Below are 71,733 nucleotides of genomic sequence, written 5' to 3' on the forward strand. Positions count from 1 at the left end.
TTATAATATAGCTGTCTTTCATTTATTGACACTGAACTGCAGCATTAGCCATCTGATGCACAACTCTTTCTTCTACCAGCAATATTTATCCACATAATCAAACCAGCTCTGAAGAAACTGAGTAATTGCTCAGTAAGAGAAAGAAAGACTGCTACGTGGGAGTGGGCAGCTTGTACAATTATAGTCTTAAACAAGTGTAACCAATTACTGTTCGGGTGAGCACCACTGAATTAAAATCACAGAGATAATTGTGTCTGAACACTTGCATATTCCATGAGTAGGATGTAAATCTCACTTATGAGGTTTTAAACTTACTATTCTATTGGAATTAAGAAGAAATAAAATCATAGCATTCAGAGTTATTGTTTCAGGCTGTTTGCAAATTCTAGCAGCCATCGTTGCAAACCTTTGCCAGTGATCATATACTTCTACACATACTGATAGTCACTTTTCTCATAAAATCTTTCAGAGCAATAATAAAAATAAATACACTCTCCTGAGAAAAATATCAGATTGCCAAACCATTGTGACACAGCCAAACAAACTTTAGCTGAGATTGTGTAATCTCAACAATCGCTGTTGTTAAACTGCAGAATGGTTTTAGCTGAGAATTACTTCAGCTATTACCAAATTCACCTTATACCTTTTATCAAAGGATTTCAGAAACCAAAAGAAACAGTAATCATCATTCCATCTGTTTTTCTAAAAACAGCTTTAGAGGTCAATGACAAAATTCAGAAGAAATGCAGGACTTAAAATCTTGTCGCCACTCCTTCCACTTGCTGCACTTTGCTGCTTTGTTTCAATTAAGGTTTTTTGATTGCTTAATACAAATGCAGTTCTTATCCAATTTCAAGTAACACAAACAATATTATGAGGCCAAATGCTGTCTAAAATAAGCACATCCCAGCATTCTCCTCCCGGTAGACATGGCTGCACTTAAGTCTTTCAAAACACTTGAAAATGACAATCACAATAAGCACTCTACTTGGAATCGCCTTAGGGACAGATAATACTTAATTCTGCATCCACAACTCCTAATTTGCTTTTTAGATGTAAAAACAAGCATTACTACCTGGAACACCTAGTGCTGGCTAGCCCTGCTGCCCTCTTTGCAGGCCTTGCTGAGCCAGTCGGCCGAAGACCTGTCTGTGGGGGAGCTGACGCTTTAGTTTGGGTTCTGCTCTCTCTCCTGCGTTACTTGTCAGCTGTGTGCTGGCACGGGGCCTCTCCAATGCCCGGCAGGAAAACAGGGGGGAACTGTAGATAGGCACGGTATGCCGGGTGTGTACACAGCATGTCTGCACAGTGCACAGTGTGCACAGTACAGGATACACACACATGCACTGTGCACCCCACACTCTCGGGCAAAGCCGCCCCTCTGTCCGCCCGGGAGGCCGAGGCCCTTCTGCACGGGCGTCACCTGCGCCGCCATCCCGGCATCGGGAGCCTACCACCGGGAGCCTTGCTCCAGCCACGCCGCTGGCGGGCAGCTGGGGAGCGCCCGGGACCCGCTACTCTTGCAGGGCACCGTGCCCGACCCCCACACACCGCCCTCACACGCCCCGGGCGCTGCGGGCACGGCCGGGCCGCGCAGGGCGGCGCTCGGGCTGTGGGCGGCCCCGCGGGGATGACGCGCGGCGGGCGGGCAGGAGGAGGGAGGCAGTACGAGAGGGAGGGGCCCGTGATGGCCGGTGCCGCCGCCGTCGCGCTGTCCCTCGCTGCGCTGCCGGCCACCGCCGCCGCCGCCGCCCCTCCGCCGCTGTCAGCTCCCGACCACCGCACCGCCGCCATGGCCGAGGAGGAGGCTTCCAGCGAAGGGTGAGTGCAGCGGCCGCGGGGTGACCTCCGTCCTCCCCGCGGGTATCCTGGAGGGCGGCAGGAAGCCTTTCGGGGTGCCCGGGCCGTGCCGTGCCGCCGCGGGTGCTGCTCCTCCGTCTCCTCTGCCGCCGGCCCGTCTGCCCGCGGCGCCTCCGGGCTGCGGGGCTGCGGCCGGCCCCAGTGCCGGGGCTGCGGGGACATCGCCTCGCCGAGCGCCCGCCGGGCTCCGCGCTCCGCTCCGGCCCTGCCGCGCTCCGGCATCGCCGCCTGGGCGCTCCCCGCCGTGCGGGCACGCTGCCTGCCATGTTTGCTGCCGCTCAGCCCGCCTTCCTGCCATGGCTTCCCGCCTTCTGGCACGGGCAGGCTCCCGGCGGGGTTTGCCACCGGCTCCCTGCGAGCCCCGTGTCCCCGCTGCTTCGCCTTCTGCGCCGGTGCTCCGCCGTGGCTGACAGCTGTTGTCATTGCCCACCTGCCCGCAGGCGTGTCCCTGCGCGTTTTCTGCCGCTTTGCTCTGGCGTACGTACGCGCTCCGGCTGTCATCCGCCGTTCGCTCTGCGCCCCAGAGGTCACACGGCTGTGTACAGTCCTGGCGCATGCTCCTGTGTGCCTCTGCGGCTCTACCTGTGCCTTCAGATACCGCGTCTTTTCCTTCCATCCGTTCGATACATTCACTTAAATTTGGAGCAGAGAGCGCTTGAGCCTCTGCGGCTCTATCTACAGATACCCCATCTTCTGCTTCCATCCATGGATTTGGAGCTGAGTGCACTTGTGCCTCCGCAGCTCTATCTGTGCGTACAGATACCCCATTTTCTCCTTCCATCCATCCGACACATCCACTTGGATTTGGAAGAGAGAGTGCACTTGTCAGCCTCTCTGCGTCATCTTTCTATACAAGTAGGCGATGAGAGGACATCTATAAATTGCAAGCATACGCTGTTGCTCTTACTTTTCCAGTACCTTGCTAACTTTTTCTTTGCTTTCGCTTTCTTTTCTTCACCCAAGGCATTCATGTCTACTGAAATGACTCCTATGGCATAAGTTACCCTGCCTCTACATATATCTCTAGTACTTGTTTGTAACCACTTAAACCCTTGATATATGACTGTAATATAGCTAATAACCATTCTTCTGCCTGAAATTACATAGTTCCGCACTATATCTTTTATGTGTACACGTTGAAATGGTTATATACAAGTTACTAATCAAAGGTCTGTTCTTCAATTCGCATGTTCTTTACATACTCTACAAGTATGCCTTCTTAAGTGTATGCTTTATTTCTTGTTACACTTAAGCTTCCATTGCAGACCCATTTTTATACTCTACCATTGCCTCCAAGTATGTTGTCTACCCATGTAGAATAATACACTCATCCTATCTCTGAGTTTGTTTACCAAACGTACTTCATATATCTGCTGCTCACTTATCTCAAAGTTTGTTCCATCATGTTTTATGGTTCTAGTCCAAACTGTGCTCTAGCTCTCATATCTAGCTCTGCTTTAGTCATACATGTGCTTTATTCCTTCTGTCAGATGTGTAAACATGCTTTGTAGGCATTGTTTACATGAATGTTTCCTCTTTCTCCATGCTTTAAATGTCAGCATATATATGGGTGGTATATCCTATTGCTGATTGCCTAGTCCTCAAAAACTAATTTCTTGCCTTTTCTTCTACATCTCCCTTCTTGCATAACTAAGTCTTGTGTTAATTTGAGCAGTCAGACTTAAAATTCTTCAGCTATTTGCATGAAAATCATGGCATGCATTCATGACTTCTTAATTAAGGATATTGCTATTTACATGTTGTCATATTATGTGTCTGTTTCGTTATCTTTCTAAACTATCTTCATTCTCAGTCTTGTTCTCTTTTTAGCCCTTTTTCCAGCTTGGGATTTTGGTATTTCATCTTACATATTTTCCTGCTCTGCCAGCTCAATCTGACGAAATCTGGGCTATCCATCTTTTCCAAATTCCCTGTTTTGCCATTATCACCATACGTACACAGCATTCTCATTTCAAATGCAAAATCCAAAAGCTTCCCTTTCAAAGCACTGTGCAGTTTTGTTTACTCTGTAACTCTGCACTCTCCTCTTTTCCTTAAAATAGCTTTCTAAAGTCTTCCCCTTCACACAACCTCTGCCTTCTGCAACATTACCTGCTTGAAACTACAAGTGAAACCCTTCTTGGTTCTGTGTTCTAAGTGCAAGTCTTAAAATAGCTCTGCCTCAGCCTGTTTTGTTTGTGTGTTCATTCAGCACATTAGCCTGAACTGCATTAGCTGTCTGGTTTGATCACAGAGTGCTGAGTGCTGCTGAGACGGTGCCAAGCACCCTCAACTCGAGTTGCCTTTCAGGATTGCAGGATCGTAGCACTCGTTGATCTGGATAGGGTTAAGCTGAATTTTCAAGAGGATTATTGCAAGTTTCTCATGTGGTTTACACAGCTGGATGGCTTTTAAGGGGTGTTGATTTTCAGAACTTCTGAACGATTAGACATTGATGTGGTATTTTTCAGAGCAAGCCTCCCAATTCACTAAAGATTTCTAAGAACAAAATCTCACCATTCTTTTCCATGAATTCAGAAAGTGTTGAAATATTAGTGCTTTTATTTGTTGGTTTCTAGCACTAATTAAAATTAGTGTTTGTTCATCTTCTGAAGTTGAGCAAAGCTCAGTACTTAGGGGAAGTTTATAAACAAGAGAAATATGTTAAATAATTTTTCATTTAGAATGCCATGGCAGTGATAGGAAGTTACAATATACCATCAAACCCCTAGATTAAATTACTAGTGACAGGTGCACACAAAGAATAAACGCAAAGTTCATCTGCTTTGAAAACAATAGTGTGACTCAACTTGTTATGCAACACACTTGTTTTTTTGCATTTTGGGAACTGTGCAAAGCATGGTGAAAACAGAATAACAGTAGTTCGGATACTTTCTGGAAGATCTCAGCTGAAAAATATTCATGGCCCTGTCTTGGATTTGAATTAGAAGATTAACTAAACAAATGTTTTCGTAGTCACAATGACAGTGATTGCTTGGCTAACATGTTACCTGCTAGTGATTTCCAAACCTGTTTACAGCCTTGGACCTCCTCTGTGTAAGTTTTAGATGGAGACTTCTGCCTGTGAGGCAGACAGCTTTATGTCAGCCTTTTGCCAGTATTGAATTCACTTATTCACTCCTGATGCAGCAGGACTGCTTATGGCTTGTAATGTAACTACGGAGAACAGCTAGTAAACAGAAAAAAGCTCCCTAAACACGTAAAAATGTAACTAGGGAGAAGAGCTACTAAACAGAAAAAGCTCCCCAAACTGCAATACTGGGGGTTTTTTCCCCCTCTGAGATAAGTGGAATAGTTTTCTTTAAAACGAAACTGTAAGGCATCTACATTACAAGACCACATCAAATTGCTTCTAAGTGGCTTTTAGTCTCACCAAATAGTGGCTTGGAGTAAAGACATACACTCTTAACACCAGTGTTCACAATTATTTTTATGTTATCCTTCAAGCTTGTTTGTATTACACAACTCAATTTTGAAGTGAACTGTTTGATTAATAAAGGAGGAATAGTTTATTAATGTCTTCTCCTTAGCAGGATGTTTCACAGTGTTACAGCATGAAGGGGCACTTTTCTCAGAATTTTTGCCTGAATTTTTTGATGGTTACATGATCCAGGTTTTAAAGCAAACTGAGTGGGTAGGCTGCTGAAAGCATCTGCACTTTCCTATAGTGCAGATGACCGAACACAGGTTTGGTCTACATGCAACCTACAACTTGCATTTTTAAAAACTGAGTGAGATGTAAGTGCAGTGTGGAAACCAGATGCAGGAAAAGTTGAAAGGTCATTTCCTTCCTCTTTTATGACTGTCTTTTTGTCTGGCACAGTTGTGTCAGTCACAGCTTCAGTACTTAATGCCTTTTGTGTTACATGCATGAGCTCATCAGAAGGTGTTTGTACGAGCAGGTTTTCAGGCATTTATGGGATTATTTCTAATGATTTCTGGTACTTGTATGAATCTTGTTCATCTAGATCTTTCATTTCCACTAGTGCAGACTAAATGGAGAGAGGGAAAGATGGCAAAATGTAACAGGGGCTGTCTTCTCATTCTGGTGGCAGAAGAAAGATGCTCACAACCCCACTTTACAAGTATCAAGCAAAGACACTTCTTCAGAAGCTGCCAAAATAGAATTAGAGGGGGTCTTAGCCCCAGTGGAAATGACAGTGAAGCTATAAATCCAGAGGGGTAAGTAGCTGTGGGGCTGCTGTAGTGCTGGTGACTATGGGTCACTGAAGAACACAAATTTTAGCCAGTATTGCATGTTATTTGGATATATGAAAAGTTGTTTTAAAGCCTACTGGGGGCTGATAGGCCCAGTGAGAGACCTATCTCTTTGAAAGGGGCAGTATCTGTGTGCTGGGGGATGTGAGTGTTCTGAACTTCAATGGAAGACTCTAAACAACTCTCCCAGCTGATAAACTATTAAAATGTCTCTTCTTTTTATGTAGTGGTTTATATAAGATCTCTTGCTGAGGAAATTTTGATTCTTGTATTTCATAACTTCTGAGTATTTACTTGCAATTCTGACATTCTTGTGGGATAGTTTTTTGTACATGATTTGCATTGACAGCCAGAGAGAAGAAGGCATGGGAGGAAAGGTGAGTGTCTGCATTTATATTGGCTCAGAAGGATCCAGATGAGAAGCTGAGCAGCAGGAGAGAGGTCAGTGGAGAAGAGAGATTTGTGAGTCAGTAAAGCTGTGTAAGGGAATGAGGTTGATCTGGAATAAGGTTAAGAGGGTAAAAGGAGGATTTTAAGTGGCAGCAAGAACACATGGTGATATGGTGAGGAATGGCAGAGAAGGAAGGTGCTCTGAGTGTGTGGTACTAAAAAACTCAAGATGATAGGAGACTACAGAAAGGAGGGAAAGATTTGGGCATAAAAAATTGTGTTCTCTAAAAGATGCAAGAGTGCCTGTTGCCATTGATAAAGTCTGCTCATATATTGAAGTGAGGGAGAGAAGGGTGTGGCAAAGGGAAAAATGAAGAAGTGGGGTGGGTTAGTGATCCAACAGACCATTGTAGAATTTTTTTCTTGTTTGCATTTAGTAATTTGGTGTCATAATGACATGAAAAGCTTCTTAATTACATCTTTATCTTTCCATAAGGGACTTTTAATGTGATGGCTTTTTAGACGCATGTAACTTCTTAACTATTTTTAAGACTACTTGCACTTCCTTGACATGTAAAGCATTTGTGGTATAAGCATGTAGAGAAAATAGCCTCTTGTCAAAAGGGTTGTACACCTCTTAGGTTTTCCAGAAAATGGAAATAGGGATAGGTAGTCCAAAACATTGAATATATCAGTTTTTGCATTTTGACATAGGTAACTCTCTGTCACCTTAGGTGACTATGGTAAAGAAACACATCACAGAAGCTGCTCTAATGAGGTGCAGTGAAACAACCCACAGTATGTATTCATACAAATGGGGTTTGTGTATAGCATGTCTGGAGCTGAGGAAAATTATCATATGCTTTAGATAGTCTAACATCTGTATTCTTATATGGGCCCTTATGGAAACGTGAAAACATTCACCTCCTAATGTTGTGATCTAAATTGTGCATGATACACAATGGAATTTTACCAAAAGAGAGGCAGAGTAGAGTGTGAGTGGTCAATGGTGCAGGTTAGTGAGAAGTGACTGTTCCATGTGAGCTTTGCTCTTGTCCAGTTTGATGGAATTTAGGAACAGGCTGAAATGTGGGCTGCTGGCATGGTAGGTATGAGAAGGCTGCAAGGATTAAGCAAGGCTGAAGTCATGCAATATCTGAAGGGCAGCAGGAGTACATCAGTTGATGTATGAATAAAATAGAAGAAGTAGAAAGTTGAATAACATATGAGGGGCATGAAGAGGAAATTTTAATTTCCTTAATTTTAATTGTGCTCTTCCTGCAGCTTCCCCCTTGCTTCTCCTCTGCATCTTTATCTCTGTATTCTGTGTTATTCCCTACTTGTATGTAGTTGCTGATACATTTTTTCTTTGGATTTTTACTTTTTTAGCTTTTAAGTAAACTATTGCAGCTTCTTTGTAAGCTTTGTATGTACATTGCAGGTTGCAGGCTTGGGTTACACTCCACGGGTAAACTTCATTCTTGTGGTACATACTGAAAAAGCACTTGCCATGAAATGGACCTTTGAGAATAGCTAGAAAGAGGGTGGAAAAAAATTATAAAAGCATAGAAAAGAGAATACATATGGTTGAAAACAAACAAACAAACAAAAACAACGCAGTGCTGGGAGACAGAAGAAAGGGGGAGGGGGCTGCAATGATGCAAGTTATACTGCAAGGTGTACCTAGGTCTGAGGTCCAACGTGGGAGGGAGCAGAATTGTAGGTCCTGTCCACTTCATGAATGCTCAAATGACTTAAAATAAGCACTGTAAACTTTAATATCTCTAAAATACCTAGAAAATCTCATTGGTTATGGATTCCCGTTCATGAGGTACATTTTGAAGTCAATAAGTGATAGTTAATTTTGATAAACAGTCATAAAACTTGCTTTTGAAATTTTATATTTATTCTGATGTTGAATGTTCTGAACACAGAGTTCAAGATGCAGGGAAATACATGAGGAATGCATTGTTTTCACCTCTGTCCCAATGCAGAGTAGTATTCTGCAATAACCTATCATGGGTCTGGTGTTGGAATGGTGCTGATGTATGTTACACTTCCTAGAAATATTATGCAGAGGTTTTCAAAACATTCTGTTTTAATGTTACTGAAGTATCCAAGAGTTTCACAACATCTAATTGCATGGAACATCTTGGCTCAAAACTCATCTAAACAGAACTTTATGGGCAGGGTTATAATGTCATCTGGGAAAAAAAAAAAATGTTATCCTTTTTTAACCTGTTGGCAATGATTTCATCAATTTTTTGCTCCTTATGAAAAGGAAAACAGACATTTCTTAAAGCAAGGAGTTTTTTTGTTTCCATTTTGTTCCCATACCATATTCCTTATACTTTCTTCTGGGTCTTACCTATTTACTGTGAACTTCAAGGTCTTTCTTGGAGGATTTTTAGTCTGTTCATGCAATGAAAGTGAAACATGGAATGTTTCTCTTCTCCTGATTTTTGTCTGCAACTGCTGGAGTGTTTTGTTCTAGGAACATCTCATTCAAATTGTTGAGATTGCTACATCTGATTTCTATTGTACATGCAGAAACTTTGTCCCTGAATATACAGCCTTCACAACAGTAGATGCTGTGTATGTATGCCTGAATGATTCTGACTATATTCACTGTTCTCAGAAGACAGAAACATTAAAGAACATGCTGCACTTCAGGGACAGAAATTAAGGACTTCAAGGACTCCTAAAATTGCTTATGCTCTTAAGGTTCTCATGAAATCATATCCTGAGCCTTGTTGCAGAAACATCCCTGCCTAGTTAAATGTGGGCTTGATGTCATGATTATGTTACTCTCTGTCAGTGGAAGCTCTGACTTAAAAGCTTGATGTCCTCCAACTTGATTCACAGTCTTTCTTTCCACCTTATTAGTTCATAGGTCTGCTGGTTAACTTTCTGCCTTTTCTACAGCTGGGTTAATCCATAATTATCTAATTTAAAATCTAGTGCTTTTTAAACATGAATTTCACAAATCTGGCACAGAGAACAGCCACCAAGATGGATATAGTGATTACTAAAATACTTTTCTTTACTCACTAGGGGTTTTTGTCATGGAGGTGTTGCTGGTAACTTAAAAAAGGATCGATTCTTGCCATAATCAGTCATGTAAACACCACCTAATATTTTCATATTGCTGGCTATTAAACTAATGAAATGGGAAAGGAAAAGTTTATAATAACACAATTCTGTCCTGGACAGAAATGAGCTAGATGTAAAGCTGCTACTTCTCTCTGACATTTTGACACAGAAAGTTTGACTATGTCATCCTTGACTGTTTCTTTTCCTTTTTATTGTTTCAGGTTATTACCCATGAACTTGAAATTTAGTAACCAAATATTGAATTTGCTTTGAAAACTTGGTGGTGTGGATAGTGGAAGAAACCATCCTATGTACCTCTTAAGCTTTGTGTAGGCTACTGCTGATGCTGAGGAAAATGCAGAAAGCATCCAGTAAAAGGAGATAATGAAAATGGTAAAAGAGTATCTGTAGTTATTTCACTTAAGCATCTGTCCTTTGTTAACTGTGAAGTGTTTATACAGCATTATAGTAAAACAGTTTTATTTTTTAAATTGACACTTTGCCATAAATTTGATATGCTGACCTCTTTCCCAGTTAGGAATACCTGATGCTTCTTTTCACTCCTTTTTTGCCCATTCTTAGTATTTCTATAACAACTGAAAGGGCTGAATGAGTTGTGAGAAGTAACATGGTGTTTTTATTGGATGAGGTTTATGTAAAACCTTAGAAGAGTGAACTTTATGTTGCTTATGTTTTGTTTTCAACATATTGGCAATTTTGAATTCCTTGGCAAAAAAAAAGCTTTTGCTAGTACTGCAAAAATACTTTATACATAAACAAGAGGGTAGAATCTGAGCTGCCTTTCCAATAGCTTATCTGTTACAGTGTAAGAGTCTCTTAATTTGGAGCTCACTCAAATTGCTGGGTGCTTATAACTGCACTGTGAGCTGAATGACCCTGAAAATCCCAGTGCTATTCCTCTTGGTGCTGGCAGTAACCAGATTGTCTGCATTAATTTGTTTTTCTTTCCTTACTTACTTCTAAATGGTTGAAATTAATTCTGAGAGTCAGGAGAGGAGAGGGTTAGGGTTTTTGAGAGATCAGCTTCATTCTAATAAGATTTAAGGGTAAAGGGTAAACCTTGAAGTAGTTTACCAGTGAGTTCACTCAGTGTTTCAGCTTTTTAAGTTTTCGAGCTCGCTCCCTAGCTAAAGTATTGGTAGTTTGCAATATTGTCTGCAAAAGTTTGATTAAAAATATTGAATACATTTGTTTCCTGAGAGCAAGACAAACAGATGTGCAGCTTTGTTGGTTGTGCCTTCAGTTACTTTCCCATAATCCTTCCTTTGCAAGTTACTGTGTATTTGTTGTATAACCTGAGCTCTGGCTTCCTTACTAATGTAATTTTTAAGTACAAATAATTCTTTGTGACAGGAAAATCTGTTCTGTACACTCCCGTCACTGCTGCATGGTTTTTGGGTTGTACTGGGAGTTTTGATTACCATACTAACTTCAAAATTCTTAATGAAAAGCTGATTTTATATTCAACACTTCAGAAAGGTTTATGTATGTCCTGTCTTGGTGTGTTAGAAATTTTTGACAAGTGATCATGTAGCAAATGGTATTGTATTTATTTATTCTGGTTTGGTAGACTTCTTGAAGGTTTACAACCTGTTTGCAAACCCCAGGTTTTTTGGTTTGCTGTTCTGCTGCACACACTTTCCACAGGTCATGACAGCTAGGTCTGCAATGCTGGTGTATCAATTGAATGATTTCAAGCTTACTACATCTTGTAAGCCATGCATTTGTATAACTCTAATGTAGGTAAATCATAAGCTTGAAAAGTGAGAGAATGAGCTCCATTTCTGTACATTTAAATCTCCTGGATAGAGTTATAAGCAACTTCTGCTGGATATTTTTATGTGGTAGAACTTTTGTTTTTTAAATCCACATTACAAGTGAGAAATCAAATAGGCTGTTCAGCTGTTTCAGTACATACCTCATTGTTAAAACATACGTTTTGAAATCTTCAGCAGTATCTTAGATTTCACAAACATTTTGTTAGTATGTCAAATTTGTAACTGGCTGCAGATCCATTAATTGCATGGAAACAATTCTCACCAAGCTGAATAATGGAGCTGATAGAAAGGTAACTGTGGTACAACCAATTTGTCACATTCTTCATTTGATTTGATCTCGGTAGTGGAGGTGAATGGGTGGATCAGACTCACTGTACCTCTGCCTCTACTTGATTCTCAGTTCTTTTGAAAGTTACCCCCAGGCAATCCAAGCAGTGCTGTGGCAGCAAGTTCTTGATTCAAATTAACATTCAAGCAGCTAAGGACAAGCAGTATTGTCCTGAGCTACAGCTAACACAGTGTTCATTCACTCAGTAAGTGTCAAAATGTAGTAATAATTGTTTCTTTTTATCCTTTCTTATGCTTGCAACCAGGGTCTCAGAACACTTGTTCCAGCCAGCCAGTGTGTTAGATCCTGCCTGATGGCTCGGCCCCTGCATGTGGTGGTTGCAGCTCCACTTTGTCAGGTGTTTGTGCATGTGTCCCTTTTGTTTGCATTATTTATTACTATATTTGATCATCAACATAGGTTGCTGATGGTCCCCACTAATCCTCTAGTCTCACAGTGATCACTTTGACTTTCACTAAGGTCATTCAGTGGGTGTCTCCAGGGCTTCCCTAGATATGTTAGAAGACGTATGGAAGTCTGTGTGGAGGTCTGTCACCAGAGAGTAACTTCTTTGAATGCCTAGCAGGCCAGCAGCCCCCCCACCCCACCTGCTAGCCTCTGGTTTTTCCAGTCTCTGGTACTCTAGACATTTTCAGACAGATGTGAAACATGTAACTAACCCCAAACTGAAGATGTGAGAAATCAACCTATGCAATGCTCTGCCCTACTGCTGGTTATTGATTATTTTAGCATGGATATGCATGCTGGCTACTATATGGCCACAACAAAAACACAGGTTAAATTCCACTGGTTGTGTACCTTGGTAATTTGATGTGTGATACCTCTAAGTACATTCAGTAAAAAACTACAAAAATTTGGGCTGTCAGTTGCCAGATTTATTTTACACTTTCTGAAATAGCAAGCAGTCGAGGCCAGTGGACCTCTTAACTCCTCAAAATACAAGATTTTGCTCTTGACTTTTTGTAAAAAGGTGGGAACAGAGTGTAAGGGAAGTGGTGGGTGATGAGAGCAGTGTGGGGTCTGCCCCTTCTGGCAGTGGGTAGCTCACTTAAAATGTGAAAGTACTTCTGGAATCTTTAATTTTCTTTCATAACTCACCTCTGTTGCTGGTGTGCACACGCTTTTGAAAGGTCCATTGCTTCATTTTTGACATTATGTAGCACTTACAGCTTTATATCACAGAAATAAAAATTGTAGACCTTCTAAGTAATGGATGTTCCTGTATGCATTTAGAAGACACATGTAGCACAAATGTTCAAAAGAAATAATACAACTATAGCCTTCCAAAGTTATCAGAAAAATTATTCAAATAGAGTAAGGTGTTTATTCTCCAAGTGTGGAAAACATCTAGCAATGTGGTAAATGATCTTTGGAAGGAGGCAAACAAAGGATTAAGTCTTGAATATAGGTAACTAAATATTTTCTTTCTAAAATAGTGTTTCTAGAAAATGCTCACTTTTTTTTTTTTTTTTTTTTTTTTTTTTGCCTGAAAGCCTTCTCTGCTTACTCTTTTAGTTCAGCAAGTACAACAGGACAAAATTACAAACACAGTTTTAATTTTAAAAGCTTCAGCTTGCCGATTGCTTTTGTCAAACTATACATGTATGGAATGTCTCTTCTGAATTAAGATCTAAGTGTTTGTAAACAGTTCTTATAACTAGCAAAAGAAAAGGAGTGGGCAACTTTACCATTCTGATACATTTTCCTAAATAATTTTCTTAAGTATCCAGGTGCCTCCCTAGGACTAGGAAATAAAATTCTGGGACTGTGATCTGTAGATGTCACTTCTATTTCTTTGTGGCCATATCCCTGCACTATTTTCTTGTTGATGTGTTGCAGCTTTACGTTTCTGTAAATAAGTAAACGAATAAAACTTTTAAAGTATTTTCTTCACTGATTCAGTGGTTTTTTTTCTGAGAAAAAATAGTATATAGAGTACATAGAGCTCAGGGAAATAGTGACTGGTTTTGTTTCTGACCTAAGAGTTAAGAATGAAAATGCCTAGTTGAGCATATAAAAAGCAGAAAGCTTGACTCAGAAGAGTGGTGACCTAGCTGTTGTTTAATAATTTACCAGAGTAATTCATAGCACACCATTAGTGTTATTGTTAAACTCGGATTTCACGGTTACTTGCGGGCGAAATTACTTTCAGCTTGTCCCAGCTTTAACTTCTTAAAAATCTTACTTTTAAAATAAATGCATAGTTTAATGTGGAAGTAGAATACTTGGATGCCCATTTTTGTATAAGGTGCTAAGTTCCTTCATTTCTTAGACTGCATGAGCACATGGCATGGAAGGCTGTACATCTATTCCCAGCCCCTTAATTAAAATGATGATAACAATTCCCATGATTCTTCCTTGTAACAATTCCAGTGATCTGGTGGGTCAGAAAGGTTTTTTACAGAACAGCCAGATATTAGTGTAGAGGAGTAAATAATACTGAATAGCAGTGGGCCTTGAGTGATTGGATGGTGAATCCTTTCTGGTCTGGGTTTTTTTCTTAATGTCCCTTCGCAGGTTTCTATGAATCTGAAAAATTCTGCTTGCAGTTGCATTGTGCATTCCCAGAAAACCTTCCATGTCATATCATAAACTTAAGGAGCTATGCAGCTTTAGTATGTCAGCCCCTTAGAATGTGTGGAGAAGATCCTTTGGGTAAAGAACTTACGGGGCCCAATCTTTAATTTATTACTGATGTGTTGTGCGCACTGAAAAACTGGACATTAGTAACCTAATAGTCTTTCAGCATCAGTTATTGTGTAACTAACACTCTCAGTGCTCAGTCCTGAAAATTCTTAACTAACTGGAAAGTAGTTCAGTGAAGAAAAAAGAGTGCCAGAAAAAGTAGATTTGGTGACTGACATCTGCTTCCCTGTGAGGAATTGTCCTGCAATGGCAACTTTGCACTGGCTGTCTAAGCCACTTCAAAACCGGTGAGAGATGGAAAAATAAGTTTCAGTCCTAAAAACAAGGGGTAGATTAGCACCAGGAAGAGCTGTACCAAATTTCCATGTCCTTTGCAGCACTGGGCGAGGCAGTGCTGCCAGCTGAGTCATTCCCCATGCTCTCATGGTCAAGGTGGCAGTACCAAGATAGTAACTGACAGCTGGAAAGGCAGCTTCTCTTGTGGGAATTGCTGGTTTGTTTTCCTCTGGGACTTCGTTTCTAACTTTATAATGAAGGTCCTAGGTTTTTGCTTTGCTAGGATAAACCTGCTTATTTTTCATTTTTTAAATTTAGAGTAATAATCAGGTTAGGCTGGTGAGTACAGAGCTTATTGCTTTTTTGGAAATAATAAGTTCATGTAAGGTTATGTGTGTGCAGGCAGACTTCCAAAGGAACTTGAGAGGAGGCTGGACTCCAGTGATTGTTACATATCCTGCCAAGCTTGTTGGGTTGATATGAGGACTCAAGTCTCCAGATCAGTATGCTGTGACAGGAGGACATGGTGGAAAACTGCTCAGCCTTTGATGAATGCCCCTGTTTGTGATGCCACTTTATAAATCAGGAAAAAATTAATTCCCTCGCACTCCAAAATCGTGTTCTTCACACCATGTGCTTAACATGGTCTCTCTGATGAAGAGCAGCAAAAGAAATTTCTTCAAAGCATTAGTGCCAAAAATTACCATGCTGTTCAAGACATTTTTATTCTGTATTGCTGTTGTAGGTTTGGATGGTTGTTTAGCTGGCTTCCTGCCTGGTGTCCCACATCACTGCTGCACCTTAAAGAGGCTGAGGACAAAATGCTGAAATGTAAGTCTTTGGTTTTTAACAAGTTTCATAGATATTACTGGATTTTCTATAAATTTACATTAAATATAATGAGAGAAGTTTTTCAGTATGTCTTTTACACTGTTATGAAATAAACAGGTTTAAAATCACATTTTCATTTTTCACTTATGTAAATATTGATTAGAAGCTCTCTCCTTTGAAAGGAGCTCCTATTTAAAACAGTGGTTTCAGTAGAGTGTACTTTATATTTTGCCAGGCATGTCTAGCAACATAATTTTTTCCCATTTTTTCCCCAGGTATTTCAAGCATATACAATAAACGATACGTGTATATATCTAATGGAAATAAAATATGGACACTAACATTCTCTCCAGACCTTTCAAATAAAACTCCACTTGTTCTCCTGCATGGGTTTGGAGGAGGTGTTGGACTGTGGGCTCTCAACTTTGAAGATCTCTGTGAGAACAGGACGGTTCATGCTTTTGACCTCTTGGGATTTGGGCGTAGCAGTCGACCACACTTTGACACTGATGCTCGGGAAGCAGAAAATCAATTTGTGGAATCCATAGAAGAATGGAGAAAGGAGGTGGGGCTAGAAAAAATGATTTTGCTTGGACACAACCTAGGTGGATTCCTGGCTGCTGCTTACTCCTTAAAATATCCATCAAGGTATGTGAAAATAAAGGGATTCCTTTTCTGTATTTGACTATTGATTTTAATATAGATTTTATTTCATCAAGCTCTTTATAAATAATCTTTATGTAGATGATTGTGATGATTTATAGGAATGATACTGAATTCTCAGACCAAAGTATTAATTGTATGGTTTATTTCCAGGTGAATGAAATAGGTGGATATTGTAAACATGATTTTCTGTATGCTTTTCTGTATCTCATCAGTTCAGTACTCCCTTGCCATGTTATAAGATGAAATAGCAATGGATATATTTGTGAGTGAATATTTTGTCTCAAAGATTGTTTTTTGAAGAGAAAATAGGCCTGTTTCTGTCAAACTTCCCACTCTTATGGATAACATTGAAACTTCTGAATATAATTCCCCTAGGTAATTTATGCCTGTATGCTAGCAGTCAGCCTGGTGCCAGCAGAGTGATGTAAAATTTAGTGACTCTTTGCTTTAAATTGTCTGTATGCCACTTCATATTTCTTTGCAAGACAACCCATCTGCAGCAGTTATCTAATTGTATTTTATCAGCATTTTCTGCACCATGTTGTGTTCAACAATTAATACATTTTTTTCTGCTTAAAGTAGTAATTTGTTTCTTTTATATATCTGGTTATAAGTCCGGTTATTTATCCCCTGCTGAGCTAGGATCTCAACAACTGAGGTAATTCTATGTCAAAAGAGAATAATGCTTTTGTTGGGATACACATAGTGGTCTCCTATGAGAAACTGAATATAAGCTTGACTCTCCACATCATGCAGCAAATTCTATATTTTATTAAACATATCTTACTCTTTTCTATTAATGTCAAGTTTTACTGTTTCTTTGTTTCTCACTTGGATATATTTGAAGTAATTTCATGCATCATTTTCCCCTAAAACACTTTGCCTTTTTCTTTCTAAATGGACAACAGTTAGCACAAGTGGCTGGAAATAATGTATGAAAGTAGGTGTGTTTTGCATTAAAGATATAAAACTATTATCCTTTTATTTATAAACCAACTTCTTTTTGTAGGCATCAATTATAATTTCCTTAAGTCTTTTTCCAAACTATCTATAGATGGCACTGTCCCATCCCTGTGGGATGGAATATTTGTTTTGCCCAATGCTGACTTACACCAAAAGTGGTGCTGTATTTTCATGCCTCATTTGCTTTGGTTGGGGTTAATTAATTTGGGGGTGTTTCATTTTGTGCTCTACATTACTAATGTTTCTCTGAAATTAAACTAAGACCGCCAAAATAACTGTTGACTGTTAAAATTTGTTAAAATTGACAGTTAGGATCTTAAAAGAGCACCAAAATAACTGTTGACTGTTAAAAATTGTTAAAATTGACTGTTAGGGTCTTAAAAGAGCAATGAATGAAGTGATAAATATAGCACAGCTTTCAGCCAGGTTATCTAACAATGCATTAGAGGCTTAAGGGATTCTGGATACATATTGTTAGGACAGTAGATCTGTTTCACCAAGCGTAGATGATCCGTTAATTTGCTACACTTTACCAGAATCCTTCATGGAAAATCCAAGGCTACTCATCCAAAAAGATTCCCGTTTAGCATATTGCCAAGTTGAAGTGAGCCATGATTTTCAAATACTGCAGTTTCTGGACATTTACTTTTGGAGTGATTCTCATTATCAACTTCCCATTATCCTGGGTTATGTTTTAGGCTTGATTAGCAAAAGGAGAATGCCAAACAGGAAGGAAAGTATTAAGAAAGGAAACAAAAGTTACTCTATTTTTATTCATTTGTTTGCTGTATTATACTTCATGCCACAGTTTGTGCATGGAGTGTGTGGCTGTCCTGAATGGCCCCTCATTGCAGGCCCTGCTGTGCCTCTGATCTCCCCTGCTTGGTTTGAACAATTAGATTCTACCCTGTCCTCTCTCTTGCTGTTGCTGTTTGCTTGCAGGGTGTGAGTATGGTCATAGCTGAGCCAACAACCACGAAACGTGTTTGTGATGTTAATCCTTTCCAACCCTTCATTCCAAGCACAGGTTTTTGGTTTCACAACTGATCATAACCCAGAAATAACTTTTGGGGTCACTTCTGGCATCATTTTAGGCACTATGAACTCAGATTCTGTGTTAATATATAATCTTATGACTTCACAGGGAAGGATGTAATGAAGCAAGAAGTAAAGATAAAAAGGCAAAAAGTTAAAGATAAAAATAGAAAAACCATAGACAGATTTAGGTTAGATAAGACTTTTAAGATCTAGTCCAACTCTTAACCCAGCATTTCTGAGTCCACCACTAGCCCTTGTCCTTGAGTACTGCATTCACACATCTAAATACCTCCAAAGATGGGTACTCAATCACTTACTTCCTTGGGCATAGCATCATAAAATGGTGTAGGTTGGAAGGGACCTAAAAGATGATCTAATTCCAACCCCCCTGCCGTGGGCAGGGGCATATCCTACTAGACCATATTAAACAAGACAGCCTGTTCCAATGCTTGACAGCCCTTTCAGTGAAGAAATTTTTCCTAATATCCAATCTAAACCTCCTTGATGCCATTTCCTCATGTCCTATTGCTTGCTACTTGGAAGAAGAAACCAGCCCCCACCTTGCTACAACCTCCTGACAGGTAGTTGCAGAGAACGATAATGAGGAAGCTGACGTGGAAAAATCATCTTAAAATGGAAAACTATAGTTAAGAGTCACTTTTTTCCCAGAAATCACCACTCTCTGGGACAGTTAAGAGTAGATGTTATTATGGGATAAAATGGAAAAGGGACAATTAATGGGAAAGGGACAATTCTAATCTACCAGGGTGAATTAGAATTTTGCTTGAGGGGGGCCCACAGGATGTAGTGATCAATAGTTCCATGTGCTGGAGACTCCTACAATGCTCAGTGTACTGATATTCCTTTGAGTAATAATTTTACAAATTGTCTCTGATGTTTTCTTTCATGACCTAAAATCAAAAAATTTAGAAAACTGCTGCTAGTTTTACTCTGCCTTTTTCAGTTCAAATTTTACTTTGATAAGATGATTTTTCAGTTAAATTGTGTCGCTTCTTTGAACAGAGATCTTAGACTTCTAGAAATTTCACTTTAATGAAACAGATGCAATTATCCTCTTTTCTGTCAAATGAAACTGCTGCAAATAATATTGACTGAGCATTTAGATTAGGCTATTTTTTAAAACAGAAACAAGACTATCCTTTCTCTCTAATGTTTGTGACGGTGAGTATCTGTAAAATACTAGGTTTCTCTTTGTGACACATGCTTCCATGTTTCTGGTTCATACATATGATTAGGTGCAATTCACTCTCTAATTAGTAATTGAAATCAAAACTGTTGATGAATCAGAAACTAGGTAATAAGCTTCTGTGATAGAAGTGACTAAAGTTGGCTGTGTGTATGTGTCTGTAAAACAGCATGCTTTCATTATGCTCAGTTGAAGAAAAGCTACTGTACTTTAAACCACTGAACCTTTTTTGCCAACAGGGTCAAGCATCTTATCTTAGTGGAGCCGTGGGGTTTTCCAGAGAGGCCTGACAGTGCTGAACACGAAAGACCAATTCCAATCTGGATCAAAGCACTAGGAGCTATATTGAGTCCATTTAATCCTTTAGCTGGGCTAAGAATAGCAGGACCCTTTGGTGAGTTTTAGCTACTCTTAAATACCATTTCTGTTTTGGTTAAACATAAACATGGAGCAGACAGCACACTATGATAAGCTTTTTTGCAAGTCTGTGTCAAGTTGGAGGAGAAAGTGGGAGAGTTTGAAGAAAGTTTGAACTCTTTAGGACAGAAGGCAAACTCCTGCTTTTAGAAATACCAGTACAGTACAGCAAGCTACCCTGTATGATCTGTATAGGCTCCAGTTATAGTGAGTTGGATTATGCAGACATCTGTTGGGGAACCCTGACAAAGAGGTGTGAGTGTGAAAGGTTTTTTTCTGGTTGCCTCTGGTCACAGTCCATTTAACTTCCCTTCTAATTCCAGTTTGATGAGCAAATGGGATTTCCAAATTCCCTTAACATTAAAAGGCAATCTCTCATAAATGCAAAAATCTTTGGCCTGAGTTTAGAGAAATTGAAACTGGGTTCCTTCCATTAGCCATATTCTTACTACTCTAGCAAATCTTGTGGGCCTCTTTGGTGTCCTGCATTATGGTGGCAGTTGATATTTCCATTTCTTCAACAGCACTGATGGAATGGTAGATAAACTCTGTATACCCTAATACTAGGGCTAGGTAGGGCTGACCAAAACTGTGGTTTTAGATCATCTGGGGAGTGGGGAGAAGAGTGTTATAAAATCTAAAAGTCATTAAATGTATTCCTTCTAGAGGACAAAGGGTTATGTGTCTTTTACTCTCTGTGCTACAGAAGTATCTTCTGGAGAGGCTTATGAAAAGATATCCTTCAGGTCCCTCACAAGTTATAATTAACTCACCTCTTCATCGTTTTTGGTATTCAGTCTGAAGATAGACTCATGAGATTTCTAGGCTTTGTTTACATTTAAACCACATCTGTTTCCTATATCTATTTCTATAGAATATATATTTTAATGTGCTGCATATGCTGATTTGTTTGTTTCTTTTCAATAGTGTGACAAATTTAGTTTTTTCAGACAAGCAACATGTTTTGTACAAACAGATTTTTTTTTTTTAAAGTAAAATGCTAATCTGGTTAACAAAACAACCTGGAAAATATTGAGTGATATGCGTTGATTAAATATGTTCTATCCCATAACAAGAGCACGCGTAAATCAATCCACATGAGAAAATTAAAAGCTGAAATTGTCTCCCTTAGCAATAAGTGGAATCAAACCATGCTGCACAAGCAGACTCTGTCTTGGCAAGGTGTCTAAACCTAGCCTCGGTTATAGGTTGTCGTGGAGGGCAGTGCCTTTAAAAAAATTTTCATTTGTTTCTCACTTTACTGGTAAAAAAGTTTTCTGTCACCAGCTTAAGTTCTTGATAAGTGAAACATAGTTCTCGGAGAAGGGTGGGTCTAAACTTTGTGCTGCAAGTAGGCATCAGATGTAACCTGATGAAGGCACTGAACTGAACCCAGATTTTGTTCCATGTACCAATGTGCCTAAGCTGATGGGCAGACAGTTGTTTGAACCCCACTCTAAAGTCAGTTGCTCTTATTCAAAGGTATGAGTTCAAATGTGAGCCAGGTTCATTGGGATATCACAATAGTATCACATGGATATTTAATCAGGCCCACAGGCAAATACTTAAAACTGTGAGAGAGACAGAATCCAGAGGTAGTTTTTTCTTTGAGTGGTTTCCAGGTAGTTGATTTGCCTGTTTGATTTGCATGTTTTCCTTCACTTAACCGGAACAGTCACCCAGGAGTCTCACAGTTTGGTGAAAGTTTGGTCTTAGGCTGGATTTCTGAATTCCAATCCTAGAGCTGGATGCCTGAAAATTCCTCACAACAGAAATGTCACTGTGACCACACCCTTTTTGTGGAACTTGGTGTCTTCAGTGTTAGAATTTCTTACAGTAGACACTGTGGAAAACATCAGCCAGACAATTCAGAATTTCTTCAGTAAATATTATAACAATTATTTACAATCTGATTTCATTTCAAAATTTGTTCCAAGGTACTTTGAATCTGTGTTTCATTCTCCCCCATAAATTCCCAGGGGAAAAATGTTTTGGAATTGGACCCAGAGACAAAGCACTTTTTATCAAAACAGAAAGTGAATTCTAAAATTTGGTAACACTTCATGCCATGGCCTTTATGCTGATAGCAGGGCAAGGCACAGAATTAGTCTCATTCTTCCAAGTACTCGTATTCCAAGCCAGCTGCATTCACTTGTGTTCAAGAAACCCAAACACACAGAAAAGGAAGTCCAGCAATTGTACTTTATGTAGGGAAAATAGAGCAGAGCCAATTGCGAGACTTTTTTTTACAAAATCTTCATTGCTTTGGGAGTTAAATCACTGTTTCATAAGGGAATTAATTTCTCTTGCACTGTATTAGTTTTCTAAATCTGTTTAAAGAATGCGTAAGGGCATGTTTTGCAATAATCTCAGGGTTACGAAAACATAGATCACTGTGACAAGGTCTACATAAATAATACCAGGCCTTTGCCCAGGACTGAGTGGGAAGAAGTGACATCATCATAATTGCACAGATTAACAACACAATGAAGTTCCTGCCATCTGGAAAAAGGGAAGCATAACCGTGAATAGTCACACTCAGTCAGCTCAGTGTCCACAAGGAGACCAGTGGTGGTCACAGATCAGTGTTGGGATCAGCTGTTTTGCATCTTTGTCAGCAACAGGGACAGTGGGATTGAGTCTGCTGATGGCACCAAGCTGTATGGTCAACAAGCTGGAGGGGAGGGATGCCAGCCAGAGGGACATGGACAGGCTTGGGAGTTGGGCACTGCCAGCCCTCATGAAGTTCAGCAAGGTCCTGAACCTGGATCAGGGCAGTCCTGACCACCTCTGAACAGAGAATAAATTGAGAGCAGCCCTGAGGAGAAAGGTCTTGGGTGTTGGTTGATGAGAAGCCCAAAATGACCCAGCAATGTGTACTCACAGCCCTGAAAGCCAACCACATCTTGGGCTGCAGGTACATGACATCAACCCCATCAAAAGCAGGGCGGCCAGCAGATTGAGAGAGGTGATTGTCCCCCTCTGCTCTGCTCTGATGAGACCCCATGTGGCATACTGCACCCAGCTCTGAGGCCCCAGTAGAAGAATGTTGGAGACATTCCCGTTGGAAATAGTTGGGAGGAGTGACATGAAGATGGTCAGAGGGCTGGAGCACCTCTCCTATGAAGACAAGCTGAAAGAGTTGGTTGGGATTCAGAAGAGAAGGCTTTGGGGACACCTTGTAAGAGCCTTCCAGTACCGAAAGGGGGCCTACAAGAGAGCAACTTTTTACAAGGGTCTGTAGTGATAGGAGAGGGGCTAATAGCTTCAAACTGAGAAGTTTAGGTCAGATGTTAGGGATGACTAATACTCTTAAACTAAGATTAGCCTTGTGGCAAGGCTCTTGTCCCAAAGATCCATCTGGTCAGTGCAGAAGAGGCTTCTTCCTTAGAGAAATGATTCAGAAAAAGACGCTTAAGTTTAGAAAGCCTGAATTGGCCCCTGAAAAGACCCACTTCTCTACTGGCATGTTAGGAGAGCATGAGGACAATGGTTTACAACATTAAATCTCTTTATTTATACCAGTGTTTGTGCCTTATGTTAAGATTTCTACACCTCTTTTTCATCATAGGCTTCTGTTCTTTCAACCACACACTAGTTAGATTAACTTCAGAAGCAGACTGTTCTGTAAGAGGAGAAGACAGACTTAAGAAAGAAAAACACCCCAGCTTTTTCAACAGTGCCTTCTGGTCCTGAAAGGTGTAGTGCATTTAACCTACCCAGTGCTGCCAGAGCAAGGGAACATATTGGTATCATAGGAGACTAAACTGGTGACAAAAAGACACTGCTTAGCCCTTTTACTGGTCCCTGTTGTAGGTTTCTTTCTAGGGCTATAGTGGCCCTACTCAAACATTCCCCATATGTATTCGGTAGGGAGAGCAGCATAAAATTCTTTATTTATATTTCATTTCTGATAGGTGTAATTCCATCGTGTTTCCCTAAGATATGCAAGTGGTAAAACCAAATATGGGTTTAGAAGCCACAAGTTTCAAGGGTATGTGTTCTGAGGGCTCTAATGAAAAGCATTAGGCAATCTGATAAAATAATTTATATACATTCCTCCTCTAATAGTGTTTTCTGTTTTAACAGGATTAAGCCTTGTTCAACGTTTAAGACCTGATTTCAAACGAAAATATTCATCAATGTTTGATGATAACACTGTGGCTGAATATATCTATCATTGCAATGTACAGTCACCCAGGTGAGTATGAATTTCCCAGTATATGTTTTGAAGTCTCTTGTTCATTTACTGAGTGCCTGCTACTCCCTCCAATGGCCATGGTAGCAGTGTGCATGCTATTTTTTTTTTTATTTGTGCCATTTATTATATTGAAGGAAAAGGTACCATTGCACTTTTCCTGAATTTCTGATACTGATAAATGCAAAAAATATCATAATTCTGTATTTATTCGCAATTTTTGTTAATTCTGTGAGAGTTTGGGCACTGCATTTAATTAAATAATTGTTAGTGAATTTTAACGCGTAAAGAATTTCCTTAAGAACTTTAAAAATAAAGCATTTCATTATTTTAAGTGCTACCACTTAGTCATGCAAAAACATGGGCTCTTTCTGTTGCAAATTATGTGTAAACCTTGGAAACTTACTTTTCTTAATTGTAAAAAATCCCAGCCTCATGTACTCTGTGCTACCAAAAGGCACGGATACTCCATTTTAGATAAAAAGCAGGGCCAATGGCAACTGAAATTGTTTTTACCCTTTTGAATGTCTTGAAGTGGTGAAACAGCTTTCAAGAACATGACGATTCCTTATGGATGGGCAAAAAGGCCAATGCTGCAACGCATTTCACAAATGGATCGAGACATTCCTGTCACAGTGGTCTACGGAGCACGTTCCTGTATAGATGGCAATTCTGGCAGCACTATCCAGTCTCTGAGACCAAATTCCTATGTGAAGACAATAGTAAGTTTGACATCTAAAGCAGTTGTTTGTTTTTTGTGTGGATTTGTTTAAGTCATATCTATGTGGTCAGGTTGGATGGGACCCTGAGCAACGTGGTCTGTGAGGAGATGTTCCTGCCCATGACAGGGGGGTTGGAACTAGATGAGCTTTAAGGTCCTTTCCAACCCAAACTATTCCATGACTCTGTTTTTTCATACCAGCTGTGGAAATGGTGTCACTGTTGATTTACAGCCTGGGGTAATAAGTTCTGTTTTCTGTAACAGAGAGAGAGAAAACAAATGTTACATCCAAGAAAACCCAGACAAAAGTGTTGAGTCCGCAGGCTAAGAACAAAACTTACTGTAGCACTAGAAGCCAAACTAGATCTGTGAGCAAGGTGATTCTGTATTTTGTTCTTTAGTAGGTAGAAGTAGGTGTTGTGGTCGCTGTGTTTTAAACTACACCAGTCCTACTATTGCCAGATATATATGTAAGGTAGTGGAGAGGCTCTCATAAACTCTCTTCTTCTGTCTATATAATGCCTTTGTTTTTCTGGTAAGAGAGTAGTTTTCACCTAGTGCTTAGGCTCTTGTGAGCATCTTTCTTTAAGTCATTAAAAAAATACTTAGTGTTGTCTTACCTCTTAATGCATTTTTGTTTAGAGGTATGATACTGTCATTTGAAATGTGTGTACTTACAACTTGATGCGAATGTGCACGCTGCATTTTTTGTTGTTGATTTCTATAAAAACAAACTAATTTAAAAGTATTGTTCACACATTTTCACATCAGTCAGCTGTGATAATTGAATATTCATACATGTTAAAATGCTGTGAGGTGATAAAATGAACATACCAGCTGTGATGTTACTGATGTCTGGAACTATCTGGACAGAAGTGTACAATATGTAATATTGATAGTATACTATAACTGGTCATCCAAATAAAATTTTTTAACTTGATACAGCTGAATTTAGAGGAGGAACTCAGAGAAAAGACATTATTATCAACTGTTTTAAGTGTATTAAAGAGCACAGATACATTTCATGAATGTTGATATGCAGACTGGAAGTGTCACTTAACTGCTTAACCAGAGAGAAGGAGTTGTAACAGAAAATCACTGTTTGAAAATGTACAGTATATTGCTGGGATAAGCTTATACCATTCAGGGAGATTTTTTCCACTCTACTTGGGGACTTTTAGAAGAGACTGTTGAAAATTGTATTGTATTCCAGGTTAAAATTTTGCTGAGCCAGAAACAGATTCTAAAAGGTAAATTGGAGTGGTAGAATTGCAGGCACACTCAAAAACACATAGGAGGGCAGGAGCTCTAATGAGACCTAAATGTGGACTGGCCATGCTTGGTAAAATGCACAGAGGTTCTGTGGTTTTGTTACATGCATTTATGCCTAAGTAATTTTTACTTTGAGTTTCATAGCTGTACTTGTAGGAGATTCAGTTAGGGACTTAAGAAAGGGTGTTTTATGGAGGGGAAGAGAAAATAGCTTTAAATAAAGATTAGTCTTGCACTGACTGGAAAATAGAAAGAAAACAGGTCAAGTACCTTTGCTGTAGGCTTTGGTGACAGGTTAATTTGTAGCATTTTTGCAGAGAATAACAAATTATAGAAATAGACTATTTGAGTGGAGAGTGAAGGGAATCAAGATGGATCTGAAATTTGATCTGCAAGGCATATATATCTGCTAAATTTTTTGTGCAGTGACTTGTGCACACTTCAGTGGTGGGGCTTTTTTCAAGAAGGTGAACGGTTGAATAAGCAGTAGTTTCACTTCCTTTTCCTTTGTAGGAAAGTTTCTTTACAAGGAAAAGAATATTTTGGTATTCCTTAACGTTTAGAGTGTTTTTTAGGTTGTATGATGCCAACTCTTAGGTGATGTATAAAAGCCAGGTTCTTCACCTGTCCTAGTATTTATTTGTTTATTTGTTTGTGATACTGACGTGCTTCTTCACCTTTATCCTCCAGGCTATCCTCGGTGCAGGTCATTACGTGTACGCTGATCAACCTGAAGACTTCAACCAGAAAGTGAAAGACATCTGTGACTCTGTGGACTGAATGTCCTCTGTTCCTTAGAAAGTCATACCGTAGATAGCATTTAATGGCAATACTCTCTAGGAAATCACTAAAGAATGCAGAGCTAATGGAACAGGCTCTGTTTGCACACTGTTTCTTCTAAGAAGCCATTTGCACACTTAAACCACTGAGTGCCTATTTTTGGGGGAATGAAAAGGTTTGAAGCTAACTTTGTACAGCTTTTTTTTTTTTTTTTAACTGTCCTGTCAGATACAAAATTACGTGTAACTTTTGAAACTGGAATTTTCTTCAAAATTTAATTGAACTTTGCACATGTTGAACTCTATAAAAATGCTGAATTCTCCAACATGGAGAACTGTATCAATAGAGATACAATGTACAAAATGCAATTTGGTTTCTTTGTGAACTGTCATATTTTTAGCTGATGTTTCATAGCAAGAATATGAAACTGCCTATGTATTTTATTTTTGGAACCCAGAACTCCATACACAATATTTTAAGAGGATTTGTTTTTTAATTGGAGTGGTAACAGCTTACAAAACTGATTTTGGGAAAGGGACGGGGCCAAAATAATGAGCAGTGTCTGTCACTGAAATATGTTTGTTAGTTTATAAGAAATTGAGGCTCAATATTAGGAAATCTATCTTCTGTTGGATTTTATTTCCATTTATCTCAAGGCATCCTTTTCCATCTGTGCAACTTTTACGGAAGACTCAGTTTGTAAGAGTCAATGATGTCACCAGCACTCAGGCTTCTATAAATATTTTGATGTGTAGATTTCTGTGATTTGAAATACAGAAGATAGCTTGTTAGTTATTCCACCTATTTTTAACACTTTACTGCAAGATTTGTTACTAGTCTAAATCTAACAATTGTGGATAAGCTGATAAGATTTTGATTAGGGCTGGGAGATATCCACCTGGATAATGAGCATATTTCCCATTTTCTTTCATTAGAATGCCTAGTCCATATTTTAGTGAATTTGAGCTGAAGGAGAGGCAGAGGCAGAGTATTGATGTTCTCTAATTGGGAACTACAACAGCTTAATGTATTTTATTTAATATTCAGCCTCCTTATAGGAAGGATTATTATTGGAATGAGCAATACCACTGTAATGATTTGCAATTACATGTTTTGGAGATTCTTTATATATTTTAATTGAGTATTTCAATATCAGAGATAATCCAGTCTCTGCTACTTTTTAAATTATAGTTTGATGTTAGTACTTCATATGCCTAGTAAATTATGTTAAGAAAAATACTTTGTCACTTTAAAGCCAAATAATGTGGTGGTTTGTTTTTTAACAAGTTTACATACAACTATAGATCTGTTTTTGAATATTCAATTGACTACTGAAGAGTTCTTGATACTTTTATACAAGGAGAATTTGAATTAATGATAGCGCCACCTTAAAGCTTGAATTATGTGCATTTTTTTCTCAAATTAAGGAATTGTTGCACATATTTATGATGTGGAAGGCAAAGATACCTAAAATATTCAGAAGATAATGTGATTATGTTCCCTAGCAGAACATAATTTCTCTTACTGAAGGAGATATTTATCTATATGGTGCTATGTAAACATCAAATGGTTTTTGTGACTGCCTTGACTGGTAGTACTTCATATCTAGCAATATAAATATTTTAATTAAAAATAAGTATTGCATTAAATTACTTTTTCAATTAGCAGATGCCAAAACTGTAAAACAAAATTTGGGGTAATTTGGTGAAATCTTGAGTTTGAAAATGGAAAATCAGAATTATCAATTCAATTTTTTAATATAAGCTATAAATTATCAGTCATGCCACCATTTAGGTGGATGCCTTCAGCATGTTGGTTATTTTTCACCCTTTTCAGTGTCTTATTTTGTATTTATCAACTTAAACAGCTGCTTTAGTTGTGCATAAAAACCTAATGCAAAAATAAATTGTGAGTCTCCTCCAAATAATGAAAGGTGAAAGAAATTATTGGTATTTTCAGATAGCACTTACTGATGGGAATTGTAGATTCCACATCAAAAGTTGGAAGTAGGGATAAAAATTGCACACTGGATGTGAATATTGTTTTTAATATCCCCTGCTTTTTGAGCTTATTGAACTAATAAGACTTACTGCTTATGTTTTGCACAATAAAAACAATTCTGAAATGTTACATTTGATTAATGTTAAAACATTATATTACTTTTGTTTTAAATTATGTGCAATTAAGACCTGGAAATCAAGAGTTGAGGTAAATGATCCAAAATACATTAAAAATACAGTAATACTCATTTTCAAATAAGTAACCTCTGTTCTTAGGTTTCCTTGTATTTAACTGAAAGTGTTTGTCAACAAGTAGCTGCAAGCTGAGAATGTTGATTGTATGTATAAGGAAAAGGATTCTGTAGTATCTTCCAGGCAGTATTAGATGCTGCTGTGAAGGTCAAGGTGGAATTCTGAATGTCCTACTGTGTGCAACATAACCTGATCAAATTACTTTAATAAATGTCATAGAAAAGACTTGGCTGGAAGAGACTTGGGAGCTAGACCTGTTGTGAGCAATTTCTGCCTGGAAATAATCTCAGTTTCACCAGAAGTTCTGTTTCAGTGCAATGACCAGTTGCTTAAATGTACTGTGGTGAGCACTGAATGCTGATGATGCTATTTTTTATTACAGCACTATAAAATAAGACAAGAATCACAGGCATAAAGGCACCCAAAGATCTATCCCATTCTAACATCAAAATGAAGACAGCTGTGTCTAGAGCGTAACAAAAAGGATCCAAAATATTAATAAAAATCCAAGATAAACTGCCTAAATCTCCAGGACACACTCTTCCTGAGGTTGTTGTGATAAAATTTATTTAAAGTAACTTAGTAATATTTTGTTTGCCACGGCTGAGTTCATCTTGTTACTTATTGAACCCTGCCAGATTAGATTTTAGTTCTGAAAAACTGATTTTCAGAGAACTTGTTGATAAGACTCTATAATAAAATATTCGCAACCATCACAAGGAAGTCCCTGTTTATATCTGATTGTCAAATGGAAATGGAAAATGTGAACTCCTGTGTGTTGGTCTTGGAAAAATGGGTTCCAAACCAGAGACACGTCATCGTCTGGTTTCACTTGGATTAAACCAATGCTGACCTTTTTAAAAGTTCTCTTTTTAAGGTTGCTGCGACAGTTTGTGCTGAACTGATGTGCCAGTCTCTGTCTGAAATGCTTTCTGTGGTCACTGTGCTTCCTCAATTTCCCAGCCCTTCCAGATCACAGTTACTCAGCTTTTTCAGTGGGATGAAAACAAGATTAAATACAATAAAAACATCTGGAATTAATGTGTGGGCAGGCATTTTCAGGAATGCCTGTTTTGTTAGCATTCATTCATTCTGTGAGCCTGCAGAATCCTAAGGCTCAGAGTCAACTGCTTTTAAATGGGTAATTTCTTGGGGCTCCATGGCATGTCTGTCATTTTGTTGGGTTCTTTTGGCCAGTTGGCCCTCAACCCATCCTGAAGTCTTTGAGCAGCACAGCCATGTTGCCTTGAAGCTTTCATCAAGGGATTTATGTTTTGTAGGAGACACAGGTGAAACTTGTGAAAGGATGAGGCACTACAGGGAGCTGAAGAGACACATTTTAGTGGGACTGGTAGGATCAGGGCAGGACACAGGTATGTGCAGCAACTGCCTTCTGGTGTTAGTGGCAGCAGATGGAAAGGGATGGAGGCTTCAGGTTTTCAGGCAAGGCAGGTGGTGGGCAGAGCAGTGTGGAGAGCAGAGGCACAATGGCTGGAATGACAGCCTACAGCACAAGGAACAGTAAGAGCTAGAAAAGAATGCAGCAGTTGGAAACAAATTCAGCTGAAGAGCTTTGGGGTGGGAACTTTCAAGAGCTCTGGAGGAGAATAAGGGAAATGGTGAAGGAAGGGTTTGGGGTGTCTCATGTGCAAGTAATGCGGCTTACCAAGGTAAGGAGGACACCTGCAGTGCCAGCTGGAGGGAAGTGTGGTTGGAGAGCTTGGATCTACACTATATGGGGCACCTCAAAGTTTTGGTATCCCACCTTTGACTAAAGCTTGTCCTTCGAATGCAAATGGTTTTTCCAAAGCTGGACACCATTCCCTCAGACTGGTACTTGACAGGAACCTTAAAGAATTAGCTCTCATGCAGCACTCAAGAAATCATGAGAAACTGTATTTCACAAATCAGAAGTGAGATGATAGCAAAGCATATGATAGGGGGTCGCTGGACTGCCTGAGGTAAGATGAAAAATCAAGATGTGCAACAAGACTTGTCACTGAACATCATAAATTCATCTTTTTCAAGAGGAGTGGCTCTGTTCCAGTTCTCCTCGTTGCCTTTGATCACAGGGATATCCTACTTTAAGGTTTGGATGTGGGTAGTAGAATGTAGAAGTATGAAATATGGAAATATTTGCCACATATACATTAAAAATAAGAAACAAGTAGCAGGAATGTACTGAAGACATTTTTAGGTATGTACATAATTTGCATTAGTAATTAGCAGCAAGATGAAAGTGGTGACAACACTACAAGTTAGGTGTTTGCATTTTGTGCTTCACTTGCAGAGGAAAGCTAGCAAACTGAAACTGTTAGTTTTGGGAAGTAAGGCAGGGCTGCAAAATGGAGTGTGACCCCAAATGCATGCTAAGGAGTAGATGTGCTTTGAAAATGAACTACTGCAAAAAAAGCAGGATCTCGATATATTTACAGGTCTATTTCTGCACTCTCGAATTCACCTACTTGATGTGTAAATGACTGGAGCTGTGAATGGAGCAAGGTGCGGCTATCACTTCCTTTGTAGTGTTGTGATATTTAAATGCTTTCCTGATACCCACCTGCCTTTCTGCTTTGATTTTATTTAAGGATTCTCACATTCACTCGGAGCTCAAACCTAAAATGGAGGTTGAACAGCTCAGTCCATGCAAATCCCCGATCTAGAGGCCCCCTCTGAAGAGGAGGTTATTACTCATGTCTACCCAAGGCTCACGTTCTTCTTGGTGCCTGCCAGCAGTGGGACTGCCTGTCCTGCTGGACACTGAGCCCATGTTTAATCGTGTGCCATGGCCAGTTCTGCCTCATAAGCACCCCCAGTAGATGCCTTGATAAGTAGAGAGTTAAGGAAAATAACCTGCAGACCGTGGAAAGCAGACTCTGGTAGTGGGGTCATGCATGGAGGAATAAAGGCCAGCACATTCCTCAGAGTGGTGGGATGGTGAGCCCCATCCAGCACTTGACCCTGGTTTGTTTCCTGGCTTACAGGGCCTGAGCACCATGCTGCTGTCAGATTTGCTTGCTGCACACTCCCAGCTCCCAGTTTATTTCCCGTGTGTCCAGCTCCCTGAGCTGCAGGATGAAGCCTTTGATTCTCTTGGGCATCTTAAACACCTCTGTCCAAGCATTCCACCAGCAATGAGCCTGCTCACAGCTGAAGCCACTGTGGCTGTTTCCTCAAAGCAACTTGGCAGAGGAATAGTGGGTGCAGGTAAGGCACAGAGAAAAGTGAGAAGCCAGCTGGCTCATCCCCTGGCACTGACTTCTTCCTAGCTTTCAGCCTCTCCCTGTGCTCAGCAAGAGGCTTGGCCATGCAGGAGGTTCTTCACATCTTCCTGGCCAAAATTTGTAGAATCACAGAATGGGTTGGGTCGTAATAAACTTCTAAGATTACCTAGGTCCAGCCCTGAAAGCTGCATCCAGCCTTAATTGCCTTCATGGAGATCTCCCATGCCTCAGCCCCCATGCCAATGGGTAGCTCTTCTGCACAGGCAGGATTGGGCTGCACTGGGACTTCGTGCATTACCCCAAAGCAGCTTCTAGGCTGTGTGATGCCTGCTATAGCTCCTGAAAGCAAAGCCTGTCTGAGTACATTAGTTAGGGTCATGCTTCATTCACAGAAAACGAGAATTCAGGTGTGTCACAGGGGCGTTTGTCATCAAAATGATGCATAAACAATTTTGGAGGTATTTTGAATACAGGCAGATTTCAACAGCAGTTTGGGGGACAGCAGCTGCTAAGCACACAGTAGTGTTTGCCTTATGTAGAATGACTATAGATTTGTTTTATGAGGTTTCTAAAAATAGTTTTTGCTAAAATGCTGGAGGTTTAGTGAGAAAATGAAAGCATTTATTTTTATTCCAGCAATGTCTGGAAACAGATGAAAATGCAGCCAGGTGAATGAATCTAACCTCTCATTAAGTCACATCTTTAATTAATAGGCAAATTATTACAACAGTATTTCCCCCAGCTCCTTCAGTGCAAGCCAGCTCCCAGCTGGGGCTGCACACCCTTACCACCCCAGTATCTCCACGCCTGCTCTGTTGGCCTCGTGGAGCAGGGATGCAAGGAGGGAGGGGGAGGCTGTCCCATCCTTTCACCCCTCGGTGGGGAAGCTGAGGCTCTCTTCTCCTTTGCTCCATCAATTCTCCGCAGATCCCACTAGAGGGGACACGGCGCTCCCAAACCGCCCCGGCGCTTCCTCCGGGCTCCAGCTTCTGCAGGGCGCTGCCTTTAAAGAAAGAGCTGCTCTGCAATTTCTGCTTCCACGCTTGATAGACTGATACCTAAAGGCACGGGGCAGGGCTGAAAGAGAGATTCCAGCCTTTTGATTCTCCCCTGTCATATAGGAAAGGGCAGGCTGTGGAAGGGGCGAGTGTGGTGCCCTCCCATTAACGCAGATCCCTGTAGTACTGCATCTTTGTTTTATTTATCCTAATGCCTTTTCACAAGGCAGAAATGAAATCCACACAGAAAGACTAGACATCGGAAAGAGGAGGGGGAGCACAAATGAACCTCCTCTATTATTACAGACCAGCCTCAGAATGAGAATAAATGGTGATAAGAGGAAAAAATAACTGCGACACAATTATTAAATAAGGCCCAACTTTTAAAGTGGCTCCAGTCTGGCTTCTAATTTTGTTCCTGTAATTCGATTGTGGGTTTAAATGGGACTGCTTAGACATTAGCTACTTGATCTGCAAGCAGCAGCAGGTGAGCAGCGCAGGAGAACGCGCCGGAGCCGGGCGGGTGCGGAGGGGACGGAGGGCGGGGGAGAAGCTCCCACCCTGCCAGCGATCCCATCACGGACAGACCCGCGGTGAGACCCCGGACACAGCCCGAGTGGGACACGGGGCATGTGCCCGCAGGAATCCCCCGGTCAGCGCCAGCCTCGCCTCTGGCTCCGGGAATGCAGCAGCAGCACCTGGCTGGCGGTGTCCCGGGAAAAGCGGGACAGCTTTGCTGCTGCTCGGCCAGGTCTGCGCTGACAGGGTGTGCACTCACAGCTGGAACAGAGCGCAGCTGGGAGGAAACGGTGCTGTGCAAAACCAGGGCAGAATTCACTGCCAAGATAAAGCACTGACCCTTTAGAGAAGAAGCCTGTTCGGGGCTGTAGCCGGCACCAGCACAAGGGCATCTCCAGCCTCCATTGCAGCCTGCCGCCACTGCATGTCACTGTTAGGACAGAGCCACCCAGACTGAGCTCTGTGCAGCTCTGGTGGGGACAGACCCCGCTGTCCCCCGGGTGCCACCACCCTGTGGAGAGGGAGATGGAGATTCCTATCCTGCGGGAATCCAGCACCCAGCGCCTGTTGCCCCATGGCAAAAGCAGTCAAAAAGCTGAGCATGCCTTGCAAAAATAGCTTGTCCCCAAAGTGACAGAAATGACTTACATTTTCGTTACATGTTTCATTAAGAGTGAGGCTTTTTCTGCTGAGGGGAGGGGATGGTTCACCAGACCTTAATGGCAGGGGTGGTAACTATGGGAGCTGGGGCAAGGTGAAATTCCTCCCATAGCTCCCCCACTCAGGAAGGTGATCAGCTACACCATAGCAGGGAGCAGGACTTGGCCCTACTACAACAGAATCATGGGGCTGGCTGGGATGCAGAGGAGTGCTGGGGCAAACTGGTGAGGCTGAAAATTCACCCCACAGTTTAGAGGATTTATGGCCATGGTGAAGCCCATATGGGCATTGTGCTACTGGGCACCCACCTTCCCAGTCTGGGTGCTGATGGTGCAAGGAGAGGTGACACCTTGACCCATGCCATCCTCCTTGTCTGCATTCCTGTTTCCAATTGGAAATAGGATTAAGGTGACAGACTGCATGAGGGATTATCATGTGTCTGCCTCAAAACCACCTACTACAGAAACAGGGCACAATTCATAGCTCAAGGGGAAAATGTTCCAGGCATCACTCATCAGGGGACACAGTTGTAAGTAAAGCAGAGGCTTTGCCCCTTGTGGGCCTCAGCCCCATGTGCTTCTGGATGTGTGACAGCACTCTCAGGAAGCTGGGATATGTGCTGAGAGGGGAAGGAAAAATACCTGCAGCAATGTCACCTGTGTTTGATGGGAGATACAGAAGGAGAGGTGACATTGCTGCAGCCAGAAGTGCACAGGCTCACAGTGGCCAGCTGTCCCACCATATGAAAAGCCATGTTTGATCTACCCAATGATATTCATCACCATGTGTGCCAGCTGCAGCTAGACAAAAGCATTATAGTGTCCCAGTGGCATTCAAGGAGATCACATGGGAGATGTCCCTGGCACCCTATAACTCCTTGGACCAACCATCTCAGCACTTGTCATATCACCTCCCTGTCCTGCAGCAATCTGCTCTCCATGGTCTGTTGCCACTGAACCCAAGTGCCTGACCCAGACTCTGTGGCCATGTCACATCTCCCTGTTGCTCCTGAGGGACTCAGTGCTGGGACAGGAACAGTTTAGCAGCCCAGCACTTCCTGCAATACTGAATTTCTTAGAGCATCTTTCTGATTGAAATCCTCTAAAACGCTCAGCTGCTTGGCAGATCCCCCCCACACTTGCACAGGCTGTTTGTCTCAACAGGATATTAAAAAGAAGAGGTTATAAAAGCAAGGCGTGATACGAGGCAAGGCTTAGCTCACAGCACCAATATTTATATCCTCTCTGCAGCTCATGTTCAGCAAGCAGGAAACATCTGCAGGCCTCACTGCCTCCTCCTCATGCCCTCCTGGGCTGCCACACTCCCCCTGGGGTCTCTGGTGCTGTGATGGCAGTCAAGTACACTGGTCCCACTGGTTGCTTTCTCATGGGGGACCAGGATGCCTGTTCCAGCTCTGGCTGGGGCAGCCAGCCCTGCCTGCATTGTGTTGCCTGCCTCTGGTCCTTCCTGCAGCATGGATTGTAATACATGCAGTGGGTGGCTTCTCCTCAGCACAGACACCTTGCTTAAACATTGCTGTTTATCTTCAATCTCATCTGCTTTTGCTCTTGGCTGGATTTCCTGGTGGTACCCTGGACCCAGCTCACCATGCCAGGGACTGTCAGTGACCTCCAGGTGTGACCCTGCTGTGGCAAATCCCCATCACTGGCCAAGTTGTGTTTACCCAATTTCCCAAAACTCCTGAAGAAAATTCCCCTTTGCTATTTGATCCCCACCAGCTCCACTTCTGGTTAATCATTCAGGGCAAATGGTGTTTCCCATGACATTATCAGGGATCACACCCTGCTGGGCCATGGGTACTGGTGGTGCCCCAGCTGGGACAGGGTGCAGATGGTGGAGCAGTGAGCAGTCACACAGGGCTACCCACTGTGACATGAAATGGCATCTCCCAATTTTAACATCAGAATAGCTGGCCACATTTTCTCAATGTGTGCAGAGACAAGTTAAGATAGCTTCCTGTCCAACTCCAGATCCCAGTGATCAGCAGCACATGCAAAAGAGGTTTCTCTCTGTCATGTCTGCCTGGTCTCATACTTGTTTATTCCTCTTTGCCCCTAGCCCCCAGTCATTTTCCTCCTTCTTCCTCCCTTCTGGTTTTGCAGTCACTGGATAGACAGGCTCACAAGGTATTTTTAGGTTTCTAAATTACTTTTCAGATCTGTTCTAAATTTATCTCCCAATAATCTGAAATCTTGACATCTCAGGAGTGAGAATCGAGTCTGAAAAATGGGAAGAAGTTTAAGGTCTGTCTTACTGGGCTGGACCCCTTTGCTGTGGCATTCTCTTGGTGTTTCTTCTCATCGAGGTGGGGGCTCAGAGGAGCCCACGGACAGAGGGGAATGGAGGCAGCACCCCAGGGTCACCCTTTACCTGGGTGCAAAGCAGGGAGCCAGGTGCTTAGCTGGGTTTGCAGCTGCAGTGCATTGAACTCCCATGGTTTTTGTACCTGCAGAGCTTCCTGTAAGGGCGGGGGGGAAATAATGTTTTTGAAAATTAACCAGGAAAACAGGTATTCTTGAAAAAGGTGACGCTGCAAGCCCAAGGCACAGCTAGGAAGAGGAGGCGGGAGTCCTGCTGCGCGATTGCTGCGGGTTTCTCTTATGCAGAGCTACAAAATAGGAAAACTTTAAAATATTCCTTCGGGGCTGGGCACCCTTTGAGCCGCTGCCAGCTCCTCCCTGCAGTGCCTGAAGGATAAAGCTTTTGTCCTCACTTTTAAATGTTCCACACCCTGCAAACAAGTGACCCCCAAACCCTCAATAATTGCCCTTTGCACAAACCACGTGCAAATGATTTTATCTCATGGCCTCAGATGGATGAAACCTCTGGCTGTCGGTGCAAGGCTGATTCCCGACACCCCGAGCCAAGAAGCTGCGAGGGCTAAATGCTCTTAAAAATAAACTATTTCCTCCTCCGTCGTTCCCGGCAGCCAGTTCCTAGGCAAACCAGCAGCAGGATGATGCGCCGGGCTGGGGGGAAGGGGAGGGAAGGAGAGAAGGAGGGAAGGAGTTAACCTTCTTCCCGTGGCAAAGCACTGAGGCTGCTTGCCAGTTTTCGGAAAAGCTGCAAGTCATTCTGCCAGGACGAGGAGGAGGTTCTGAAGTCTCTGGGATGTTCTCAGGAAAGTGCCGCAGTACGAGCCCAGCTGAGCTGGCATGCCAGGCGGGGAGGGGACCTACCCGGGACGGGAAGTGCGGGAAGAAACCCCAGGCAGGAGCATCCTGGCAGGATGCAAAAATGCTGCTGTCTTCAGGTTTCCTTCCTAACTTTCCCCTCTCCTTTGGCCCTCATCCTTCACTAGTCCCAGACCCGGTGTTCCAGACACCTCCATGTAGAGAAGTAATTTGGGGAGTGAGATGGTGCTGCAAGCCCAAGGCAGGAGTGGGAGCAGCCACAGCCACCCTGGTTCCCTGGATCACCAGAAAATAGTGGATACCCTCTGACTGGAGAAGAGGTCTGCCAGGGCTTCACCTGTCTTGAAGGGAATAGCTGTGCCTGGCCTCTTCCTCTTTCCCCCAAGCCCTAAAGATCCCCCTAGCCCTAAAGATCCCCCAGGCATTCCCACACTTGTTTCCAAGAGAAGTGTGCTGGAGTTGATGGAATATAAGAGGACATCTTGCTATCAATACTCATTTCCTGGCAGGAAAAAATGTTTTCTGGAAAAAAAATGACAGTTCGAGGTGCATTATATTCAGACAGAAAATAAGTAACTCACCAAGGTAAAATGTCATCAGCAAAATACAGGGGGTCCCCTCAGGCACATCTCGGTGGTGTCTTAGCACAGTGGCTGCACTAAGCATGTGGTGAATGCCCAGAAAGGTGAAGATAGACTAGGCAGAAGAAAATAAACCTCTGCTGAGTGGTGCCACTTTGGAGCCCAAATTAGCGGGTTTGGGAAGCAGAGGCAGCAGGATGGAGCAGCAATGCAAGGCCACTGAACTGCAGAATTCCTCTTTTGGGGAAAAAAAAATCCCCCTCACAGATGGATCCCACCTTGATTTTGTTGCTTGGCAGCATAAACCCCATTCGATTAAAGGCATGTAAAACCACCAATGTAATTTCCTGGCTTATATTTTTACGTTTAGAGCATATTACATCCAGCACAACCCAGTCTTTTTAGGGAAGCTTTGGTCAATTAAGATTAGCTGTCATTCCGCATTTATTACCATCATTTATGAATTCTTCTCTTTGCCAACAGGCAGAAGGAGAAGATGGTGCACAAAATAAATAAATAATTGAGGGAGAAGCTCATCAGGGCCCTGATTTCTATCCCCCTGTCATTGCTGGCAAAGCTCTGCTCTATGAGTCAGCTCCGGCGGGCTCTGGAAAACCATCTCCGTTTCAGCGCTGCTGTTAACCCGCACATGGATTCTCCTGATGGCACTTGGGGTGAGTCAGGGGGGCATGAGCAAAGGCTGCCTGCCAGCTGGGGTGCCACTGCTCCTAACTGAGAGAGGAAAAGGCACTGAGCCTCTGCTGCACTGGGCATTGCTGGAGGGAGGGGCTGGTCCCAAGGGACCACTAGGCTGACCTGGCACTGGGGTTTCTGGCTATGGCTGCTCACGATGGGACTGAAGCACGTGCCTTGTGCTCCAGATGGGTGGGAAGGTGGTTGGGGATGTTGGCACAGCACCCTCATTGAACAGCTCCAGCCTGGCACAGGCAGAGTGGAACCCCAAGATACCCAGCATACAGGGATGGGTGGCACTTCTCAGCCCCAGACTGAATAGGGCCAAATTGATAGAAAACATGGGACTATTTCAGATATGTGTACTTAAATGGGCAGTCCTAAAGGCCCTGTGCTCGTGGGAATGAGTCAAAACCTTCTTTGTCTATTTACACCTTTAGTCCCTGCCTTGCTTGTGCAATTGCATAATAACAGTATGACCTTGAGAGAGAAAAATGAGCAGCTCCAGGATGCTGGTTCAGATGATGAGAGCTTGTGTAACACTGTATTTCTGGCAGGCTGTCACTCCAAAAGTGTATGTCCCTAATCAAAGGTAGATTTTTAAAAAAATACTTTTCCCCTCTGCTACCACAACACTATTTCCAAGGCACAAGTTGTTAGCAGTACATTGTTGGCTGAGGGGTTAAATCCTCACATCTTTTACATTGTGTGATGTGCACCTATCACTTCTGCATAGATCTAGAGTGAAGATGGAATAGCTCATTACTCATCAGTGACAAACAAAAAGTACCATGAATCAAACTAATGGTCATGGAGGAAAAAGGGAGATGATTGGATTCCCATTGTTCAATGGCTTTCTTATCTTTCAGGAGCACCAAGGAGCAAACAAGCCCTTGGCTTGTGTAGAGCACCTTCCCCCAGTGAGAGGAAGTAACCCATGCACTAAACCACAAGTCCTCTGCACAGTTAATAATTAGAGAATCTGCTGAAAGCAAAAGAAAACAAACATTGATTAATATGGTACCAAGGGGGAAGATTAGGGACAGGTTATGGTTCTTGGACAATGGGTCTTGCAAAGCTCACAGAGGCAGTGTGGGTCAGGGTGAAGATGCAAAGTTTCATTATCAGGCCACCTTATCTGGTAACCCCCTACATGGGCTGGGCAAGGCTCCTCACTGCCTGTTTGTAAAGGGCTGCTGCAGCCCACCTGAGCACAGCCTCCTCAAAGAACAAATAAAGTATGGGCAAAAAGGCAAAAGGAGCCCAGCCTGGAGGCCACAGGGCAAAGATCACTTGGTAGCCTGCAGCTGGGTTGGGGCAAACCTTTCTGCCAATACAGCTTGGGCATGAACAAAGATGATGCTGAGGAGGACTTGATGGTGCTGTGGATGAAAAGCTGGACATGACCTGAAGTGTTCCAAAGCCCAGAAAACCAACTGCATCTTGGGCTGCATCAAAAGCAGCATGATCAGCAGGTTGAGGAGGTGATTCTGTCCCTTTACTCCACTCTGGTGAGACTCCACCTGGAGTGCTGCATCCAGCTCTGGTCCTCAGCTCAGGAAGGTGCTGGAGTGAGTCCAGAGGAAGCCATGAAAGTGATGGTCTGGAGCACCTCTCCTGTGGAGAGAGCTGGGATTGTTCAGCCTGAAGAAGAGAAGGCTGTGGGGACACCTTCCAGCCTGCCAGTACTTAAAAGGACCTTACAAGAGACCTGGATAGGGACTTTTTACAAGGATCTGTAATGATTGGATAAGGTGGAATGGCTTTTATTTAGAAGAGGGTTAGTTTGCATAAGACATACAGAAGAATTTTTTACAGTGAGGGTGGTAAAATGTTGGAACAGTTTACCCAGAGAGGTTGTGTATGCTCCATCCCTGGAAAGATTGAAGATCTGGCTGGAAGGGGTCTGAGCAGCATGATCTAATTGAAGATGTCTCATTGCAGAGGCCTTGGACTAGATGATCTCTAAAAGTCCCTTCCAACCCAAACCATTCTATGATTGCTGTGGTTCTATTTCAGCCCTGCACATCCTTTTTCCTTGGGAGTGAGGATACCATAGGTCTCATCCAAAGGGATGTGAAGGCCATGGAACAACTCCCATGAGGTCACATCCCTCCCTTGTTCCTGGACATGAATCAATGTTTTATCAGACCATCTTCAAATCCACATGTGGTTACCACATTGTTTCTCACCTCTCTTAATTTTGAGGCACACTCCTCACAAGGGTGGCCACAGCCTCCATCTCCCCACAGCAACATTAATGGCAAAGAACTTAATTTTCCTCTGCAGCATTATCTTTCCATGTCCTTCACTTCCAGCACTGAAGTCTTTCAAGCAGCTGGTGACAGCACAAACTAAACTTGGAACCACGCTGACTCTTCTCTGAATCCTTTTTTGCAGTATCACCTCTTTGGGGTCACAAGAGACCTTCAGTTGCACAGGGAAGGACTGTCACCCTTTCTTTGAATTCCTGTCATTTCTGATGAGAAACTCCCTTTCCTTGGATCAGGAGTTTCCATGAGGTACGGCTCAAGAAAGAAAAACTTTCCCCTTGTAGCTGATGATTACAAATGATTGCCTTGGACTGTGTGGACTTGGATGACTCTTAATTGTAATATCTTTTGTGGCAGCTGTGGAAATTCAGTCCATTTGAACCCCAAATGGGGCCTGGGGCCCCATCCTGCTCTGTGACCTACAAAACACAGGTCCCTGCTCTGCTGAGCCACCGAGGGGGTCATGGGGCAGCTGATGCTCAGAAATCTGCTGCATGACCTCAGTTAACTACTGTATTTCCCCAGCCATGATATGTTGCTTTTGGGTGGAGGTACACAGTATCTTCAAAGCAAACTCCCCCCTACCATTTTTCCCTCCCAGAAACACCTGCTACTTATTCTTCCCACCCTTCCAGAAGAACCTTGGCCACACTGAGAAGCTCCACCAGAAGCAGTTTCTGTGAGCTACTTCTTGATTTCCTCCTGAAGCTCCTCAGCTCTGGATGGCTTAAGGAAACATTTTGCTTGTGATGCTGGGAAAATTCAAACCAACCTGGTGTATTGTGCATGATGGGGATGCTACTGAGAATTATGATTTTTTTGGCACTCAGAGAAGGTGGTAAGTGACTGGTGCTGGTGCAGCAGGTCCCTGGCACAGTTACAGCACTTACTCTTTTGAGTAGAGGTGGATTTTCAAATAATGTGCAAATAAATTGGAGTTACAAGTACTTTGGAAAATGCATCCTTTGACAAATTTAGCAGCAGTCTTCAGACTTGTGCCTTCTCATGCATGCACCAGAGGAAATGTATAGATGTTTCTCCAGCTTTCCCTTAGGGGTAAAGTGTTTCACATATGTTGCTTCCATGGGCTCTCAAGAAAGTCCTTCTCCTGCCTTTGAGCACTGAGACTTTGTCATTCTTTGGGAAAGGAAAAGGCTGTCGCAGGGGTTGTCCCATTTCATAGGAGATGGAGCTCTCTTCTGGGCTGATGAGTTAGCAAAATTCATAGAGAAGAAGAAGGTGGAAGTAGGTATCTGCTGATAAATGGGGAAGTTTGCTGGGGCAGGAATGGTCTTAGTGCAGCTAAAAACACTGGGAGCTGACACATTTTGGAAAAGCACAAGGGCTGTGGGATATGTGGAGAGGATGTGGACAGAAAGACAATGAGGGGTATATGAGGGGCATGAGCTGCAGAGGCAGCAGGGAGGTCTGCAGGGTGTGCAGCTACCTGCTTCAGCAGCTCTGCTTCACAAAACCAGCCTTGTTCCTCTGCATCCCTGCAGGAAAACCGGAGCTTACAAATGAGCATGCTCGTGAAAACCCAGATATGGAAATAGAGCTGGTATTCTCCAGATGTAAGTCATTGCATTTCCTGAATGTAAAAGTATTCTCTTTGCAATTGACAGTCACTGTACCAGTGGAAGCTCCTCAAACAGATATATACACGGTAGCATAAATATGTACATGGAAAAAAAATCCAAATCATACATTCTGCTATCCTCCCTTCCACACCCTCTGTCACTGTAGTGCGTAGAGGTGCAAATTTGGAATAAAACATCTAAACATTTGGCAAGTCGGGGTTGAGGCATCCCCAAATCCCTGACTCTGCTCAGTGTTGTTAGTATCAGAAAAAATAGGAGAGGAATCATTAGACTGTATTTTAGAAGACAGGTTCGTCTAGTGCTGGAATGAAAACTTAATTGAACTGTCGTAGTTGTGCAATTATTTCACAGTGTCACTAAGGGGCAGGTCTCAGTCATTAAGGTTTGTCTCAGCCTAACAAATATACAACTCCTTACTCTGAATAAGTTTGGGTTTTCTCTTGAAATTAACAATTGTTTGTGCTTTCAGGATTCACAACGTTTTGTTTCAGCAGAATCAAAATTTGTCAGTGATGCACTTTTCCCTTAAAATGGCTGCTCTAACTTACCCCTGTCAGTGCCACAGGCTTTCAGTTTTCCCTGCAGAGAATAGAAACAAAGAAGCCTAAAAGTGGGTTTGGGGAGTTGATTAAAGTTATATGCAGTGTTTTCACACCCTTTAAGATTTCTCTATTGTAAATTCCTTCACATACAGGGACGGCAACTGGCTATGAAGCAGCCCCAAAGTTCTTGCTCTTCACACTGTCAGTCATGGCTCACCATTTCCCAGGTAACTGAGGTATGGATGGACAGACTAGAGAAATGCTGTCAGGTGGATGTGTCCTAGAGCCTCTCACTTACTTAAGCACCTGCAAATGCATCTGTATTTGTCTGCATGACAATGCAAATGAAAAAGCCTTGTTGCCTTTCCATCTCCCACCTCCTCCTTGGGACTGCTTCCCGTACCTGAGTGCATATAGACACCACATGAGATGAAAATGGGATGAACTGTCTGTTTAGATTGAGAAGGGAGTGCTAGGCAGGGAACCAGCCCAGCTCTGTGTGTTGTAATTGTGTAGGGTGTGGGCTGTTTCCAGCCTGGTAACACCCAGCTCCCTCTCACGCGGTCCTTGTCTCTGCTTGTGGGGACTGAGATGGGATGCCCATGTTTTCCACCAGCTCTGTGGGGATGCAGTGTTGTGGGGAGCCAGACAGCCCCATGGCCAGCCCCATCACCCAGTGCTTCCCTCCTTTCACTGTCCCTGCAGGCTGTAAAACATCCCACTCCACCATCCAGCCTCACATTCCTTTAATATAGCAGCCACACAGTCTCTTTTGGTGGCCTCTCCCATCTGGGATTGTGGCATCAGTTCTTGAGGCTGCTCCCAGGCAGGGAGGTGGGTGGCATGGGGCTGGAGCAAGGAGACAGGACCCCCTGCTCCCTCCCTTTGATTCTTGGAGCTGACCTCCTGAGAAGGCAAAGTGCTGACCACAGATCTCCTCCTCCTCCACTCGCTCTCCAACAGTAATGCACATGTGCTTTGTCCATAAATATATTATTTTGTGTTCCTGCCAGCCCAGACTAATAGGGCTAATGTTTCCTGAGGAGCAGCCCAAAGCTACATTAGCCGCAGATGTTTGATTGATTTAAAACAAAGAGCCTGACCGCCAAACTGCTCCATATGGTTTCTCTTCCTGTCACTTTGCCTGCAGGGTTATCTCTGAAATGCAATTAAGGTGCTTAAAAGTACATTTTCAGGAAGATGCAGAATTGATGAGGGTGGGTTTGCCGATGGGTGCCTCCAAATTGTTAGAGCAAGAGCAAGGAAAGTCATTCCCTTTCCTTAGCAGCTGCACACATGGTTTTTCCACTTAAGTGAGGACCTTAGGAGGGCAGGCCAAAAAATGCCCCCATTGTAAAAACTTTGCTGTAGGTGTACTTTCCCAGTCTCTTGATATTCTGCTCATTTATTATTGAAGTCAAACATTTCTCTAATTAGATATTTACTTGTGAACTTAAGTGCTGCAGGGATTTCATTCGACCTCAGCTCTCCTCCACTCACTCCCACTGCCAGGGCACTGGGGATGAAACCCTTGCCTGTGCAACACAGGCAGCTGGGCTGAAGACCCAGTGATGCTGCAGAGGACAAGCCAAGCTCTGCCTGTCATTTGCTGTGAGCAGGGTGCCAGCCCTGCCTGCTCACCAAGGGAGTGACACTGCCTGGGGACACTCACCCAGGCGCTGCAGACCCAGCCTGGCTGCTGAAACCATCCCCCAGCTCCCTGTACGGCTGAGACCCTTGCCCCACCCTGCTCCTGTCAGAACCACAGCCTCCTACACCCTGAGGTGGCTGAGGAGAGTAAAGGAAATTTATGGCTTCTTTGGTTTTAATGCACAGAGTAGATGTTTAGAGATGAAAGAAGCGTGCGTCTGTGTGCCAGTCCTCTGTCTTCCCCTCAGTTCAGCTGACAGAGAGGAAGGCAACAGCCCCTCACACCATATTTTTTCAGAATTTAAATGCTTTGGTTTCTGAAAACAGACTTTTTAAATCTTTTCCCAGGTGCCTGATATCTGGCACCTTAATCCATGTCTTGGTGTGTAAGGAAAGGAGAGTGTGGTAAGCCACCTGCAGTGACCTAAGGCACAGCCAGGTCCCCTCTCTGGACCACAGACAAAAAAATACCCATGGATTTGAGAAGAGAATCCCAAGCCATGGTGCAGAGTTAATATTGCATTATGGAAAACAGAAATAATTATGTTGCAACAGGTCTGAAGATTCATGGCAACAGTACATGCTGTAAATATACAGCACTGCAGGATAATTATCTGGTGCTCAATTCTCTTCAAACTAGACCCCTGTTAACCTTGTCCTTACCTCTCTCAGAATTAAAGTCCTAAGGTAATTCATCACAGAACTTCTTGGTAACTTCAAGTATAATTGCTAAGCAGTTTTCAAGCACATACAATTACCACACCCAATTAATCTCATCATGAGTCTTAAAGCCAGGTTGTTAAATGGGCCTGAGAGCTAAATAAACTCTTGTGTGTTTATTTGTATAAATGTATATGTATATGTATATGTATATGTATATGTATATGTATATGTATATGTATATGTATATGTATATGTATATGTATATGTATATGTATATGTAATGTGCATGTGTGTCAGTCTGTATTGGAGAGGAGGGGAGCAGCTCTCAGAAATGCATCTTTCTGTGTCAGCTGCATTGTTCTCTAATTGGGCATTTGTAGAAATATTAACCTGGCCACTAAATTCACATACTTGACCACCACTATCCAGCTCTTTGTAACTATTTAAAGCAACTTTTTCACAGAAAACCGACTGTACAAACAACACCATATTGCACAGTGTTTATTTTCTTTCAAGGGCTTCCAGAGCAAATGTTCTTCAGCTCCAAACAAGAGGAGTAGCTTCCTTTCTTTTTTTGTCTGTGCTGCAAAATCAACCTGAGATATGAAACCTCAGCTGTTTTCTCCTTCTGGCTTTTATACTCCTCTCAGTGAAGGGAAACAAGGATTAGAAGAGTCTGCCCAATCTTTGCTACCCTGAAAGATAAAGCAAATGAACTTAGCCACTTTCTGATTCATCCCTGCACTCCTGAACATCAGTAATGAAACAGCAAAAAGGCTCATTCCTTCTGTGTGTGTGGGAAATGGGAGGGTTTGGTCCTTTGGGGGAGGGTACAAAACACACTGCTGGCTTGAAGCACCTTCCCCATGGCCTCAGCAGTGCTGGGTGGGAATTTCATCAGCAGGAGGTTCCATCCCTTCTGGGGACACAGACCCAGGCTCCACACAGCCTGGCTGGCTGTGGTGGCACACCAAATAAATGCTCAGGCTCCTGTGTGGAGCATCCATCCACATCTGCTCTTCCCATGGGACAAGGTCCTTGCCAGGGCTGCTGCAGAGTCCACATTTGAGGGCTAGTGACAGCATGGCCTTTATAAGCTGCTTGAGGGTAACATGCAGCTCATAAATAAAAAGAAAATTTGCCACAAAGGTCTGTATTTGGCCATCAGTAGGTTCTGGCACAGACATTAAGCACCTGAGGCCTGTGGTGCTTGGGGAAGGTGTTAGAATAATACGATGGGGAGCTGGAGTCATCCAAGGTGATGCAAATTTTTGCCCAACAATTTGCCATGGCTGTAATATGAAGACCTTTCCTTTGAACTGAAGACCCCCACAGGGACCCAAACACTTGATTCAGAAACCTCAAAGCAAGAGGAGTGGAAGTGGCCTGTACTCTCCAGAACTGATCATGTCCTTCAGGCTTTAAATGCATTTTACAGAAATTATTTACAATAACTTGCTAAAATGGACAGGGAGCAAGATTCACAGTATGAAATTTGAGAAAATGTCTAAAAACTAAAAAAGAAAAAGATTATATTTTCCTCTCCTGCGCTTTACAGCTTTGCATTTACATACAAGGTTGAATCCGCAATTTCCTGCTGTTTCTCCTTTCTTCTGATAAATATTTTTAAAGAGAAGTGCCAGGAACGTTGCCAGCCAGGCAAATGTACTCTGAGGTGTTATTTGTAATGCTCCTCCCCAACCCCTGCAGACAGCTGTGTTCCCTGCCCTGCAGGGCTTGTGCCTGAGGAATACCTGTCCTTGGATGTTGCCTCACATCAGGCTCCCTGCCCCATCTCTGGGACAACCCTGTTGCCTTCTCTGCACAGGAATAAAGCCTGAATCTGCATCTCTGAGAAAACATTGCTGAAAACTCTGTGTGAGCAACTCCCTCCCAACCAGAGGAATGGATGCAACCCTGGGACCAGAATGCTGTGAGCAGCAAGAGATGTGGACATGTTGATGGGAAATAACCACGGCACTGAGCCACTGCCCACTTTGGACCCTTCTCTGATTCCTCTCTAAGTTACAGCAAATTCAGCTGGTTCTCAGAGCCACGCTTTATCTCCCCTCTGGGAGGTTTCTGGGTCAGCTGTATTAAAATGCATTTATTCTTAAGGGGGTCAGTAATCTGACACAATAGTGATGTACGAGTGAATGGGGAGAATACATAAATTTCTAACAGTGCAGAAAGAAGAATCCTGGAGTTTTGCTATCTGTAAAAATGGAGCATGGGATCTGCCACTTCATGTCACGACAGCCAAATTAAACAAATGCAGGATGACAGGAGGAAAAGAAACAAAGGACTTCTATCCAATTACTTCCAGAAACATATTAAATTATGAGGGCATTTGCTTTTGTGTTAGCAAATAAGTATTTAAATGGACCTAAAATTCATCATATTCTGAAACTTGGGTTTATCTGCATAGGATGCTGTGGACACTTGCTCCTGAAAGGGAAATGGAGGACAGACAGCTTCTTCCAGAGGATATAGGCTGCCATGTGCAGGTTCCAGGGCCAGGAGTGGTGTTGAGAGGAGTGGTAGGGGCAGTGAGAACATCTGGGCATCCAGTTTTGGATGGCTCCAACACCACCGTTGAAGAATCTACCTGAGGGTTTCGCAGGAGCCCTTGAGATGAAATACCAAGCAACAACTCAAGTTTTCTTTTCACAGCAAGGGACAGATGTGAGCCACATTTAGGTCATTTGAAAGTCCAGCCTGACTGGGAAAAAGTGAGCATGGACCTGCCTCTCCTAGATGATCTCAAGATGAAGGTGATTTTTTGACCAAGTCTGTGAAAGGCAGACTTGGTCAATGCAAAGGTTCCTCATCAGAAATGGAGTTTGGAAAGACAAATCCAGCAAACTCTGGCACATCTGACGAGCTGTGCTCTGCCAGTGGTCAGAGCAGGCTGCAGCAGGGCTGAAATGCGTCACGGTGGAACGGGAGTGTGAGTCAAAGACACTTTCCCCTGAGTGCACACAAGGAAGAGGAAGGTGGAAGTGTCAGGAAACATCAGGACACATCAGGAGAGAGAGAAAGCAGACACTGAAAGACAGCTGTGAGCAGTGACAGACCATGATTAGGTGCTTTCCCAGAGTGCAGGTAGCCACCCATTGCCACAGCCTGGGTACCTGCCTGAGTAACTCATGAAAGATCCAGCAGGAGATGGCCCCAGCCTGGCTTGTATGGACAAGCCTTGGGAGCCCCAGGGGGAAGGTCAGTCCCTGGGACCCAGAGGATCCATACCAGGACAGGAGTGAAATCCCAGTGAGGTGAGGAGAGGTGCATTCCTGAGGGAGCAGGACAGCACTGCCACAGCTTTTGGAACACCTTTTTTTTTTTTTTTTTTTTTCAGTTGGTGCAGGTGCAGTGGTGGGTCCCAGGCAAAGAGAACTCACTCTTGGCCAGTGTCTCCTGTGCAGGGAATGGGCAGAAGGCCAAGGAACAGCTTTGACTCCTCTCTATTAGTGGAGCAGGGAGGGCAGCAGGTAAAGGATGCCAGGGCGGAACACCTGCATCAGACCTCTGCACAGCAGCAGCCTTGGCCAAATTCTAGACCTATTTAGAAATTGTTCTGCCATGTTACTTTAACCTGTGCAAGGCCAGGGGGTTCCCTGTTTAAGGAGAACTGTGAAGAGCCTCTCTGGATCACATATTGGCATGATCAGGCTCGTATCGTTGAATTTGAGGCAGGGAGGGAGGAAAAAAAGAGGAGGCCAAATTCCTTTGTCACATACCCTGCTCTAAGTCCAGAGTAATTACATTAAATGTAATGAGCCTCCACACTTCCTTCCCCACTCCCACTTGGGAACAGTCATTTGTTGCTGGCCAATTCCTGCAGCAGCAATGTCCTTCCCTACTGCATTGGCAGAAGTGTCCTGGCCAGAGAACCACAGAGAGGAGCAAAAGCTGCTGCCTTGCCCTGCCCTCTCCTTCTCCTCTTCCTCTTTGCCCAGGGAGAAAATAAACACTGCCCCTCTATTAAGGCATCTAAAAGCAAACATTAATTTTATGTACACCCAAGCTCTCTGTGACTCTCATTGGTGCTGCCAGTCCCAGTTCCCACACTGATTCACCACTGTGCACCATTTTCCTCTCCACCTACCTGAGGGAGGTTGTTCCCCAAAGAAACACAGGTCAGTAGTTCCTTCAGAGCAATGCCAGCAGGTCTCCTGCAGGCTGCACTCAGCTTTTCAGAGCCACAGGCTGGGAAAGGGGGGAAGCCACGGAAAGAGAGGCTAAAAAGAGAAGAGGTGCAAGAACAGGGGGCAGAACAGTCTGACCTTCCCAAGGCCAGGAATATATGGGCAGTGCTTCCTAGATCCCAGGCAAAGGCTTTCTTGCCAGTCCAGCTCACCCCACTGCAGCCCACACAGCAGGATGCTGGGCACCATGAAAGCATCCTGCCAGCATGGCAAGTCTTCTCCAGGTGCAGACACCTGAGACCACCAGCAGCACATAGAGGTGATTAATCTTCCCACTTTGTGTGCCATAGGTCTGATCCCTGCTGGGCTGGCTGCCTGCAATCCTCATCACCTGGGGGTTTTATGGAGCTGCACCTCCCAGGTGGGAAGTCTGTTCCACAGAGCCATGAAGGATATACAATAACTGCACATTGCTATTATTAACTTGAGCACCTGGAGGAGGTGACAGCAAAGGCCTTATGGAGGTGATGAGTAGCTGTATTTAAGCCTATCAGTTTCACCAGGGGAAATTTTGGGGCCTTGACATAAGAGCAAAGCTGCCTTCAGCACCTGAGCTTCCTCTCTGCTTCTCTTCCCCAAGCAGGCAAATATTTTCAGGCATGTAAATGAACTCTTTTGTGCTCAGTCCCACTGTGCATTTGAGGCATCAGGGTTGGGATGCAACCGTGCTCAACACAAAGCAGGGAGGGAAAGAGGTGAGATGCAATTCCACCCTCCCCCTGAACAGGAGCATTTGAGAAGAAAATCCTCCAGAAAAAAAAAAAAAAAACAAAAACAAACCACGCTCTGCTTTCTTCTGATGGTGCAGGCTGATTTGTGCTGTCTGTAATTGTAATCAAAGTTAATTTAATCCTGGTGTGGAGGTTGCTGAGCAACTGAAGACATTTATCCAGAGGAGACAGGGGCTGTAATCACGTCACCTCGAGTAAAGTTGGTAGGGCAGCCACATAACACTGCTAATGCCCAGGGCAGAGAGCTGTGGGTCAGGGGAAGACATTGGTATTCCTGGTAAGTACAGAAGCTAAGGGAAAAGCACTAAGGTTATGCCAAAACTAAGGTTATGCTTTCTTCTGTGGTACAGACAGAATAAGGCCCCATTATGGGCACCATACATGAAGGCACACCTTCCCAGAGGATGAGCAGAGAGTTACAGAAGTGTGGCTGGAAGCACACACCAAAAGATGCAACGCCAGGAAAATGGTCAGTCAGGCCGGTTTGTGCTGCCTTTCCTCAGAAATCCCTCTTTTCCCCCAAGGAACTCTTAAGTCCTCTGTCTCCGGGCTGTGCCAGCGCCTCAAGGACTCCACGCCGAGCATCCCTCATCCCGCATCCCGAGGGATGCTGCGCAGGGAAGGGGCGGAGCTGCCTCCCTGCTCCCGGCATCGGGGAAAGATGGGAAGCTCCAGCGCCGCCGGAGAAGCTCCTCCGAGCTCTCTAAGTGGGAGCCGGGCTCGGGGCCCCTGCTGAGCCATCATCAGGGCCATTTGCCGGTGATGAGGCGATTTCCCGAGGTCGCCTCGGTGGGCACCTGCTGCAGCCTGATTAAGTGGTTCAGCAGGGAAGGAGGGGTCCTGCCATCAGCGCCTCAGCAATCAAGGAGGACCTTTTTTTTTTTTCCCTCTGCTTTTTCTTTTTTTTATTTTTTTTTTTTCTTTCTAATTATTGTTTTGTCCAGAAGCAAAGAGCTTTCGTGGAATTGAAAGGCCTGTGGGTGCACCAAGGGCAGGAGGAGGGTGGCAGCCTGCCAGGGAAAAGGAGCAGAGTGTGGTGGGATCCCAGCACTCCAAGTGGCTCCTTACCCCAACTGCTTCCTCCTGGCAGACCCTTCTCCTTTGGAAAAGTAGGCACTGCAGAGCCACCAGAGTCCATCTCCTGCTCCACTGGCCAGACTGTCTCTGAAACAGCAGTAGCAGGGGGAAAAAAGGAATTATTTTGCTTTTTTAGAAGGCATGTTGTGTTTCTAGCTGAGGAGCCACGTGATAACTTAGGAGGAGATTGTGGCTTTTCAAAGCAGAGCTGTGCTTTGGTATGTTGAAGTGACCAAAAACTTGGACATATGGCAGGAAAATGACAATGCCCTGAGCAGTAGCCTTGCTGCATGTCAGACCTTGTGAAACAGTGACAGCTCAATGCAGGAGAATAGAGCAGATAAAGCCTTATTTCAATAAGTTTTCCCAAAGACAGGCTTTTCAAAACTAGAAAAGTCATAGGAATTTATTTAATTTATTACTTTGTGCTACAAAGTTTGCTACCTTTTCCATAATTTTATTTTTTCATATAATTCTTTAAGTTGGAAGAGGCATTTAAAACCATTGAGCCCAGCTCTTCATCAGACATTGCCAAGTCCATCACTAAACCATGCTCTTAAGTGCCACATCTACATGGCTTTTAAATACCTCCAGGGATGGAGACTCAGCCACTTCCCTGGGCAACCTGTTCCAAGCCTTGACTACCCTTTGGGTGAAGACATTTTTCCTCACATCCAGTGTAAACCTCCTGTGGTACAGCTTGAGGCCATTTCTTCTTGTCCTGTCCCTTGTTACTGAGAGAAGAGTCTGACACCCACCTCATCACAATCTCCTTTTAGGTAGTTGTGTGTTGTGCCCAAAATGGGCAAGATTGGATCATTTGTTTTCAATGCATAGCAGCCATCTCTCCTCCTTCATCTCACACCTTTCAGGGAGTAAAGACATGACATACATACTGGGTATTCACCTGCCAACCACCCATGCAGAGCTCCTCCCCAAAAAACCCCAGACTGGAAGTAAGGGTAAGGCAGTGCTGAGATGTGGTTGTCAAAAAAAAAAAAAAAAAAAAAAAAAGGCAGGTGAGCAAAAACACAAATTAAAAAAAAAAAAAAAAACCAAAAACAAACAAACAAAAAAAAAAAAACCTGAGCAACTTCCTTCTGGAAAACTTAAGATGCAATTTTGATTAAATCCCACACCTCTTGGGTTGTCCAGGTTTCAGTTTCACACCCCAGTTTTGTTCAGCCCCAGTGCCAATGGTTCCAAATATGGCACTTTGTGGAGCAGCTCCTTAAAGGAAGTGGAGAGATGAAGAAATGCAATGCTTAATGAAATCTCACCATGGAAACTAAAATAACCTTTGAGGCACCACCTTGCACAAGACTATTTTCCATTTTCTCCAAAGGAAAGACCCTCTGAAGCCCCACCACCTTTCTGCAGTGTTTTTTTGGCTGAGAGTGGTCCAGCAAGGGTCCTGTCCTAATCCATCCCTGGGGGTTTGAGGACTTGCACAGGCCCTGCCTATGCCTCATGGGTGAAGTTTTCCCAAGGGGATTGAGAACACAAGACCTACAGGGATTTCACCTGAGCAGCAGGTTGGGTATCAGCCTAACTCTGTGCCCCATCCTAGATCTCTTCAGCACTGTGCTCCTCAACAGGGAGAGAAGTGAAACAGCCAAAGCATTCCCCATCCCAAGAGGAGATTCAAAGCCTGTCCCCAGGCTTTCAAGTTTACATTTATTCCTATGTTGCAGGCTTTTTTTTTTTTTTTTTTTACTATAAGGGAAATATTAATTTCATGCTTGGCTTGGTTCTCGAGCAGCAGCATTCTCCTTTCTGCATCCTGACTGCACTTTTTTCTCCACACCAGGAGCTGCTGAGACTTTTCCTCTCCCTGGGGCCATGGGGATGGGCTGCAGACAGTGGGTTTTATGGCTGACACGGGGTTGTTTAGCACCAGCATGGGGGCAGCAACCACCTCCACCTCCAAACTTGACCCCCTGTGCTGACTGGTGACATCCCTGTGCTGGAGCCACACCATGTGCAATGTTTGGGAGAGATGCAGCATGCAGCTTTGCTTTAAACCATGTTTCCTGTGATAGAACCCAAAGTGTTATTTGATCATGCTAGAATCTGTTTACATAATTTTCTGGTTTTTTTTTTCTGGTAAGTCTTCAAACTTACAGAGCCTTGGATGGTCCATTTGCAAAAATAAATCTATGTTGTATGCATGCCAAGAAAAAGAGAGTATTTATCTCTTCCTTAATTTTTCTAAGTGGCATTTCTTCCTAACACCTTTAAAGCCCTCTGGTTTTCTGAAATTTCTTTCTTTAAGTCAGTGAGTACAGAGAAAGCAAATGCAGAAGCAGCAGTTTCAGTAGCTGGCGAGGCTACTGAGGATTTGTGCTGACATATACACTGTGCCTATGGCTGAATTAATAGTGCCACCAAAGCATTTGTATTTTCTGGGGTTTTTCACTCTGACATTAGAAATGGAAGCAACAGCCACACCTGCAACAGGGAGTGTAGGTGGAATGCACATGGAATTCATCTGCCATTCTTACTTATTCTCCAAATTAGATCATGGTTGAGGTTACAGGTCCAGAAATATCATCCAATTCCCCTTTGTTTCTCTCCAACACAGGTGAGGATTTGTCTTTCTGTGGAACTGGTTTTCAGACCAGTTTCACACCAAGATATTTTTGTTTTCTTCAGTAAAGTTTATCTTCATTTATCTCAATGTAACTGACAGCAGAATCTAGCCCAGACTGAGGAATTTCATTTTTTCTCCTAAATATTTTATCGCTTGTTATTTTAATAAAAGCTAAACTAGAAATATTTTCTTCCACTGAAAAATATTGAAAAATCATTTTCTTCTTTCACCTTCAGAATTCAGCTTCCCACACAGCAACTTGGAGATGTCAAGCAGTCTATTCATTGCTCAGATTGTGTTTTGATGCTGCTCAGAGTTCCCAGGTAAGAAAATACGGTCAATCATTTACAGCTGTGAGCCAGAGCAAAAGCCTTAAAGGGAAAAGAAGGAAGGAAAGAAGAGATGTAGGTTGTTAAGTGAAGGTGGAGAGCAAAACAGATGAAATTGATAAAGTGGAAAGCTATATTATTCACTCCAAGACTCCATTTAGTCCCTCTGGCCTGGTAGTTTCAGTAAAGTGAAACTCTTGCTGGAATCAATACTGCTATCATTTCACAAAATTACAGTGGTTTGAACAGAAAACTAGTCATAAATCAACTTCATGCATGGACAGCTGGAGGAAATATTTCTTGTTTTGAAGATTTGGGTGCTTCAGAACTAGTAAAGAGGATCTTGGCTCTCCAAGAATCCATATTTACTGCAGTTCTTGGAAATAGAAGCTGCTGTTGCATATTCAAACAAGTCAAAATAGCAATGTGAAAAAATGGCGGTGCCTCCATTTTAATCAGATGAGGAAAGAGTGTGCTTGATTTCAGTGAAACTCGGGTGTTTTGGAGATGGCACTCACTAGGACTTCCTTCAAACTAAGCTAAGAATGTGTCCTTGTTGATTCTTTTTCCTACACCTAGCCTGATCCCACAGATTTTGAGGGATTTTTGCACTTCACCACTTTCAGCTTAATGGCTCAAGAGGCATATGGATAGGGCATTTCAAGTCTTTGCCACAGGAAGATGTCCAGGGAAAGGGACTGACTTGGAGACTGACCTTGTCTTCAGTATTTTAGTAACACATCCTTGAAGATCCTTCAAAGAAAAGCATGAAAAGCACAGCTGATCCCCACCTCAGGAAGGTTTCACTACATTCTTCTGTGTTTTCTCTAATAATTCTGAAATTCAACATTTTCTGTAGTTCTTGTTTTCCAATAGAGATATGTCAGATGGCAAGAAATTATCTGTGTGGGTGCTGGAAGCTTCAGAGATATAATGCACAGCAGAAAAGAAGTAGGTAAAGATAATGTCTCCACATCTAATTCCTTGGTCTGGGCAGAATAAAAGTCAGCCACAGCTCTATGACCACTGGCTGGCCAATGTATGAAGCCTGAGGACTCTCAGACAACCCTGTTACTGCTGGAATCCCATTCCTCTTTCCCCATGAGGCAGAAAGGGATGGCATTGGGGCCAGGGCAGAGCTGGGAAAGCTGCTGGGAGAGGCAGCCCTGCTTGTGAAACCACCCCAAAGGCTGAAAGCATCCCAGGTTTCTAAACTACAGCCTCTATCAGAGCTCTGTCTTGAAGAGACAGACCTTTGGATGTCTTTGCTCAGCCCTGCTTGCAGTGAAAAGGCCAGTCCATTGTGTCCTGGCTGGGTGCTGCCAAATTGAAGAGGTGGAGGTATAATTTGCTAATTTGGGATTGCATCTGAGGTGACTCTGCTTGTTTTCCCTCTAAGGTGCTTGTGAAATGCACATTTGTGCAATATCTAAGCACCACATCCATAATTATTTCTAATGGTTTCCCCTATCTCTTGCATTTAGTGCACTGGAATTTTCTCTTAATTCTGTCAGATATTTCTGGAAATTACTTAGCTAAATTTGAATTCATTAAAGACAGCAATCATCATTATTTGATAAATAGCATCATTAAATCCATTACACAATAAAATATTGCAAATAAGAGCACAAGTAAATATTTGCAAGAGTATTCACACTGTATTTCCTCTCCTGGCATTTTGAAAAGCTCTTTTATTGTCTCACAACAGAATTGCCAAGTAGCTACAAATGCTCATGCATCATCTGCAAGCAAGGGAGAAAGAAGGCTGCTGTTTAATAAAATTTGGTTCATCCAGTCAGAGAAGGGAGGGAATAACCTATGATGTGAGGAGCCAATCGGGTAGCATGTGCTCTGATGATTAACACCAGCCAATTTGCTAACGAGACACAAATAATAATAATCTGTAATCAAAAAGAATTCAAGTGGCTGAGGTGAATAGACACACTTACCTGAACAGTGACCTGTTCCTTGCTTCATTGGCATAAACAAACTGGCTGAGGGTATTGGGTGAGTTATTTGTGAAGGACTCAGCTCAGTTTCCAGATATTTAGAATTTGGAGAGTGGCAGGGCAAGCTGGGAAGTGCCCCAGGAGAGGCAGGATGTCTCTGGGCAAGGAGGGGAAGAGCACCTGCCTGGGAGTCTTGGGGTCCAATGGAGAGGACCTCATGGGACCCCACAGAGGTTGGTCCTCACCTCCAGAGTGCTCCTCTGCTGCCAGGTTCCCTCTGCCCCTCTGAAAAGCAAGCAGAGAAGATGAAAAGTGCCTACACCTCCAAAGAGGGTTCAAGGCTGGCAGTGGTTCCATGGCCCCTTGTCCTTCTGCCCTGGTGTGGTGTCCCATGCTCCATGTGCTGTGTGCTGCTCTCCCAGGGGCAGGCACCCAGCAGCAGGGACATGAGCTGCCTGTGAAGAGGGGTGGGAAGGCAGCAACAGCTTATTTCAGCCAAACAGTCACACTTTGGAGCTGAGGCACTAGTAACAGTGAGCAGCAGGACACTTCCCTAAAGCTTAACAAGTCAGGCTCTCCTGCACTGGAACTGAGTCAGGGGGCAGGAGCCATTTAATTAGACCAAAGCAACTGACAGCCACTCTGCCCTGAATCTTCCTTTGCTGCCTTTGAGGCCTCTGGTCCTCTGTGTCTTAACAGTATATGATATCTCAGTGATGGGAGAGAAGGGAATAAACATGCCTCTGCCTGTTGCTCTGATGGAACAGAACAGCAGGATTTGTAGGGGATCAGCTCAGAGGCCAGGGGAAGAATGGGGGCTCCTACCCAGTTTTCCTGGGTAGCTGTAAGATGATTCTCCCAACAAAAAGAGTCAATTTGAGACTCAGCTGTGGTTTTGTGCTTGAGGAGGAGGGAAAACACCTTTGCCAGCATGTTTGCAAAACCTCTGTGCTGACCTGAGCCAGGCCTTTCCATATGCTGCTCCACCAACACCAATGCCATGTGGGGCTTCTTTTCCCAGTCTATTTCCTCTGTGCCTGCCAAAGAAATTAGGATAGGAGCACAAGTATGCTGATGAAATTTGGTGAATACTGATGTAAGGACTATTCTCCCCTACCATGTTTCATCTGAGGTGTATTAAAGCAAATGTGTTCACCTAATTTCTCAAAACAGTGAGCATTGGGCATCAATTTCTTGCAAATGGCAATAAATTGCACCAACTGTAAGTCAGGAGTGGAACTGAGCTAATTATCTCACAGGAGACAGAGAGGACAGACATCTTCAATAAACAGATCCCTGACTTACTTTTTCTTCAGCAGCCAACAGCTGCTCATTCCTTCAGATCCCATGTCCTGCCTTGTTGCTGGGAGGTAGAGCAATTGTTAAATATTCACCAATCTGCATTGGAGACTGAAGCTCTGTCCTCAAAAAGCTCACAGCTCACTCCTGGCCTCTGCTGAGTGGTCTGGCTCCTCTTGGCACTTGTGTTTCCCATGTTCCTGGCAGCAGAAGGCTCCACCTCATCATCATTTCCAACCACTCACTCCTTTCCATGCCATGCAAGGACCATGTCAGCATTAGAGGCATGCTTGCCCAGTTTCCTTTCAGATCTCTTTCTGTTCCATAGGAGCATTTTCCTTCATTGTTCCCCACGAGCCCACATCTCCCCATGGTTGATAGCAGTGTAGATATTCCCTTGAGGTGGTGACACTCCTGGCTGTCTCTCATCTGCTCCTGGAGAACTCTTGATGGCTGAGCTGGGTAAGGCATCATCTTCTAGCAGTATTTGGGACTAATCAGCCTCTCACTTCTGCCTGCTGACAGACTCCCATCTCCAGGTCAACTTTACTGAAATTTTTATTTTGAACTCAGGCACCGACCCTACAGGATATGTAAGGACATTTCAAGTTCTGGACTCTCTCCTGCCTTCCTTTTTTCTTATTCCTGTTTTTTTATGACAGCACCCAGACAGTGCTCAGGACACAGTGGTTCACAGAGATCTAACCCTGGAAAGGCATCGCCCTCCCCTCCCTAAATCACTGATGCTGCAGACCACTGGCAAGGCAGTGAGCTGCAGTGATGCCATTCTACTGCTCAAGAGATTGCACTCTGTGAGGCTGCAGGCATGGCATGGCTCTGCTGCTCTTGTTCCTGTCCTGCATCTCCCACCATGTGGCATTTCCACCCATACATTATATGGATGCAGCCAAGCTACAATACCTTTTGTTGGGAATTTTTTTTCAAGTCTCCTTCTGCAGGCCAGCTCTTCCCACACACTTTTCATTTTTCTTTGCTCCTGAAGTCCTTCTCCTGAAATGACTAAAAGGAGCTCATGAGAGCTTCTACCAGCTGAGGACAGAAGATATCTGCTCATTACCCCCTGCCATGGCTGCTGGCATTCACCTACCCTTCAGCTCCTTCCCACAGTATCCTTCCAGCCCACAGAGCTTTCCAAGGGCTTGCTCCTCTCACCCTGCTGCCCTCAAGCTGCCCCTCTCCCAGCCTTGGCCCCTTCCCTGTACCTCACCAGCCTTCCCCACACCTCTGAGTCACACTCACTCCCACTCTGGTGCTGACCCATCCAGCAAATCAAGAATTTCTCTGCAAGTCACCAAGCCACCATTTAAATCTGATATTAAATTTTCCTTTCAACCTTTAGCCAGTGCATTCCTTATCCCATAGAGCATTCAGTAGATGCAGTACATTCAGGCAGATATATATATGTATGTATATGAAGGAGGGGTGCAATGTTGCAATGCATAAACCATCACCTCTTGCCATCTCTCACTGCATTTTTTCCTGCTTTTTTCACCAGTGGCCTTATATAAAATGATTTGCAAGCAGCATGTGGGTTAAATGATAACCTTTCAAGGCAGCCTTACTGAGAAGGGTGCAGAAAGATCAAGCCCTCTGCCCTGTAATGGTCCCTTTTTGAATTCCTGAAGTAATTTCTGCCTAATGCCACTATACCCAAGCATGCAGAGGACATTGCTCTAATACCTGGCTGGAGGCACAAGGGGAATTAGGAAAACCTGCCTTGGCCACTGCTGGAAAAACATAGTCTGAGCTCTTGCCTTGCCTGGGATTTGGTTGCTCCTGGCTGGCATAGGCTAGCCCACTCCCTAAGCTGCAGTTATGGGAAAAAAAAAGTATTTCAGGAAGGCAGGGAGATGGGGGGAGGGCAGCCAGGGGAAGGGCTGCCAGGATCTGGCACAATGGGCAGGACCACCAAAACGTGGCAGAGCAGCATCAATGGGGGCAGCAGGAGTGCACAAAGAGCAAGGCACAGGAACTCAGGGGTGATGCCTGCTGCTCCTCCATGACTTTATCCCATTTCCCTGCCATAAGGCATGGGAATGGCCATAAACCCTTCATTAAAATATCTTAAGTAAAGCAGTGGTGAAGGTGGCCTGAGCAAAGCAAGTCATCAAACAAATCATGAGCAAAGCAATTTCATCAAACTCGTCAGAGGCAAAGCTACTTTTCAACTGTTTTCTACAGCTCCCCTCACACATACACTTTACAGTGACAAATTGCCTACCCTGCAAATGTCCACACACAGCCAGGCTGCAATTGCAGATGGACATCTTGAAAGAGAAAGGCAGGACTCTGCTAGGTCTGATCCAGGCACACCACAGAGTCTTGGGTGGCTTCATCCTTCTCGCAGTATCAAAATTTAATAGGCCAGTAATCACAGGGTGCTGGCCAGACCACAGCTCTGGCAAATGGCATCAGCATTTCCCAGAGGTACAGCAGAAGATTGTCCAAGGAACTTCCCAACAGACAAGGTGAATTTGGGGATGCAATGACCATAATTTCCAGACCTCTTTTCTTTCAGGGTAAAGGTTTTCTCCTGGCTGCCCACTCCCTACTTAGCTCTCTGAAGGCTCAGGCATCTATAATTACTAATTTTTCCCTGTGTGAGGGCACAAGGCATCCACACTCTGCCATGAAGTACTACATAGTCAAAGTATGGCTCCAGCAAGCATGAATTTTTATTTTTGGTGCCTACTCTCCCTGGGGGACCTGCAAGCCTCCCTCACTGTGGTACAGAAGGCAGTAAACAAGTGGGGAAAGCCTAGGCAAGCAGGTGTTCTGTTCTTCTCTTGTCTGATGATTTGAAATAGTATAGACAGCACTGGCATGTATGTGAAGAGCAATCATTATATTTCCATAACTTTATCTGCAGAGGACATGGGAGTTACAATGCAATCAGTGCTATACAGTTTAAAGTGTAGCTGAGATGTATTATAAAGTCAGCTGCAGCAAAGAACATATGGTACAGCTTGCCACCCCACTATAGTATTTCTTCAAAAGACATTTTTCTTACAAAAACTAAGACATTATCAGTCAAATTATAAGTAACCCATTTCCATTTATAGCATACAGTCTACCCTCTGAGTCACACGCATGATCGGCAATACCAGCTGTGAGACTTCTAAAAGTTTGGTTGGGTTTTTTTTCCCCTTTTATTTTTATACTCTTGATTCTGAAAATGTTTCTGCTTGAGTGGTGAAGTCTTCCCTCACCTCCTTTGTGAAAGTTAAGCATTGCCACGGCTGTCCCTTGCCTTGCTCAGAGGGCACATGTGGCCCTGCTGCTTGCAGGTCTTGGAGCTTCCAGCCATGGGGGTGTCTGCAGGAGCCCATGGGATGTGCCTAAACTGGGGCACACAGCACATACCTCACTGCTTAGTGCAACTGAGGAATCATTTCTGCTGTGGCTGGGTTGATTTAGCACAAAAAGCCAATCAGAGATTTGGGGGAAATTGCCTGAAACCACGTATTTACCACTGCATCATGGTTTACCCCTGGCCAGCAACTAAGCACCACACAGGCATTCACTCCCTACCAGCAGGGTTGGGGAAGGAATTGGAAAGAAAAGGAAATCCTCGTGAGTTGAGATAAAGCCAGTGTAATAGGTAAAGAAAAAGCCATGCACCCAAGTAAAGCAAAACAAATAATAGTTCACTGCTTCCCACGGGCAGGCAGGTGTTCAGCCACCTCCAGGAAAATAGGTTTCTATCACATCTGACAGTTAGTTGGGGAGACAAATGTCATCCCTCCAAACATGCTCCCCTTCCTTTTTCTTCCCCCACTTTATATGCTGAGCATGACTCCATATGGAATGGAATATTCTTTTGGTGAGCAGGGGCCAGCTGTCCCAGCTGTATCCCCTCCCAGCTTCTTATGCACTTCCAGCCACTTGCTGGTGTGAGAAGCAGAAGAGGCCTTGACTGTGTGCAAGCACTGCTCAGCAATAACAAAAACATCCCTGAATTGTCTATCAACTCTGTGTCCAGCACAAATCCAAAACAGAGCCTCACAGCACCCATTGTGAAGAAAATTAGCTCCACCCCAGCGAAAAGCAGCACAGCCTGTCACTGAATCCTTCCTACTACTTTTTGTGTCACTTGCAAGAACAAAGTCTCCCTTTTCTTTAAGGACCAGAAGTGCTCTTTGTCATACTCAGCAAGACCTTGGCATTCCTTGATATGGAATCGCTTTCATTTATGGCATGTTTGGTGTTTGCTCTTATTCCAATATATTTTCATTTAGAAGCCACTCTTTAGGATTTCCCAGCAAAGAAAAAAACGTCAGGGCTATTTCCTTGGGGAAGGAGGGCAAGAAGAATGTCTGAAAATTATTTAACAAAGTAAACAATGCACTGAATTGTCAGGAAAGTATTGAAGTGCACCAGATGGGTTGTGTTTGCAAGCTCATTTGCATCACGAATACTTTGGCATCACCTAGATTTTACATAAGTCTCCTCCTTAATATTTTGTTACTTTACAATTATCTTTGTGCTCCCTCACTCACAGACACGCTTTTCAAAGGGAGTGAATTCAGAACTAGTGAGACATGATGCAACTACAGGTAGGGAAGGAGTGTATGTTTAAGAGTCTGAAGTCAGGGTCTGTGGCTGTCACATATCCTAGAGACATATCCCGTAGGGTCTATTAATAAGGAAACTTTTACCCAAAACTTCCTTAAACCTTCAACAAAACCAGGGCCTGAAGCTTCAGTCCCACCTCATTTGAAGAGGGTGGAGGGGGGGGGTCTCTATCCTTTCCACTCAAAAAAACAAGAATATTTCCTTTTTAAGATATTTGGCAAAAAGTATTGAGTCCATGGTTGTGGATATGAAGACCATTGTGGAGATAAAGACCATGAAGATGAATCTGAAAGATTTCAAGTCCACACTGCAACATCTTGCTGATTCCATCCATCTCCTCTTCTCAGGTTGCATCAGCAGAAGGAGGTTCCTGAATAATACTGGAGTGTCCAAGGATGTGCATCCAAGACCTCCATGCTGCAAATTTGCCCTCATAAGTGTCATATTCTTTCACAATGGACAAACTGCTAAGTACACACGGGTCAAGCTGTGGGGACTGATCACAGGAGAGTTTTTGAGTACAGCACAGCAGCTTGAATGACAAATAACTGGGGAAAGAAGTGTTCAAGAAGGAGAGTGGGTGATGGTGAAAGTGCTAGGTGTGGTGAAAAGCAGATGTAAGAGTCCTTCATTACCTACTAACTCTGGGTTACTGTCCTGGTTTGAAGGACAGGTGTCTGCCAAAAAAGGCAGAAGCTTCTCTTTGAAATGGAGAATGTAAACCCCCTTCCTCCAAATTACTATTATAATTTTGAAATTAAGGGGCTCTCAGGCAAAGATACAGGAATTAGGAATAATAGTTCTTTACTAGGAAAATTTAAAATAGAAATACAGTATTACAAAGAAAAATCTCAATCCTGACAGAGTCAGAATACAACCTGACACCCCGTCAGTCAGGGTGTTGGTAGCAGTCCCATTAAATGGTGGCTACAGTCCTCCTGCAGTGGCAGATGTGGCTCAGCTGAAGCAGTGCTCCTGTAGAAGGTGCAGTTTTCCTCTGAAGGTCCAGGGATGATGTGGAAAGGTCCAGTTTTCCTCTGGAATCCAGTGGAAAGATGGTAACTTGCTGCTCAAATCTCAGTTTTTACCTAGGTAGGAAAGGCTTGGCTCCTCCCCCTGGCTGGAGCACCTCCCAGTGGGATGATGTAATTTTATCAGTCATACAGTGGAACTTAATGACCCAGCAGCAGATTATGTCTTCCTGGGGGACAGATGGGTTGTGGAAAAGATAAAGATTATTGCCATCTTGTCTTAAAGATGGACCATTAGCAGGTGGTATGTGCCACGGAGATAAGGAAATCACTACCCCACCCATCTTCAGATGGTGATAGAATGCACAGTTCTGGCCACATCAACCCAACACAGTTACTGCAGATGGTCACTGAAACTTTGGACTTTAATCCTTGCCATAGTTATTGCTTCAAAGATCCAACCAGACATCATCAGAGCTCTACCAAGAGCTGCATACATCTACCAACAAATCCACCACCATCTTAAAAAAGCCTGCTTAAAACTTACTGGAAAGAGAGGGTAGATTGAGCCACAGCCTTTGAGGGTGTTTGTGATGCCTATCTGCCTCCAGACAAGGGGAGCAGAGAAAGAAAACCCCATGACTACACATTGCACGCTGTGCCTGTGTTCATGCTTTACACTGCTTCAAGGCACTTGGGTGGGGACATGTGGCACTTGCTCTGCTCAAGAAGAATGACTGCAACACCTTGCTGCAGCCATTTGTTTGTTTTCTGGTAAGAAGGTAGTCCATGGCAAAGAAGGCTGATTTTCCATACAAAGGATTTCATCATCTGATTCACCAATTCAATAGGGTCCCAAATAAAATCAGTCTTTCTTTGCTGGGGAGAAGGGTGTCTGATCTTCATCTTGGCAAGCTTTTGACTTCTCTACATATAGCTGTGGGTGAAGCTGAGGAATTATTTTTACACTTGCTTGTGAGAAGAACTGCCTGGAGTTTAGTATAATCCCCTCACATGAGCTACTTTCTCCAAGGAAAAAAAAAAAAAAATAATTGGATGCAAAGTCTTGTGTCCTGGGTTTAATAATGCAAGTTTCAAATGAAATCATATTGGTTTTGTACAAATGAACCAGCACCTGAATTTGACTCCAAGGCAGGATGCAAACTGCAGAAAGTGCCCAAGTTATGCACATGAACGGGTAAAGAACACAGAGCTAAACCCAGAAGTTTCTCCCTTGCTCCCACTTGTGGCATCCTTTAGCAGCAGACAGGGAAGTGACCTGAGGTTTGGGTGCCAAAGCAAGGATTCAGGATGGTTCTCACAAACCCACCTACTCAGCACAACTTTGTACCAACCCAGTGAATAATCTCTTCCACATTCTGGAGCACTGTAACCTCCCAGAAGAGTGGAGAAACTATCTGGGATGGACCCAGGGATGCTAGGGGAAACTGGGCAGAAGCTTTTCACTCCTGGCACACCGGTTTCCCTTCTTCTGCTTTCCACCCTGTTTACTCTGAGAGCATTGTCTCTCCTCAGTGGAAGAGTAACCAGTGTATTTCTATTTGCAGACTTCTGGATGCAAGTCCTTCACATGTCTGTTCCAAATTAGTTCTCCTCTTGCAAAGGAAGGGAGACAATATAATGAATACATCTATTTTGTGGAACACAGTTTTAATTGAATTCTTTGCTGCTGTTTCCACCATTGGATTAAGAGAGCAGATCTTCAATAGCGAAGAGATTAAGTGAGTTTGTATCTGCAGAATGCAAGTGAGAGGAGTAATTGGAAACTCTAAAGAGAGAAACAAAGAGATCACAACTCCAGCATCATGAATGGGGAGAAAGTTCTGCACTGCTATTGTCACATGCTATTGTCACGTTGAAGTAGCTCCTGTCCTGCACTAAGGCTTGTATGTACACATTGTCCCCTGGTCTGGAAACAAGATCCAACACATTTGAAGAAAGATCCTCTCCATATTGGAGAAATAAATTTGTGCTCAGACCTTCCAATGTTACTAACACAAGGCTAAAAACACCTGCAAAAGAGCCTGTTATGCCTTCCCCCAAAGTAAAACCTCTCTCCTAGCTTCCACGGCTTGCCAGCTTGTGACTAGTGTATGTTCCTTCAGCTGAATAGACTTTGGGGGATTTACACCACATGAGAACCTGACCCTGTGAGCTCTCCCTTGGTTGCAGCAGTGACTGCAGGGAGGTGGGCTGGATTCCACTATGCAAAGTGTTTTGTAACTGGGTATGGTGCAATCATGCACTGCCTACAAAGCCAGGGTGAGCTGCCCTTCCTGAGCTGAAACCCAGGCTCAGAGGGGTCTGTCTTGCTCAGGTAGGACATAGTTTTTCTTCTTTTTCCCTTTGGTCTTTTTTTTCTTCCCTTTAGCAGACAGAAAACTTGTTCATTTCCCATTCCTGCTTACTGAATTATTCATCAAAAATGTTTCACTGGTATCTTCTTTTCTGCCAGGGAGCTCATCATCCAACAATTCCTCTTCGGTCTTGACTTGTAATCAGAGCAATTAGCAACCCATTAATGGTCTCAGCACGCCCATGTCTGTGGGGGTACAGAGTGCAACTCAGTAGCTGGCCCACTTTGACCCCAAAAATCATGCAGAAGACCCTCAGGCTACAGTCAGTTGTGCAGAACAACAAACCTACATCAAGAGGAGGGGTCGGATGCCCAGAGAAGGAGTTTTCAGTGCACACAGTGAGATCACAGAAATCAGCACATCGATTTGGACTGATCTCAGTGGTGAGAACACAAGGTCCCAGGCACTGCCTGAGAGTTGGGATATATTTCTCGCCTGGGTGTTCAGCCTGCTCCAGACAAGGTTGCTCAGCTCCCAGGTGTGTGGTACTTCCACCTCTTTTTTTGCTGGAAGGAGCCAAAGGGAGCATGAAGGGCTGTCATTCATTTCCTCTGATGCTCTGAAAATGAAAAAAAATAATTGCTAACCAGATGGCAGTGGAAAGCAGGGTAGTAGGGCTGGGCTGTTCATCCCTTCAGTGGGCTGAGTGAGACTGCTTTGGCAAAATCCACAGTACCTTTGCAAGCATCTGATTGCTGCTACTGCTCAGGACCAACACACTCTGGGGCTTCAATACCACACTTCTGCCTCTAGAAAAGCACTTTACCATGACTCAGGTTCCTTCCCGGTCAGCATGAGCTCATCAGCTCGCAGGGGAAGGAAGTCCTGGGCCAAGATCTCTCCCTACCTGCTCTCTGCACCAGTGATTGACTACCCAGCATGTAACAAGGAGCTCTGGACACCCTTGGTGTGGAAGGTCAACATAAACACCCTCCTTATAAATGTTCCCTGCTGAAAGTAGGTGCAAGAGCTTCCTATTCTATGTTCCAGTCTGTGCCTGGGGCTTAATAGGTCAGGACCAGAGCAATCCATCACCTTTCACCTCTGTCCTTTGCCTTCCTAACATTTCAGAGATGCTCTTCTGTGCTTCTGGGCTCTGCCTCTGCTAATGTCTCTGGAAAGATAATCTGTTGAGAAAGAATGAGAATTATTAAATCAATAAACACTGCTAACCTTTCAACTGTGTCCATCCAAAGAGATCTTCTCACCACTGCTGCAATTGCTTGCTTTAACAGATTGAAAGCAATGTGCTCTTATTGCATATGTCAAATAAGACAGGAAAAAACATGCTCTTTCTCTGTCAGGAAAGTGAAAATGTCCATGGGGGCTCCCAGCATATTTCTCATACCTCTAAGACAGAATGCCCTAAACCCTTCACAAAATCTTCCTGTACATGCCCAAAGATTTTTACTGGGGGAGAAGCAACCACACTTACATACAGCCAGGTCAAAATATTTGAATAATGCCTCAAATTATTTTAATGACTTTTGCCAGAGTTGGGATTCTTGAGCAGGAAACAGCTGTTTGATTTTTTTTCCAGATGCTCTTCTGGAAGTCAAAGTGCAGAGCTGCAGCACGTGCTTGAGCCTAAGCCTTCCAGCAGGAGCAGTGAGCTGCTGGGGCATCTTTCAGCTCCTCAGCAGTGAGGAGATGACTAAACATTTTGCTGTTCTCATGAAGGCCAAGGTCTCAGATAAGCACATGGCGACTCGGCTTGTTATGAATATCAGCAGAAATTGCACGTGCTTATCTCATTTCACGGTTTTAGCGAGTTTGTTTCTTTGGTCTGCACAACAAGTATCTGTTCTCAAAGCCAAATCTGCAACGTGGCACTGCAGTAATCACTGGAGGGAAAGATTTTGCTCATTCAGGAAATTTCTCTCTCCTCTAAATATCAACAGGATTCCTCAGCTTCCTGAAAAACACATGAATGAACCGTTAATAGGTCTTGGCTCTTGTGTTAGAAAAACATTATTTAAATTGTATTTGGGGATCATCCCTGTTTACATGCCTGCAGGAACTGAAATTGCTTTCCAGAAACTATTTCCAGATAATACTAGTGTACATTCTCTGGACTTAAAAACAGCCAACTCACTGCTTAAGGCACAGGGTAAAAATCTTTCTATCTGTAAAATAGATCACAGAAAGTTTTCTTAAGTTGTCGTGAGATCCTCCTAAAGCCTCTTGTATTTATGTTTTTTTGTAGTACATATATGACTCTGAACCTCCTTTATCTTGCAGCAGGAATGGGCCAGGCTCCTGGGTTTTTTTTCCCTGTGTTTTGTGTGTGTGTATGTATGCTGTGTCAGTGAGCTTCCCAGAGACTGCAGGAGAGGGATTTTCAGGAACAGTGTTGTCAAAGTTAATCCTTTAGGGGTAAAGTACACTGAAATCCACTGCAGCTTTAAATGGCATCAGTTGTACCACTAGTGTTTAGGTTTGTTTATTTTTTTCTTCACACATTCTGAGGAGAAAGCATGAAAAAAAATATTTTCTGTGTGGTTTTTGTTTGTTTTTTTTTTTGTTGTTGTTTTTGGTTTTTTGTTGTTGTTTTTTTTTTTGTAAGAGCTGGTACTACAACAGTAACATGACCCAGTGAACAACAGAGCAACACAAAACGGCACTTCCATGGCATGGAGTCCTTTCCCAGCATCTGTGGCTGTGAGCTGCAATGCCCTACACTGACTCACTTTCCTCAGCTTGGCCTGGCTGCAGAAACACCTTGATGTGACTTAGCATCACAACTCCTCAAGGCGTCTCAGCACAGAAAGGATGCACCGAGCCCTGAGTCACATCCCGCACACAACACAGCATCTGAGATCCACAGGCCAGGCCAAAAAAGTGATTTGTTAAATTAATGAAATAGCCAGTAAAACAGAAAAGAGGTCCAGCAGTACTGTGAGCAAGCCAGATGTCTCTCAGGCTTGTTGGAGACAAGTTGTTGGAGCAAGCTGCATTGTGCCTGCACTCAGCCTTGTGGGACTTGTCCAAGTCCAAGGACAGCTTTAACAAAGTGTCTTCCCCTTTATCACATGCAAGTGCATTTAATAATTGCATGAACCCACTACCACCGTGCTCCTCCCAAGCAAGGGGCAATGCTCATATTCCTCTCCTCTCTTCCTGAATCAGTGTAGGAGACACTGCCCAGAGCCAGTGCCAACCTCAGTCTCTCCTGGGACTGGAGGCAGAAGCAGTGAGCAGGAGAGCATCCTCTGCTGCCCTCTCCTCCCTCTGCAGGAGTGCTGCCAGATTACACACCCATTTTGGGGGTGATGGACACCAGCACGGCAGCAGTGTCTGTCACAGACACATCTCTGATGGACCAGGCAGCACAAGAGCTGCCAGTCAGCCGGGCTGGCAGTGCCTCGTGGGGGCCAGGGGAGGTGTGGGCTAGCACAGCTCACGCTGAAACCTTTCCAGACCTGCTGCCAAGCACAGCACCTCCAGAGACTCCCCTTCAAACAGGAGATCCACGAGAGCTATGTGCCAAGCTGCAATAAGAAACGGAGGCTGCGAGTTGTGTAATATTTACATTTAATACAATCCACTGACATCTGACATTTTTCTGGTAAATTTTATGTGGGCCATAAACACTTCTGGATCACTGAGTAAATTTTAACTCCTCTGAAGGTCTTTTGTGCTGGTGGTATCTGGAATGAAATATTTCTCTGCCTTTTCCTCCCAAACCTCACCCATCCTCACCTCTTCAAGCACTGGGATCTGTCACGAGACTTCTCATGCATCCTCAGCGTGCCAGTGCTTGGAAGTATCTCCCCTTTTTGTATATTTGGTGTGATATTCCCCACTATTGGTTTCTCTCCACGGTGCAAACAGCAGGCACACGGCAAGCCCAGCTTTCCTGCACCCCAGCCCTCAGAGCAAGCACAAGCTTGCACAAGCCGTCCCCTTGGTTCCAGCAGTGCTACTCTTTCACTCGGTGATTTGTACACAGCAAAGTGGTGGTGTCACAAAGAGACACCCCTTTAAAAGCAATAAAAATTCAAAAAGAGGGAAAGAAAATTGAGAGTTGAGCAGCCAGTCCACCTCTGGTAATGAAACACGAAGTGGAGAGACAGGGAAAACCTGAGTCAAATGCAGTGGCTCCATGCTCTGTCTCCAATCCCTTCCCCTCAGACCCTGGAAGGAGGCCAGCAGAGCATCCCGGTATCCGAAACAGTATCCGACTCTGAAGTTCAGATCAATTCGCGCTCTGAAGCCTATTAACTTTTGTTAATCCTCCCCACATTGTTTCACATCTTGCCTTCCATCGCGAGCCAGGAGGGCTGGTGGCAGTGCCAGGGTGACTAATGGCCAGCGCCCCTCCAAACTGGGGCTGTTCAAGTTACAGGCAGGTGAGGGGCTTAATGGGCGCCGGCGATGCTGCCAAGATGTAATTGCCGTAAATCAGCCTGAGCCTTGTGGAGACAGCTCCCTGTGTTTTGAAGTCCATTTGCCCTTATTGCTTGTTCAGCTCCTTAATGCATTAATGATAAGATAGCACGGGGAATACGCAGTACAGCCTCCTCTCCACCCACAAAGATCCTGGAGTAATGAATCAATACTGCGCCTATCTGCTCTGACCACGGAGGAGAGGAATGCAGACAGTGCTGGATACAGGGGACATCTCTTTTTCCAAAGGTTTCTTTGCAGTCCCAGGAGATGATTAAGCATCTTTAAGGACTGTGGGGGCTGGTTTGAAGAAAGACCCCTTCTTCTTGCACTTCTTGTCTTGTTACCTGTCTGCATGGTTATATTTTTTTCTGTGCCTGTCAATGCTGTTCAAATGGTTTTTTTTAATGCATTAACAAAAAACCACGAGAGTATCACGTAAGGACTGGATTGTTTTTTCTTATGTCTGGCAAGCTCAGTAAATCAGGTGTTAAGTGGTACTTCATGGCAAATAACTTGTCTCTAAATGGGCCAAACTCTTGACCTTCAAGTAGGTGACAGTGCTGGGACTCTGAGCTGGTCCCAGACAGGCAGAAGACAATTGTGGGCGAGCTTTGAGGGCTGTCCTGATGCTCAGTGCCACCATCTCCTGCTGTTGGGGCACCCAGGGGCCATGGCATTGCTCCTCAGCACAGGGCAGCTGTGTGGGGACCAGGGAGGCAGAGAAGCCATGAGCCAGCCGGTGAAGCCAGGGCAGCCAAGGCCACCTCCTCAGCCCCAGGACTGATCAATTCCTGGGAAGCTGTTGGGCTTGCCCACAAATGAAAGAGCCCCAGCACTCTGCACAAGCAGCAGCTCCCTTTGAGCTGGCTGAGTCTTGGCAGAGTTTTCTCCCCTCCACCCCCCTGATTAGTGCATTATAACTGCTTGACAAATTGCTGGTGCTCTATTGACACGTTTATGCTGCTGCTTTCTTCCCAGCCAGTCAAGAGGATCCTGGCTGTGGGTAACAGGCACTTTTGGGCATTGCAAACACTGACTGATGCAAGCATCACCCTGTAAGAATGAAAAATGCAGACTTCCATGCAGAGACTATCATCCTTTTGATGCTGACATCGTTCTCATTCTGCCCCATCTCCTCTTTTTCATGTAAAAAACTTCGAAGCAGGAAAACCAGACGGAAAGGGCAAAGAGGTAAAAATCTCTGTCTGGCTGTTCTTCATTGCCTAGCACACATTAAGGCAATGAACAGTTCCTACCCACACAACAGTTAGAGCAGTGAGCTGCCTCTGCCTGTCTTAGTGATGGCACATCTTGTCCCTATCCTTGTCACCAGAGCAAAGTAGGGGCTGGCCTGACCTGTACCAGGAAGCACAGCCCCAGCAGGAGAGCTGGGATGGATCTCAGTGTGGGCACAGCCTAACTTGTCAGAATAACCCCTTCCCCAGCCCCTGCCCCCAGCTAGTGTATGAGCTTGGGAACTTATGAAGCTGTCTCTGCACTGTCTCAGCTTGCTTGGGAGAAGGATGACCAGTTGAGCTCTGCTTACCTGCCATCAAAAAAGCAGATGAAAAATGGAGTAAAGTTGGGGCCCCTGCATTTGTTCTCTGGTGCAAACAGTCTTGATATCCTTGTTCTGGTTTTATTTTGAAATATT

The 71,733-nt window shown here is 43.6% G+C and overlaps 1 protein-coding gene across 3 annotated transcripts; it reads left to right on the forward strand.

Annotated features, from left to right (window-relative positions):
• Positions 1 to 1,282: 1,282 nt before the first annotated feature.
• On the forward strand, positions 1,283 to 29,716 carry ABHD5 (abhydrolase domain containing 5, lysophosphatidic acid acyltransferase). Of its 3 annotated transcripts, none has more exons than XM_056483493.1 (7): positions 1,283 to 1,821; positions 15,398 to 15,483; positions 15,759 to 16,131; positions 19,597 to 19,751; positions 23,864 to 23,975; positions 24,508 to 24,694; positions 26,656 to 29,716. In XM_056483493.1, exons 1-7 carry the CDS (start codon positions 1,298 to 1,300, stop codon positions 26,743 to 26,745), a joined length of 1,527 nt encoding a protein of 508 aa, XP_056339468.1. In that variant the 5' UTR covers positions 1,283 to 1,297; the 3' UTR covers positions 26,746 to 29,716. The 3 variants fall into 3 exon arrangements, with proteins under 3 accessions (XP_056339468.1, XP_056339470.1, XP_056339469.1); XM_056483495.1 differs by lacking the exon at positions 1,283 to 1,821 and adding an exon at positions 2,629 to 2,715; XM_056483494.1 differs by lacking the exon at positions 1,283 to 1,821 and adding an exon at positions 9,884 to 9,975.
• Positions 29,717 to 71,733: the final 42,017 nt, after the last annotated feature.

The sequence above is a fragment of the Oenanthe melanoleuca genome, chromosome 2, assembly GCF_029582105.1.
Source record: "Oenanthe melanoleuca isolate GR-GAL-2019-014 chromosome 2, OMel1.0, whole genome shotgun sequence".
Lineage (NCBI taxonomy): Eukaryota > Metazoa > Chordata > Aves > Passeriformes > Muscicapidae > Oenanthe > Oenanthe melanoleuca.

Bases quoted from the DNA above. Each gene is read 5' to 3' on its own strand.
- ABHD5 (XM_056483493.1), top strand. From the start codon at position 1,298: ATGTCTGCACAGTGCACAGTGTGCACAGTACAGGATACACACACATGC. The intron at 15,484-15,758 runs GTAAGTCTTTGG...TTTTTTCCCCAG, and splicing joins TGAGGACAAAATGCTGAAAT to GTATTTCAAGCATATACAAT. The intron at 16,132-19,596 runs GTATGTGAAAAT...TTTTGCCAACAG, and splicing joins TCCTTAAAATATCCATCAAG to GGTCAAGCATCTTATCTTAG.